The sequence below is a fragment of the Pelophylax lessonae genome (genome assembly GCF_965119305.1).
Source record: "Pelophylax lessonae genome assembly, contig: HAP1_SCAFFOLD_426, whole genome shotgun sequence".
Taxonomy (NCBI): domain Eukaryota; kingdom Metazoa; phylum Chordata; class Amphibia; order Anura; family Ranidae; genus Pelophylax; species Pelophylax lessonae.
The window spans coordinates 29,063-101,151 of NW_028119918.1; the positions used below are offsets into that span (position 1 = coordinate 29,063).

General features: G+C 48.2%; 2 protein-coding genes across 2 annotated transcripts in view; one reads left to right on the top strand and one right to left on the bottom strand.

The window, feature by feature from the left end:
• LOC309543848 (uncharacterized protein) overlaps positions 1–9,737 on the bottom strand; it is a gene marked incomplete at its 3' end in the record, with an annotated part of 10,605 nt that extends 868 nt beyond the window's left edge. The window contains exons 1-6 of the mRNA XM_082276270.1: positions 9,634–9,737; positions 9,420–9,517; positions 9,109–9,330; positions 8,823–9,029; positions 1,285–1,426; positions 215–399 (exon numbers count right to left, since the gene is read on the bottom strand). Of these exons, the coding sequence (XP_082132396.1) occupies positions 215–399; positions 1,285–1,426; positions 8,823–9,029; positions 9,109–9,330; positions 9,420–9,517; positions 9,634–9,667 (888 nt within the window). The remainder of the gene's footprint in view (positions 1–214; positions 400–1,284; positions 1,427–8,822; positions 9,030–9,108; positions 9,331–9,419; positions 9,518–9,633) is intronic.
• A 17,108-nt stretch (positions 9,738–26,845) lies between these two features.
• LOC309543846 (uncharacterized protein) lies at positions 26,846–44,490 on the top strand (the record flags this gene model as incomplete). The annotated part of the gene is made up of 9 exons (XM_082276268.1): positions 26,846–26,868; positions 28,154–28,281; positions 28,368–28,491; positions 28,608–28,705; positions 28,785–28,991; positions 29,112–29,253; positions 32,023–32,176; positions 34,744–35,118; positions 44,436–44,490. Exons 3-9 carry the CDS (start codon positions 28,407–28,409, stop codon positions 44,488–44,490), a joined length of 1,116 nt encoding a protein of 371 aa, XP_082132394.1. The 5' UTR covers positions 26,846–26,868; positions 28,154–28,281; positions 28,368–28,406.
• Positions 44,491–72,089: the final 27,599 nt, after the last annotated feature.

Here is a 72,089-nt window from a genome sequence, read left to right on the forward strand (position 1 = left end):
TGTGACACCTTTTATGTACACGAAGATTTGATTTATCACTGAAACATTTCCCATAATCAGTACACGGAAATCTTGTATCTGTTGGAAGGACAGCACGGTCCCTCACAGTCTGAGGTTCTTCAGGATAAGAGGAATACGATGGTCCGGCACCGTCCCTCACAGTCTGAGGTTCCTCAGGATAAGAGGAATACGATGATCCGGCACTGTCCCTTACAGTCTGAAGTTCCTCAGGATAAGAGGAATACGATGGTCCATCTACATTGTGTGATGCTGGATCGACAATTGAGGTAGCCGGGTTTTCTCCTGGACTATACTGTGTGATGTCCTCATCTTCTACTTTACAGTCTGGAGACAAAGTGAGACAATCCTCTGAGGTTTTCCTCATCTCCCGTCCATGTACTAAAATAGAAATAAAAAGATTACTACTAGACATGAGCAGATTGGTTCCCCTATACCAGGACTCCACCCACATCAGGCAGCTTTGTCTCTGAGGATCTTACAATTCCCGCCTCAAGGTAACTAGTAAATGGGTCCTCTGATCTCCTACCAGTTCATTTCTTTATTCATGGACTTTAGTCAGAGTGAGGAAACAACGAGAACTGTCTTTTATAGGACTGACAGTAAGGAGGGGATTTTAGGACGAGTGTACCCTCCCCCTCTATCACTCATTGCCATCTTCCCAACACAAGAAGTCCCGCACTTCCTTATTTAGTCTATGATTTAGTCATGAATAACAGCGGGGCTGAGCCCCACCAGAGGTCAGAGAGTGAGGATGGGGGGAGAACAACCAAGATGAAGACTGGACTGATCCTGAAGACCACCATCATTGGGTTACTGACTCCTCCCTCATTATCACTTTCTGTTTAAGGTTCCAAAGTTGGAGGATGTTATCACATTATTATCAACATGTAAAAGTCTGTCCTCCAATCAAATCATCAGATATAAAATGTCCAGCTGGTAGGAAATGGGTGTAACAAAAGAGAATTCATATTATGTGTATATATAGCAGTGGGTAGAGGGGAGAGGGGAGAGAGCAAAAGTCAGGAGTATGTAATGTACAACATACAGTATATAGTGCAGGGGTCAGGAGTATGTAATGTACAACATACAGTATATAGTGCAGGGGTCAGGAGTATGTAATGTACAACATACAGTATATAGTGCAGGGGTCAGGAGTATGTAATGTACAACATAGAGTATATAGTGCAGGGGTCAGGACTCATAATATTGGTGTTCAGTAATCAGGGGTGGCTTACATGTATTTCTTTAGTGTTAATGACCCACCTGTGCTGATCTCTGTAGGAGTGTCCTCCTCTATAAATGTCCCCGTTATTCCATCCTTCTCCATAGACTGCTGATCATCCCTCACATACGTCTCTTCTTCTTCTGCTTTAACCTCAAATTCTATATCGATTGGATCTCCACTCTAAATCAAGAAAAATATTATAATCAATAAATATCATCTTCTGTAAAATAGAATTTTTGTCTTACTATAAAATCCTTTTCTCTGATGTTCATTGACGGGCACAGCTCCAGAATCTTCTAAACCATTGGGACGTCAGCATTGTTAAACATGAGGGGTGGGGAAAAACACAACAGAAATCAATTCCCAAAAGGCTAAACCTAGCCAACCAGATTTGGAGCTCAAACAGGAGTACCTGGAGCTCACCTGAAAACAATACACCCTCAAAGAGGCCAAGGTCCTCTCAAACAGCGGCCTGCAAGACCCTGCTGCCAAAAGAAGCATCCGCAGATGCCAGTACATCCACTTTGTAAAATTTTGTAAAAGTGTGCACAGATGACCAGTGGCCGCCTTGCAAACCTGGATCACTGACGCCTCATGGCAGAAGGCCCAGAAGGCACTAAGCGCCCACGTAGAAAGCGCCTTAACAGGGAACAGAGGAACCTGACTGTTGATGGACTGGGCCTGCACCACCGTCTGTCTTGTCCATCTGGAAATGGTCGTGCCAGCAGTGGCGTCACTAGGGTTGGTGTCACCCGGTGCGGTAACTCATGGTGTCACCCCAACCCCTTTTAATAATGTTTTTTTTTATGGCACTGATGGCCACTCCAGACCTTTGCCTGCTCCCAGGACCCCAGCAATGTACAGTACACAGGAGGAGCCAAGCCGAGGAGGTGGGGTCAGGTAACACACCCACCATCTGTTCGAGGCAAACACTGCTGGAGGAGGCTGCTGGTCTGAAAAGATTATAACACACTGCAATTTCAGCGGCCGCGAGACATAGAGGCAGCGAGTGGTGGGGCCACAGACCGGCAGCTTCGGCTCCCGCCTCAGGCACAGCGGTGTCACCAGTGTTGCCAACCTACCAGACTGAAATTCACTGACACGACACTCAAAATTTACTGGCACAGCCAAGTTTTTACTGGCATTTTCCAAAAGTTACAAAATGACAGGTTTAATTGCACATTTCAGTGCATAAGCTACAAACAAGTACAATATGCAATTAGCAATGTGGTTTAAGATAGACATTAAGGTAAAATAACATATTTCTTATGTTATTTTTGATATAGTAAGCCAGATTAGATTATAACCCATCAGATTTTGTCACCTATGTCAAACTGGAGAGATTTCCCCTTAATTTCTGTTCCATAGCCATCACAGAAAGTGGGGGGAAATCCGTGGAAGCCACCAGGATCACCCAAATATTATGTCCCCAATTCTAAGGACCGCCTGTCTGTCTCCATCACTCCATCACCTCCTGTCTCCATCATCTTCTGACTCCATCACCTCCTGTCTCCATCACTCAATCCCCCATCACCTCCTGTTTCCATCCCTCCATCATCTTCTGACTCCATCCCCCCATCACCCCCTGTCTCCATCCCTCCATCACCCCCTGTCTCCATCCCTCCATCTTCCCCTGTCTCCATCCCTCCATCACCCCCTGTCTCCATCTCTCCATCTTCCCCTGTCTCCATCCTTCCATCACCCCCTGTCTCCATCCTTCCATCACCCCCTGTCTCCATCCCTCCATCACCCCCTGTCTCCATCCCTCCATCACCCCCTGTCTCCATCCCTCCATCACCCCCTGTCTCCATCCCCCCATCACCTCCTGTTTCCATCCCTCCATCACCCCCTGTCTACATCTCTCCATCACCCCCTGTCTGCATCTCTCCATCACCCCCTGTCTCCATCCCTCCATCACCCCCTGTCTCCATCCCTCCATCACCCCGTCTGCATCTCTCCATCACCCGTCTCCATCCCTCCATCACCCCCTGTCTCTATCCCTCCATCACCCCCTGTCTCCATCACCCCCTGTCTCCATCTTCCCCTGTCTCCATCACCCCCTGTCCATCCAACCTTCCCTCCCACCACTTCACCCTCCATTATTTTCATTTTTCCATAACTCCATCGTTTTATCTCTTGCTCCATCCGTCCCTTGCTTCATTTGTCTGCCCCTTGCTCCATCTCTCCATCATACTGTCCATCCAAAAATCCTTGTGCCCTATATATCCCTCCCCCTTTTCTACCCACCATCACTTTTATCCTATTATTCTGTCTGTCTCTCACACTCTTTCCATAACTCCATCCCTCCATCCCTATATCCTTTGCTCCATTGTTCCATTTCTCTGTGTCTCTTACCATCCCTCCATCCCTTCCTCTATCTGTCACCCAATCTATACCTCCATCCCTTACTCACTCCTCACTCTTTCCATCTCTCTGTCCATCTCCCTCCCCCATCACTCCACCACTCTGGATTTTCATTATACACTAATAAAAATACTCCAGAGCACTTCCACTGCAAATGTGCTCTCTACTTACTCTGATAGGTATATGAATAGTAAACACCTTAAGACCAACAAGCACAATAAATAAATAATGATCATACAGTATACAGTACATACACACTACACACTATGCACATTTAATCTGAAAATCAGCCTGATCTGTCTGCTGCTGCCTCCCCTCTCCTGGCATGCTTGGATTTGTAGTGCCACAGACATGAGGTAGTAATGCAGGAGAGGAGTCTGTGCCTGAACTGGACTGATGAGCAGGTAAGGGATAGGGATTCTAGGGAGGTGTATTAGACACTGGGGTAGAATGTAGAAAATATCCACCCTTCAGAAGCAGAGTAGATCTCACACACAAAAAAAAAAAAACAGACAGCAGCCTGCTAGAGAGAGCACATTCTCTCCCCCCTCCCTCCTCCTTCTTCCCTCTAGACAACAAGCTACGGACATGACATGTTTATTGCCGAGTTTAGCCAGCTTCCCTTAGTGCTAGGCTAAACAAGTCCGTCCTCCCCTGCGGACTGCACTTCTCCCCCCTCCCGGCATCTCTTCCTGTTTAGATCAAATAAGGCGCGCTGGAGAAGGGGGAGGGTGCAAGAAGCACTACGAAAGATCATTGGAGACTCGTCAGGCAGGCTTCGGAACTGCAAGTGTCACAGACACAGGCTGAGACAGGCTGTTTTTTTTTACTGTCTGGCAGCCTTTTTACCTTACACTGGGTGTCACCCTCCCTCGATGGACACCCTGGTGCGCCCCCCCCCGCACCCCGCTCGTGACGCCTGTGGGCATGACTCGACCAGCCCCTTGCAAGGTCTATCCGTAAGGACAAATAGTAAGGCTGATTTCCTAAATGACTCAGTTACCGCAAGGTACACCATGAGCGCCCGACCCACATCCAGAGAGTGCAAGGCAATCCCCCTAGGATGTTTAGACTTAGGACACAGGGAAGGCAACACAATGTCTTCATTCAGATGGAAACCAGAAACAACCTTAGGAAGTGAAGACTGACAAGGGCGAAGCACCACTATCTCTGTGAGCCACCAGGTAAGGTGAACAACAAGACAACACCACCAGCTCCGACACCCTGCATGCAGAAGTAATAGCCACCAGGTAGGCTACCTTGTGGGACAATATAATCAGGGGAAGCTTGCAAATTTTTTTGAAAGGCGGTTACTGAAGAACCGACAGCACCAAATTGAGATCCCACGGAGGCAACAGAGACTGAACTGGGGGAGCCAAGTGGCGAACCCCCTGAACAAAGGTGCAAACCAAAGAATGCATAGCCAAAGAATGGTAAAAGAAGACCGCCAAGGCCAAAAACCTGGCCCTGGATGGTACCCAGGGCCAGGTGGTACTTAACACCTCATTTTAGGAATGCCAAAATCCGTGCCACCGAAAGGGAAAGGGGATGACCCCCAAGAGACTCATACCACACAATGTACATCTTCCAGGTGCTATGGTAAATCTTCCTAAAGGTATATTTTTCAGCCTTTAACAGCGTGGGAATCACCAATTCAGACAACCCCCTATCCTTCAGCACCTGGCTTTCAACAGCCAAGCCGTTAAAGCCAGAGACTGTAAAGCAGGATGGAAGGTTGGCCCATGGGCCAATAGATCTTCTCTGAAAGGAAGTCTCCAAGAGGCTTTGGCGACCGGCCTTACCAGATCAGCGAACCAAGACAGACAAGCCAGTCTGGAGCCACTAGGATGACTCCTGGTATCGATTCTTCGCAAAAGACTGGGCAGAAGTATTAGCGGGGGAAAGGCATATATCATATGATACTGGCCCCAAGGAACCACCAGTAATCTGTGGCGTCAGCCAGAGGATCCCGAAACCTTGACTCAATTCTATGTTCCTTCCTGTTGAGACTAAAGCCCAACAGGTCCACCGCGGAAGTTCCCCACCATTAGAATGCCAGCTACCTACCGGGCACCCCTAAAGGCGATTTGTCCAATGAGCCAGACAAATCTTATCGCCCGAAGTTTCAATATATTGATCTGTAGTTTTGACTCCTCCAGAGTCCAGACCCCTTGAGCACATTAGTGCCCAAAACGCCTCCCTACCAAGACAGGCTGCCAACCGTGGAGACCACCGTCCAGTACAGGGGAAGGAAGAATTTGCCCTGTTGAAGCGCCGGAGAGCAAAGCCACCATATCAGAGACCCTCTTGTATGCCGGCTCAACAGGATCTGGTTCTCTAGAGACTGTGGATTCTTGCCCCACTTGGCAAGAAACTCTCTATGCAGAGTTCTCAAGTGGAACTGTGCAAAGAGAACCGTCTCGAAGGTAGACACCATCAGGCACAGCACCCGCATGCAAGTCCTGAAAGATGACCGTCTGCTGGACAACAGGAGCCAAATCGCATCCAGCAGATTTTGGAGTTTTTTCCCCTGGAAGAAACAGCCTGGCTGAAGCAGAGTCCAGAGTCAGACCCAGATAGTCCAACTCGGTGGACGGAACCATAGCAGATTTTTGGAAGCTCAATTTCCAACTGAGCTCCTGCAGAGTCCATACAGTAATTTCCGGGTTGTCCTTTTATGCAGTCGGAGAAAGAAAAGAGTGTCCAGGTACCCAGTACCGCAATCCCCCACTGCTGCTACAATGCCAACACCGGGGCCAACACTTTTGTGAATACCCGAGGAGCTGAGGCGAGACCAAGATCCTTTGTCTTGAGATCCTGGGAGACGAAAAGGCTGCATATGAGCCGAGAAAAAAAAAGGGCCCATGTCTGCGATGAGACTCCTTGCTTCTGGCAGCCTGTGAAAGAAGAGTTCTCATCCCCCCTGTAAGACCCTTAATGATATCATCCAACCATAGCCGAAGGACCACTAGCCGAAGGACCACTGCTGTCACGGACAGCCTAGAAACTAAGGGAGCCGCATCCAGAGAGGCATCACAGGCAAACTGCAACCCCTGGACTAACTGGTCCGCCAGCTCCTCAAGGGCAGGGGGAAGCTGTTCCCCCTCCAGATCCTGGCGCAAAACTTGCCCACCCTGTTAAAGTCTGGGACACCAATGCTATTTAGCCCCGAACTGGCCACAGTAAACATGTAGTGGACTAAAGTCTCGGCTCTCCTGTCAAAGGGGTCTATGACTGCAGTAGAAGAGGAATCATCCTCACTAACAGAGCACTCAAGGTACATGGACGCAGACCCAGTAGGGTCGCTACATACTAAGCTCACCCTGAAACATAACAATCAGGGGAGACTGCCAAATGCGATCCCACAAGGGGACGCAGGCCAAAGGTCCATAAATGGACCACCTATGAGACCCCGCAAATGATAAGGGGGTTGCCTTAAGAGCCCACCATAGAGCACATAATAGAACATAGCCCCCCTTAAAGGTGGGCCTACCGCCGTGACACGGACACGCAGCCAGGGTACCCTGGCTCACACAATAATGGCGGCATGACTGTCACTAAAAATGATGCGCCACCTGGTTTAGGACAGGTGCCAAGCTGACCATATGGCCCAGCAGGCCGCAAGCTGTGGCCTAAATTTTTGTGTGGGATCACGAATCCTTAGTCCGGCAGATGCCCAAGGGGGGAGTTGGGGGCTTCAGCTAGAATCACTGAGGTCGCCCCCCAATGGCGGCGCCCAACTCAGCCGCATGGCCTAGTAGGCCAGGACACGAGCCCCAGCAGATCCGACCACCCAGGGCAGAAGAGGGGAAGGCGGATGTCCACACGGGAGGCAGTGGCTTCAGCCGTCCTCACAGGGGTTGCCTCACATAGTTTCCACTAAAACCTGGTCAGCAGCCTGGTCAGCATCCGCAGCTCGGTCAGCAGCAACTACAGCCAACCCCCTATAGGAGCATGTGGCAAAGCTGCACAACTGCACCTGGGGAGGGGGGGGGAGGGGAGTGGTGTGGGGAGCCGAAAGACCCACAGTGACTGTTTAGAGGGGCTGGGGGGAAGGGACGGGAACCAGGGGGTCAGACCGTCCTAGAGAGGGGCCCACGTCCACCGCAAAAGACCACCAGGGGAGAGGGGGGAACACTACACTACTCACCACACCATGGAACGGGGTGGGCACCGCTCCGGGCAGACCAGCGCACCATCAGAATGGGGGTGCTGCGGGGCAAGAGGCATGCTGGGACTAAGGCTGTGACCAGGTCTATGCACCCTCGTGAGACGATTAACTCGCAGGCCAGCCCCCGTCCAGTGAGGCTATGTCACGGCCGATCTAGCGTGGAGCTGAAGCCTGCGCACGCTCAATGGGCAGACTGGGGAGACCTTAAGGATCTAGAATATCCAGTCCCTCACTCAGTCCAGCAGTTGATTGTAATTCTCACAGGAACAGGAAAAATGTTAGGGCCAGAAATCCCAGCAAGGAACTAGGTCCTTAGTCCTGACTAGGCAGAAGAAACTGAATGCCTATAGCAGAGTGTGGGAGTATGCCCCCTGGGACTGCCCCATAGGCTTGGTAAAGCTTTTTCCTGCCTCATGTCCTTCTCCTGTATGGGGCAGCATAACCCAATGGCTAAGAAGATTCTGGAGCTGTGTCCTTCAATGAGCGAAAGAGAAATCTGCTTTATTATTGTGACATCACCTTCAAGCACTGAAGAAGGAGTGTGGCTGCCGTAATACTTGCAGCGCAAATGCTCGGAAAAGAGTTGCATTCCAGTGATGTCTTTTGTCCTTCGTTGCTGAGCCACCAGCGCCTCAAGCCTCAATCTAAGTGTATATCCACCAAATGGCCGGCTTCCTCATAACGGTGACCAGCAAGGTGAACCCTGCATTGCGCTGCCAGTGAACGGACTTAACATCCACGGATGACCCTTGGGACAGCCTTACTATTATGAAGTGCTTGTTCTTATCTCCAAACATGTGAGTTGCCAATTATATACTATACAATAAATCGGTATTAAATTCTGCACTTAGAGCCGCCCTCCCTCTTGTTTATACCGGCAGCCTTGCAGGAATATGGCTTCTGTTCCTGTATTGATGGCAGCCCTAAGTTATTGGCCTATTTAGTGCACTCCACCAAGTATATGGACTTCTTTATGGGCATTTACCATGAGATTTGTAGCAACTGCGCCTTACTTTTGTTTTAATCTTTGTTTCCACCAACCTTGTAACATTGAGGGATGGTGTGATCTTCCTGTGTGGAATCCCAGGAATACAGAGGACGGGGACATCTCTCTGGTGGGTTCCTGGTATTAGGTGGCTCCATCATATCCTTGTGTCCTTCTGAAACCTCCTCCATCACTCCATACTCCTCATCCTCCTCTTTATACTCTTCTTTAACATCAATATTATCACCCTCCAAGTTTCCACTCTGAATATATAATAAAATATTCATTGTAACAAACATGCTGTGTATAAATCAGAACTACCAATAATTGTTACTCATCTACCTGATGATGGTGAGGGATGGTGTGACCTTCCTGTGTGGAATCCCGGGAATACAGAGGACGGGGACATCTCTCTGGTGGGTTTCTGTAGCTGGATGACTCCACCATGGTGTCCTGGTACAAATCTCTGTGTTCCTTTAGAAACTCTGACTCCTCCATCACCCCATCCTCATCCTCTTTTATCTCTTCTTTAACCTCAACTTTAGAATCTCTCAGGTTTCCACTCTGAATATATAATAAAAATGACATCAATGGTAACAATGCAGATAATGTACAGATCCTAATGATACTATCAGTGATTGTTCCTCATCTACCTGATGATGGTGAGGGATGGTGTGACCTTCCTGTGTGGAATCCCGGGAATACAGAGGACGGGGACATCTCTCTGGTGGGTTCCCATTACTGGATCCATCTGTAGGAAACACACACACTGACTGAATACATTGTTTCTATGTGTTTATCAGATGATGAGGGATCTAGGTGGATCCTCCGTACTGCTCTCTCCTTTACAATAAAGTCTCCTCTTACCCGGTGATGTGAGGGGTGGCTGATTCTCCATCATGACGTCCTTCCCAGCACCGCTCACCTCTCCTGTCAGCAACTCAATGATCTCTCTGGTGACTTCTAGAATCTTCTTTGTATTTCTCTATTCTATCAGGGAGGGAGGTGGAGGCAATGTGATGGTCATATGATCTCCAGACTTCACAGGAGCAAAACTCTAGATTTGAACACAAAGAGAAAAATTAAATGACATTCCCAGAATCCTCCTCACCTCTCCGGTCAGGTCTGTGTTTTATTAACAGAGATAAGAGTGATGTCATGTGACCTCCCAGAATCCTCCTCACCTCTCCGATCAAGTATCTGTTTTGTCAATCCCCATTTCAGACTGAGGTAGAATTTACCCACAAAGGGTCCCCCCGCTCTAAGGGTTCAAAGCTTGTCGTAAGAAATTCTGGCATCCGTTCATATAACACAAGACATAAAGTCCCACCTTGCTAGTAAGGATGCCAAGGGTCCATCCACATCCTCAGAGCATCAGAATGGAAAAAGAGCCAGTTGGAGGGACATTGGGAGGAGGAACTGTGAGGTCAGTGTGATGTCATAGGATTCTATTACTCTGATTTGAGGGACATTTGGAGGAGGAGGAGGAGCTGTGTGAGGGGGGGGGGGTTGCGCTCTTTGAAGTTTCTGGGCACAGAATAGTTTCTCCCGGATGCGTCCCACATCTCCTAAATTGAAAGATGAACCTTGTCTGTGGGCTTTGCCAGGACACATCATATTCCTGTGATCTCCGTGTACTCCGGAGACTTTACTGATCACATTTTGTGATAAACATCTGAGAATGGGAGCATTATGGAAAAACTAGATTTTAACATCCCCCCCCCACAGCACTGCCCCCTTGACACCCCCCCACAACACTGCCCCCTTGACACCCCCCCCACAGCACTGCCCCTTTCACATACTCCCCACAACATTATCCCCCTTCACACCCTCAACCAGCTCTGCCTCCCTCACATCCCCCCCAGCTCTGTCTCCCTCACATTCCCCCCCCCACAGCACTGCCCCTTGACATCCCCCCCCCACTGCCCCTTTCACATACTCCCCACAACATTGTCCTTCACACACCCCCCCAGCTCTGCCTCCCTCACATCCCCCCCAGCTCTGCCTCCCTCACTTCCACCCCCAGCTCTGCCTCCTTCACATCCCCCCCCCCCACAGCATTGACCCCCTTCACATCCCCCCAGCTCTGCTCCCTTCACCCCCCCCCAGATCTGCCCCCTTCACATCCCCCCAGCTCTGCCCCCTTCACATCCCCCCCCAGATCTGCCTTCTTCACATCCCCCCCAGCTCTGCCTCCCTCACATCCCCCCCAGCACTGCCCCCTTGACATTCCCCCCCACAGCACTGCCCCTTCACATCCCCCCCCCACAGCACTGGGAGGACAATCCTGGACTGAAGGCACAGCAGCACTGGATGGGGGTGCGGGAGCTGCCAGGTTAGCCTTTCATATTAGCAAGCTGGTGATTGGTTGCTAGGACCGCCTCCTAGCAGCCAATCACCTCCTGGTTAATGTGAAAAGTTCATTCAGGCAGCTGCCGCAGCGATGGTCCTGCCCCAAGTCCAGAATTGTCCCGCCCGTCTTATGAGATCAAGGTTGGGTGATCTCTGCGGTTTCCGACCTTCCGGAAATAGCAGGTAGCGGTGGCCATCTTGGATGGGGCCAAACGCTGCAGAACCTCAATTTTGTTCTCACGGAACCTATTTTTTAGGTTTAGACTGATGAGGTGGGAAGGTGATTGGTGGGAAAGGTGACACATCTCCAAAAGGAAGAGGATGTTCCGGCCTCGTAAGTGGGGAAATATTCTGCCTCTGGCGGGGTTAATCTAGGTTTGCACAATATCTGTGTGTATCATCATCTGCTGGAGATAAAAGATGTCACAGTGACTATGGAGGAAGAGGACGGACATGACGGGGGGGGGGGGGTTACTGGGTGTAAATAGAAAATAAGATCTTATTACCTCCTCTGCTGCCTCATCCAGCAATGTCTCCTCTGTACTTTGTACCTCAGGATTTTCCTGTGTGTAGCCGACATCACTTCCTGTATTCCATAGAGACTTCCTGTCTGGGTAGAAGTGAGATCACCACCTTGTGGAGCTCAGAGGAACTGCAGCCCTGAGAACGGTCTTTGATCCCAACCCTGCTAAATGCAGCAAAGGGAACAATACCGAAGAAGTGGCATGAAGTAGATCCCCCAGAATTAAAAGAATGGTGTGCTATGGTAATGTATGTTTTTAATATGGAATATATTAGTAATAGCCAGGAGGAAAACCCAATTAATATAAAAAAAATGGGAAAATGGATGGATTTAAAAAAAATCAAACAAATATGTAGAAATAAATACTTAATTATTAATCAAATAAAAACAACAGAGAGACCAACAGAGTAGGCTAAGGAAGAATATGGAGGAGAGAAGGGAAGGGGGGGGGGAGAGGGAGAGGGAAGATAGAAAAAAAAAGAAAAAGGTGAAGAAATGTACCGTAAGGCAATATTTTGTAAATCTGTTGAAAATGATATATGGTGTTTCTGTCTTTGCTTCTGAAATGTTTTGTAAGTTTTTAATGAAGTTCAATAATAAAAATTTAAATAATTAAAAAAAGGACACTAGGCAGAAGAAAAAAAAACAAAAAACAAACTTGGCTCCTCCCATGGGCAGTCTGCTCTGGGCATAAATCCCTCTCATCCGAAGTAGGGTGGCTGTTGGCCAAGGGATTCACTGTGACACAGACTATAGGAGCCCGGTCATATATGTCCCCACGAGATGTTTAACTCTCTGGCTGCCCTGGTCCGTGGGGCATAATCGCTGCCGACTGAGCAGAGCTAGCTGCAGGGCCGGTGCTACCAGTAAGGCGACCCAGGCAACCGTCTAGGGCGAAATCCAGCAGGGGCGCCAGCATCCTGCTGCTGCATCCGGAATCAATCAAGTAATGTACCGCTGGCGGGTGCGGGTGGCGAGGGGCGGACTGTCCTGGGGAGCAGGCATGTATTCACCCCAGGCAGCTCTGATGGACTGTAAAAAGGCAGCTCCCGCCGCACCAGTCATGGGACTAATTTTTTATTTTTTCAGGTGCTTAACCCTACCTTGGACAGCGGAAGCGATCATTTCCGCTTTTCCTGTCACAGCTAGCTTATTTCAGAGAAAGCTAGCTTTCCTGGGATTCTGCCGCCCGTCCCGTCGCCGCCCACTGATACTCCTCCCATTTGTTTCCAGCCAAACCCCGCCTACACTCCAGCCCCCTACAGGCACTGTGCACCTGGGCTCAGCCTACCTGAGGAGACCAGCCTGAGGGGCGAAACTTAATTCGTGAGTGAACTCTCTACACCCGTCCCTGCACAACCCCCCCTCTCCCCCGACCTCTTTTTGCTTCTCTTCTTTTTTTTCTTACAGTGCAGACTGGGGGAGGTGGTGGGATTATGTAAATCGAGGGGGGATTGTGCAGAGGGGGGGCATTGTGCAGACTGGGGGGATTGTGTAAACTGAGGGGGTTGTGCATTCTGGGAGGTGGGGATTCTGTAAACTGAGGGGGGCTGTGCATTCTGGGGGGGATTGTGGAGACTAGGGAGGAGGGGGATTCTTTAAACTGAGGGGGCCTGTGCATTCGGGGGGGGGGGGTTGTGGAGACTAGAGAGGAGGGGGATTCTTTAAATTGAGGGGGGCTGTGCATTCTGGGGGGGTGGTGGAGACTAGGGAGGAGGGGGATTCTTTAAACTGAGGGGGGCTGTGCATTCTGGGGGGGGGGATTGTGAAGACTAGGGAGGAGGGGTATTCTGTAAACTGAGGGGGGCTGTGCATTCTGGGGGGGGATGTGGAGACTAGGGAGGAGGGGGATTATTTAAACTGTGGGGGGCTGTGCATTCTGGGGGGGGGGGTTGTGGAGACTAGGGAGGAGGGGGGTTCTTTAAACTGAGGGGGGCTGTGCATTCTGGGGGGGGGGGATTGTGAAGACTAGGGAGGAGAGGGATTCTGTAAACTGAGGGGGGCTGTGCATTCTGGGGGGGGGGGGATTGTGGAGACTAGGGAGGAGGGGGATTCTGTAAACTGAGGGACCTGTGCATTCTGGGGGGGGGGGGGTTGTGGAGACTAGGGAGGAGGGGGATTCTGTATACTGAGGAATCTGTGCATTCTGGGGGGGGGGGGTTGTGGAGACTAGGGAGGAGGGGGATTTTTTAAACTGAGGGGGGCTGTGCATTCTGGTGATGGGGATTGTGAACACTAGGGAGGAGGGGGATTCTGTAAACTGAGGGGGGCTGTGAATTCTGGGGGGGGGATTGTGGAGACTAGGGCGGAGGGGGATTCTGTAAACTGAGGGATCTGTGCATTCGGGGGGGGGGGATTGTGGAGACTAGGGCGGAGGGGGATTCTGTAAACTGAGGGATCTGTGCATTCGGGGGGGGGGGGATTGTGAAGACTAGGGAGGAGAGGGATTCTGTAAACTGAGGGGGGCTGTGCATTCTGGGGGGGGATTGTGAAGACTAGGGAGGAGGGGGATTCTGTAAACTGAGGGGGGCTGTGCATTCTGGGGAGGGGGGAATTATGAAGACCAGGGAGGAGGGGGATTCTGTAAACTGAGGGGGGCTGTGCATTCTGGGGGGGGATTGTGAAGACTAGAGAGGAGGGGGATTCTGTAAACTGAGGGGGGCTGTGCATTCTGGGGGGGATTGTGAAGACTAGGGAGGAGGGGGATTCTGTAAACTAAGGGGGGCTGTGCATTCATGGGGGGGAATTATGAAGACCAGGGAGGAGCGGGATTCTGTAAACCAAGGGGGGGCTGTGTGGGGAACTGTAAAGACTAGGGAGGAGGGGGATTCTGTAAACTGAGGGGGGCTGTGCAGACTGGGGGGGTTGTGCAAACTGGGGGGAGGGAGGGATTGTGCAGACTGGGGGGATTGTGGAGACTAGGTGGAGGGGGGCTTGTGCAGACTGAGGGGGGGTTGTGCAGACTGGGGGGGACTGAAAGCAGCACAGAGGAAACTACAACTCCCAGAGTTTTGGAGGCAGGCAGAGGCAGGGCACTCCAGGGAATCAGGGCACACCTGACTGGCTAAGGCTGCACACCGGCTGCCACAACTTGACCCCAGGACCAGGAGCACCACCCCCCCGGAGGCTGTGCAAGGACCTGCTGAGCTGCCATCGTTGAGGTAAGAGACTTTAAACACAGCTGACCCTCACATCAGGCTGTATTGAGGGGCACTGATCAGGCTGCATTGATCAGGGTGAATTGCTGTTGAGAAAGGGGTGGGAAATATGTGATGTCATGATATGGGCAGATCATATGGGTTTGTGATGTCACATCGTGGGCCGAGCATATGGGGGCGCGACAATTTCTATTTTGCCTAGGGCGGCAAAAATCCTTGCACCGACCCTGGCTAGCTGTCTGCGTGCGCTTACTGGTCAGACTGGGGTAATCACTGAATCTAGATTATCCAGCCCGTCAGTGGGAGTCCAATGCAATCATAACTATAAAAGTCATATAATTCATTACTATAGACTGATGAGGGGAGAAGGTGATTGGCGGGAAAGGTGACATCTCCAAAATGAAGAGAATGTTGGGGCCCTGTTAGTAGGGAAATGTTCTGATCCTGAAGGGAGTAATCTAGGTTCCCACACTATATATGTGTGTATCATCATCTGCTGGAGATAAAAGAGGTCACAGTGACTATGGAGGAAGAGGATGGACATGACGGTGGTGGGGGGGGGTGGTTACTGGGTGTAAGTATTAAACAAGAACTTATTACCTCCTCTGCTGGCACTTCCAGCGACGTCTGTTCTCTACTTCCTCCTTACTCGCCGCTCACTTCGAATTTATACCTGACATCACTTCCTGTCTTTATGGTAGAAGTGAGCTCACCACCTTGTGGTTTATCAGAGGAACTGTAGCCCCGAAAAACATCTCGTAGTGTGAACTCGGCCTTGTGCTGTGTGTGTATGTACTGTATATCCTTATAAAATGTCCGTAAAATACTGTATTCTGTATGCACAGTGTAGCAACCAATAGCGCTGCTAATCTGAGTAGGAGGGAGGGACTACTGATGAGTCAAATACCCTGCACCGATGTAGCGGAAGTTGCTCCACCTCATTAGCCAATCAGCACGGCACTGTAACCCACCCCTTCCCCAGCCCACCACATTTGACTGAAAATAATTCCTGGTTGGCTCACACAGGACTGTACACAAAGAGCTCCACAGCTGAATAACATCAGAAACAATGTCCACCACTCACATGGAATGCCGGCTACTGTGTACATCTCCTGTACTATGTCTGCAGTCTCTTAACGTCTCCTGTACTATGTCTGCAGTCTCCTAACGTCTCCTGTACTATGTCTGCAGTCTCTGACCGTCTCCTGTAACATGTTTGAAGTCTCTGACCATCTCCTGTAGTATGTCTGCAGTCTCGGACCATCTCCTGTAGTATGTCTGCAGTCTCGGACCGTCTCCTGTAGTATGTCTTCAGTCTCTGACCGTCTCCTGTACTATGTCTGCAGTCTCTGACCGTCTCCTGTACTATGTCTGCAGTCTCTGACCGTCTCCTGTACCATGTCTGCAGTCTCTGACCGTCTCCTGTACTACGTCTTCAGTCTCTGACCGTCTCCTGTACTATGTCTGCAGTCCCTGGCCGTCTCCTGTACTACATCTGCATTCTCTGACCATCTCCTATACTATGTCTGTAGTCTCTGACCATCTCCTGTACTATGTCTGCAGTCTCTGACCATCTCCTGTAGTATGTCTACAGTCTCGGACCGTCTCATGTACTATGTTTGCAGTCTCTGGCCATCTCCTGCAATATTTCTGCAGTCTCTGACCATCTCCTGTACTATATCTGCAGTCTCTGATCATCTCCTGTAATAGGTCTGCAGTCTCTGACCATCACTCACATGGAATGCCGGCTGCAGAACCTTCAAGAAGTCTTATCAGTGTGATCACCCTCAGTGCAGTGTCCATCTACTGTACCATGTCTGCAGTCTCTGACCATATCCTGTACTATGTCTGCAGTCTTTGACTCTCTAACGTACTATGTCTGGATCTCTGCCTTATTTACATAGACTGAGCTCCATTCTGTGTCTCTGCCCAATGATCGGCGGGTGCCGGGGGACATCCATTTCCCGGAGGACATCCATTTCCCGGCAGATATCTACTATGTCCCCTGCAGGTGGAAGTGCAGAATCAAGTGTATATACACATGACTCTGCACAGGAGGGCCGCCCTGGAGCAGAATATCAGCTATAGTCCTTAACTGGATAAATGTTTATTCCAGGAGTTAGATATTTATATACAGAAATGACTTAGGCAATAGCCAATCACAGGAGAACATTCTGCATACGTAGTGAGAAGGAAAACTAGCTGATAATACTTTTTCATGTCTTTCATCGTAAACACGATTTACAGTTATTATTATTATTATTATACATGATTTATATAGCGCCAACAGTTTGCGCAGCGCTTAACAAAATTAAGGCAGACATTACAGTTACACTACAATTTGGAACAAAAGGAATCAGAGGGCCCTGCTCGTTAGAGCTTACAATCTAAAAGGGAGGGTCAATTGATACAAAAGGCAATAGCTGTGGGGGATGAGCTGATGGAGCAAGTGAAACAGCGTTATTAGTTAGTAGCCGGGTAGGCTTCTTTAAAGAGAAGGGTTTTCAGGGATTGTCTAAAGATGGATAGATTAGGGGACAGTCGGACAGATTGGGGTAGAGAGTTTCAAAGAATGGGAGAAGCTCTGGAGAAATCCTGGAGGCGAGCATGGGAAGAGGTGACAAGGGAGCTAGAGAGCAGGAGGTCTTGGGAGGACCGAAGAGAGCGGCTAGGTTGATATTTTGAGATCAGGTTAGTGATGTAGCTGGGGGCAGAGTGGTGGATGGCTTTGTAAACTATTGTTAGCACTTTGAATTTTATTCGTTGGGTGAGTGAAAGCCAATGAAGGGATTGGCAGAGAGGGTTGGAGGACACTGAACGGTTGGTAAGGTGGATAAGTCTTGTACAGCATTCATTATGGATTGAAGGGGGGATAATCTATGCAAGGGTAATCCAATGAGGAGGGAGTTGCAATAGTCGAGGCGAGAGATAACCAGGGCGTGAATTAAAAGCTTGGTGGTGTCATTGGTTAAAAAGGGCCGTATTCTAGCGATGTTGCGAAGGTTAAGGCGGCATGATTTGGACAGGGATTGGATGTGAGCCTGAAAGGACAGTGCAGAGTCCAGGGTTACCCCTAGCACCCTGGCATGTGTGGAAGGACTAATAGTTGTTCCATTGATCTTGACAGAGAATTCCGGGGAAGGGGCACGTAGAGGAGGAAATATTATGAGCTCGGTTTTAGATAGATTCAGTTTGAGGAAGTGGTGAGACATCCAGGCTGATATGTCTGTTAGTAGATCAGTAATGCGGGAGGAGACTGATGGGGTGAGCTGAGGGGTAGAGAGGTAGATTTGGGTGTCATCAGCATAGAAATGGTAGTGGAAGCCATGGGAGGCTATTAGCTGACCCAGGGAGGAGGTATAGATTGAGAATAGTAGCGGTCCAAGGACAGAACCTTGGGGGACCCCAACAGTAAGAGGAGTTGCAGAGGAGTAAGTGGAATTGTAAGTGACACTGAAGGTGCGGTGAGATAGGTAAGATTGGAACCAGTGGAGAGCACTCACGGAGACCGAGCAAACTGAGTTTTTTGAGGAGGAGGGGGTGGTCAACAGTATCAAAGGCAGCAGAGAGGTCCAACAGTAAGAGTATCGAGTAGTGACCATTGGTTTTTGCTGTTAGTAAGTCATTTGTAAGTTTTAGGAGAGACGTTTCAGTGGAGTGTTGCCGGCGAAATCCAGACTGAAGGGGATCAAGGAGGTTATTCTCAATGAGGTGCTCGCTCAGGCGGTTGTAGACTAAACGTTCAAGGAGTTTGGAAGCAAAAGGGAGTAAGGAGATGGGTCTTAAGTTATTAAGATTGGAGGGGTCTAGTGAGGCTCTCTTTGGTATGGGAGTTACTAGCGCATGTTTTAGAGAGCTGGGGAAGATGCCAGTGGAGAGGGAGAGGTTGAAGATATGAGTTAAAGAGTGTAGGATAGAGTCAGAGGGTGACCGTAGTATTTGAGAAGGAACAGGGTCCAGGGGGCAGGAAGTTAGGTGGGTATTAGAAAAAATTTTAGTAACTTCCTCTACAGTAGTTGGGTTAAACAAGGGAAGTATTGATTGTGCAGGAGGACAAGGTGTGTAAGGTGAGGGAGATATCTTTAGTGTAAAGATCTCTTCACAAATTTTATCAATCTTATTTTTGAAGTGATTGGCAATCTCTTGGGCAGTGAGTAAGTTAGTGGGTGGAAGCAATGGAGGACGAAGTAGAGCGTTGAAGGTCGAAAAAAGTTGACGGGGACTGTGTGAGAGGGTGTTAATGAGAGTGATAAAGTAGGTCTGTTTGGCAGTGTGGAGGCAGGAACTTTATTTTTGGAGGGCAGATTTTGTCATGGTCTTACCTTCTTGCTGTTCTCCTTCGTTTGACATGTGCTGGCGGCCATCTTGGTTTCTGGGTTTCTTGTAGCCTCCCACCCTGCGGCTCCTCCTTCCCACTGGGAGGAGCTGGATGCCTAGCTCATATATATAGGAGGTCTGTGGCTTCAGTTCCTTGCTTGGTCCTCCTGTGTTCACATGCTTCTAAGACTGCTGCTGCTTCTGGTTCCTGATCCTGGCTTCATCTGACTACCCTGCTGGTTCCTGATCCTGGCTTCGTCTGACTACCCTGCTGGTTCCTGATCCTGGCTTCGTCTGACTACCCTGCTGGTTCCTGATCCTGGCTTCGTCTGACTACCCTGCTGGTTCCTGATCCCGGCTTCGTCTGACTACCCTCCTGGTTCCTGACCTCTGGCTTCGCAAGGACTCTGCTTCGGTTTCGCCATCCGTTTGGACTTTTGCTTTTCAGCTTGATTTTCAATAAAGCCTTCTTATTTTCACTTATCTGTTGTTGTACGTCTGGTTCATGGTTCCGTGACATTAGGACCAAGCCATGAATTCTGACGGTACAGGGCCATCCTCGCTACCCACGCTGGTTGCCAGACTTGATCAGCAGGATCACCTGTTGGGTCGGTTCGCCGTGGCGTTGCAAACCCTGCTTGAACGCACGGCTCATTTCGCTCCCGTTGCCGATGGGTCGGTTGTCGCTCCTGGGCCCGCTCCTACTGCCGCTCCGGTTGTTGCGCCAGAGTCTACCCCGACACCTGTTGTTGCGCCTGCGGTGTTTCGGGGTATGACCGGTTCTGCCCCCCTTCCACAGCGCTTTGGGGGAGAGCCAACTCAGTGCCGAGGTTTCCTTAACCAGGTGGGCATTTATTTCGAGTTGCTGCCACATGCCTTTCCTACTGAGAGATCAAAGGTGGGCTTCTTAATTTCGTTGCTCTCGGACAAGGCCTTGGCCTGGGCCAGCCCTTTATGGGAGAACAACAATCCGGTGGTTGCCGAGTTTTCCGGTTTTGTTGCTTCTCTTCGGAGGGTATTCGATGTGCCGGCTCGTGCTGCCTCTGCTGCGAAGCTCCTTATGTCCATCAGACAGGGTTCACGATCCGTAGCTGAATACGCCATTGAGTTTCGTACCCTGGCAGCAGAGGTGGGCTGGGATAATGAGGCTCTGGTCGCTGCTTTCTCTCATGGTCTCTCGGATGCCTTGAAGGATGAGGTTGCAGCTAAGGACCTACCAGTGGAGCTCGAGTCTCTTATTTCTTTCCTGATTTTGATTGACACCAGACTCAGGGAGAGACCTTCCTTTAAGGAGAGTCTGCGGAGGCCTCCTAACAGATTGGCGCCTACCTTTGCTGTCCCACCCGTGCCTCCCTCTCCTCCCACGCCTCCTGGGGATGACTTGGCTGGGGGTGAACCCATGCAGCTGGGGTTTGCTCGCCTGTCCGAGGGGGAGAGGGTACTCTGGAGACGCGAGGGCCGATGCATGTACTGTGGTCTCGGTGGGCATTTTCGGTTGGCATGTCCGAACCGTCCGGGAAATGCTCGCACCTGAGATCCTGTCGGGGGCAGATCTTGGGTGGAGTCTCCTCGTCCCCGGTTTCCCGTGTTGACAAACCACTGATCACTGTTGTCCTCTCCTGGGTCGGGGGCTCGGCGACGACCCAGGCGTTGGTGGACTCTGGTGCTGGTGGTTTCTTCATTGATAGTGTGTTCGCTGCCGCCAATTCCATTCCTCTGCAGGCTCGAGGTTCTCCACTGGCTCTTGAGGCGATAGACGGCAGACCCCTTCTGCCGCCACACGTGACTCATGAGACCCTTCCAGTGGGGATAGCCATTGGTGCCATTCACAGAGAGTCGGTCTGCTTCCAGGTTATTTCGTCTCCACACTACTCGGTGGTCTTGGGGTACCCCTGGCTCCAGAAGCATAATCCGACTTTCGATTGGAGATCGGCCGAGATCCTCTCGTGGTCACCGCAGTGTGGGGCTAGTTGCATCCATGGGCCTGTCAAGTTGCTGTGTACTTCCTCGGACTCTCTGTTGCCTCCTGAATACGAGGAGTACCGGGATGTATTCGATAAGGTGCGCGCGGTTGCCCTACCTCCGCACCGCCCATACGATTGTGCCATCGAGTTACAACCTGGTGCCGTTCCTCCTCGTGGCAAAGTCTATCCACTGTCGGTAGCGGAGAATGAGGCCATGGAGGAGTACGTGAAGGAGGCGCTTTCACGCGGACACATTCGCAAATCCTCGTCCCCGGCAGGGGCTGGATTTTTCTTTGTGAAAAAGAAGGGCGGTGAGTTGAGGCCTTGCATCGATTACAGGGGTCTCAATCGCATCACGATCAAGAACGCTTACCGGATACCCTTGATTTCCGAGCTGTTCGATCGCCTTAAAGGGGCCACGGTCTTTACCAAACTCGACCTGAGGGCGGCATATAACCTCGTAAGGATCAAGGCGGGCGATGAGTGGAAGACCGCGTTTAACACCAGGACCGGTCATTATGAATCCTTGGTTATGCCCTTTGGGTTGTGCAATGCGCCCGCAGTCTTTCAGGAATTCATCAACGATGTTTTCCGTGACCTGTTGCAGCAGTGTGTGGTGGTCTATTTGGATGACATCTTGGTATATTCTGAATCCATGGAGACCCACATTCTGGATGTCAGACGAGTGTTGCAACGGTTACGAGAGAACAAGCTGTTCGGTAAGCTTGAGAAATGCGAATTTCACCAATCCCAGGTAACCTTCTTAGGTTACATCATTTGCGCTGGGGGGTTCTCCATGGATCCTGAGAAGGTTTCGGCTGTCTTACAGTGGCCCCAGCCCAGTGGTCTTCGCTCCCTGCAGCGCTTTTTGGGCTTCGCCAATTATTATCGGAAGTTCATCAGGGACTTTTCCATGCTAGCCAAGCCTCTCACGGATCTGACCAGGAAGGGCAGTAATTCCCAGGTCTGGCCGCTCGAGGCCATCCGAGCTTTTGAGGCTCTAAAGTCCGCCTTTGTGTCGGCTCAGATTCTTTTGCATCCCAACCCTGGGTTGCCCTTTGTCCTCGAGGTGGACGCGTCTGAGACGGGAGTAGGCGCCCTTCTGTCTCAGCGTAGAACACCAGAGGGTCCTCTGCTTCCTTGTGGGTTTTACTCCCGGAAACTGTCTTCCGCGGAGTGCAACTATCAGATTGGTGACAGGGAGTTATTGGCCATCGTGCAGGCCCTTAAAGAATGGAGGCACTTGCTCGAGGGTTCGGTGGTTCCGGTCCTCATCCTGACGGACCACAAGAATCTGACCTACCTTTCTGAGGCCAAGAGATTGACACCACGTCAGGCCAGATGGGCTCTGTTCTTGTCACGTTTTAATTACGTGGTCTCCTACCTACCCGGTTCCAAGAACATCAGGGCGGATGCCTTATCACGGCAGTACTCCGACCTGTCCAGGGAGGAGTCGATTCCGACTTCGGTCATACCTCCGAATCAGATCCTGGCCGCCATTCGCACCAGCCTGACCTCTCCCCTGGGTGAGCAGATTTTGGCGGCTCAATCTGGTGCTCCCTCTGGGAGACCCAACGGCAGATGTTTTGTGCCTGAGGAGTTGCGCACTCGGTTGTTGCGAACCTACCATAACTCCAAGACCGCGGGGCATCCTGTAAAGAATCAGCTGTCCTGGGCTGTTTCACGTCTGTTCTGGTGGCCTTCCCTACGTTCCGACATCGCCGCATATGTAGCGGCATGCTCCGTTTGTGCCCAGAGTAAGTCCCCTCGGCACCTTCCGTTGGGCCTTCTGCAACCCATAGCCACCGGGGAGCGCCCATGGTCACACCTGGGGATGGATTTCATTGTGGACCTCCCTGCATCCCGAGGCCATACGGTCATTCTCATGATTGTGGATCGGTTTTCCAAAATGTGCCACTGTGTTCCTCTCAAGAAGTTACCCTCTGCACAGGAGTTGGCCACGATTTTTGCCAGGGAGGTCTTCCGGTTGCACGGTTTGCCCAAGGAGATTGTGTCGGATCGGGGGAGTCAGTTTGTGTCCAGGTTCTGGCGCGCCTTTTGCTCCCAGTTGGGGATTCATCTCTCCTTCTCCTCGGCCTACCACCCTCAGTCCAATGGGGCCGCAGAACGATCCAATCAGGCCTTGGAGCAATTCATTCGTTGCTATGTCTCCGATCACCAAGACAATTGGGTTGACCTCCTGCCTTGGGCTGAGTTTGCCAGGAACACGGCGGTGAACTCTTCCTCTGGGACGTCTCCCTTCATGGCCAATTATGGGTTCCAACCTGCCGTGTTACCGGAGGTATTCTCTCCCCAGGATATTCCGGCTGTGGAGGATCACCTTTCCGTCCTACGTGCTTCTTGGGTACAGATCCAGAAGTCCCTTGAGGTCTCTGCGCAGCGCCAGAGACTCCAGGCTGATCGCAGACGAGCGCCTGCTCCTTCCTACCAGGCCGGAGACCGTGTATGGTTGTCCACCCGCAACCTCAACCTTCGAGTGCCCACTCCCAAGCTGGCGCCTCGCTTTGTTGGTCCCTTCCGAGTGCTTCGCAGGGTAAACCCGGTAGCCTATGCCCTTGCGCTTCCTCCTGGCATGCGGATCTCCAACGTGTTTCATGTCTCCCTGTTGAAGCCACTGGTGTGTAATCGTTTCACTTCCTCGGTTCCTCGGCCTCGTCCGGTCCAAGTGGGAAATCGTGAGGAGTATGAGGTGAGCAATATCCTGGACTCACGCCTGGTCCGCGGTCGGGTGCAGTTTTTGGTTCATTGGCGTGGTTATGGTCCAGAGGAGCGTTCCTGGGTTCCCTCCGCAGATGTCCATGCTCCTGCCTTGCTCCGAGCCTTCCACGCACGCTTCCCTCAGAAACCGTTCTTTACTCCGCGGAGGAGGGGCCCTTGAGGGGGAGGTACTGTCATGGTCTTACCTTCTTGCTGTTCTCCTTCGTTTGACATGTGCTGGCGGCCATCTTGGTTTCTGGGTTTCTTGTAGCCTCCCACCCTGCGGCTCCTCCTTCCCACTGGGAGGAGCTGGATGCCTAGCCCATATATATAGGAGGTCTGTGGCTTCAGTTCCTTGCTTGGTCCTCCTGTGTTCACATGCTTCTAAGACTGCTGCTGCTTCTGGTTCCTGATCCTGGCTTCATCTGACTACCCTGCTGGTTCCTGATCCTGGCTTCGTCTGACTACCCTGCTGGTTCCTGATCCTGGCTTCGTCTGACTACCCTGCTGGTTCCTGATCCTGGCTTCGTCTGACTACCCTGCTGGTTCCTGATCCCGGCTTCGTCTGACTACCCTCCTGGTTCCTGACCTCTGGCTTCGCAAGGACTCTGCTTCGGTTTCGCCATCCGTTTGGACTTTTGCTTTTCAGCTTGATTTTCAATAAAGCCTTCTTATTTTCACTTATCTGTTGTTGTACGTCTGGTTCATGGTTCCGTGACAGATTTATATTGGCTGAAATCTTGCTGTGACTTAGTCTTACGCCACAGACGCTCAAGAGCGCGACTACGTTTTTTGAGGCTTCTGGTATTGTCTGTCTGCCAGGGTTGAAGCGGTCGGGGCCTGATTCTGTGTGTAGTGAGGGGGGCCAAAACATCCAGGGTAGATGACAGTGAACTGTTGTAGACAGAAGTGGCCATGTTGGGGCAGGAGAGGGATGAGATTGTGTTGAAGAGACCATCTGTAACAGAAAAAAGAAGTGAAGAGTTAAGATGGCGAAGGTTTCTACGGGTAATTGTTCGGTAGTTGGAAGGTAAGGAGGAGGACAAGGAGAGACTGAAACTAATGAGGTGGTGATCAGAGAGAGGGAATGGAATGTTGGAGAGGTTGCGAGGGGTGCATAGGTAGGAGAACATGAGGTCAAGGCTGTTGCCATTAGAGTGAGTAGAAGCATGTGTCCATTGTTTTAGGTCAAAAGAGGAGGTTAAGCTCAAAAGTTTAGAAGTAGCAGGAGTGTTAAGATTAACAGGGATGTTGAAGTCTCCAAGAATGATTGTGGGAATTTCAGAAGAGAGAAAGTAGGGTAGCCAGGCAGAGAAGTCATCAAGGAAGCCTGATACCGGTCCAGGAGGCCGATAGATCACAGCAATTCTCAACGAAACTGGAGAAAATAAACTAATACAGTAAGCTTCAAATGAGGAGAGAGACAGAGAAGGGGGTGGATGAAGAACCTGAAAAGTGCTTTGAAAGGAAAGCAGAATTCCAACCCCACCTCCTTTCCGTCCACTAGGCCTGGGAGAGTGAGTCCACAGGAGGCCACCATGGGAGAGGGCAGCAGGAGAAGGAGAGTCAGAGTCTTGAAGCCAGGTCTCAGTAATTGCAAGCAGGTTGAAGGAGTTTGTGATAAATAGGTCATGGACAGAGGTGAGTTTGTTGCAAACAGAGCGGGCATTCCAGAGGGCGCAGGAGAAGGGGAGGTTGGCTCTAGGCAGAAGAGGAATAGAAACCAGATTGTGTGGATTTCGGCTGGTGTCAGAGGATAGGGGGTGACGGGTATGTCTGCCAGTTGTATGCTTTGTGCATTCGCTGAAGTGCTGAGCAGAAGTGTAATACTTAATCCAATATTAATACTTTATCCAAGATGATAGTTGCCAATGCAAACCCAGCCTGTGCATCCCCTAGAAAGGGCTTACATTTATACAGAGTTGGGTGGAGGCATTGCCAATTAATCAATTAGGATTGCATAGGAGGGACACATGACTGACAGAATAAACTTCTCACACCAAAAACAGACTACAAGGAATAGCAAGAGAGCAGAATGGCAGAGAAATAAAGATAAGCTCATAATTTGGGTATAGACAAGAGAAAGCAAAACAAACATCAGTGTTCAATGGACAGAGATAAAAGATTTTGAAAGCAGCATAGATTGCCATTCCCACTCAACCTCCCTTGTGTTCCCTAGGTCTAGATTTACACCGACTTCATTCATATTATGGTGTTTATCAATAAATTACGTAAACTGATCCATGTGCAAATTCATATACAACATAAAGTGCTTTGTGCTCAAGATGCTGTTCCCTGCAGATCCACTGCTTCCACTTTACACCTACTTCATTAATCTCATACTATTTTCTACAAAGTGAAAACCTGTGAAAATTCATGTAATCATACAATATTTTTTGCTCAATATAGTGTTCTCTGCGAGTCCACTGCTTCCACTTTGCATCTACTTCAACGAAGTTCTGTTGCTCCAAAAAAGTTCACAACTGAAAAGTTGATAAGGTGTGAAAGTTCTCCGTGCTCCAAACTGTGCCAGCTGTAGTGTAGCCACGCCTTCTTCCACCTCTTACACACGTGATGGTGAGGGCGCCCCCTTAGTAGTGCTTCCTCACTCACCAGAGCAATATGACTCCCAGCTTTTCTGCTACCAGAGTCACAAACATCCTTCACACTCTCCTCACCTCCGATGGCAAAGGAACTGGATCCTCCTCGCTCACTCCTGCAAGTCTGCTGCGTTTTCTGTCAGTCTCCCTCCTAGACTCGGCTTCCTCCTCCGACCGCTGTTCCAGCAGGAGCTCCGCCTCTTCATACACACTCAGGGAGGAGAGAAAGGGGAAGGATATACAGTACATACACACACAGCACAAGGCCGTGTTCACACTACCAGACGGTTCTCAGGGCTGCAGTTCCTCTGAGCTCCACAAGGTGGTGATCTCACTTCTACCCAGACAGGAAGTCTCTATGGAATACAGACAGGAAGTCTCTATGGAATACAGACAGGAAGTAATGTTAGGTAAAGAGGACGTTCCATAGAACGTAGAGGGAGACACTGCAGGATCTGGTGGCAGAGGAGGTAATAAGTAGATTAACCCCTTCAAGGGGATCAGTTGATTAATATATCTTGCTTCCAAAGCTGGCCATATATGGATTGAAATGTGACCGATCCCTGCTGAACCAGCTGAATTTTCATGTATCTATGGTCACCTTAAGTGACTTCCTCCCCTCCCCCTCATCTCCTTCATTATGTAAGTCATGCTGAGATAATCTCCCATTGGCTGAGCAATATTCTCATTTGTCTCTGAGCTCCTTCTTGCTATTCCTCGTCCTGCCTGTTGTTTCCTTGGATTGATTTTCTGTGTAGTGACCCCGGCTTCATCTCTTGGATGCGCTCGTCTGTTGCTTGTCCTGACCTTTATCCTGATTCCTGGATCTCCTCCACATCTCTCCTCCATATCCTCTTACACAGCTTTTCTCCACACCTGCAGTGACCCTGGGGGGTGGAAAGTTGGCACCAGCATGCAGCAAAATCCATCCCCACCATTAGTAGCTCTGGATGAAATGGTCTGCTATTTACACTCCGTTCCTCCACACGTCACCTGCTCACATGAGAGATTACTTTCACACATTCCTGACAGATCTCTGTATGGTAAAGGTCAAAGTTCACTCTTCATTTTAGAAGAAGTGGGAGGCACCCGGGAACAATGATTTGGTTTGCACAGGATCCTCATATAGAGAACCCCTCAAATATCCCCATCTAAATGTCCCTCCATCCAGAGTCTATATGTCCTATGACATCACACTGACCTCACAGCTCCTCCCCCCAATGTCCCTCCATCTGGCTTTTTTTTTCTCATGCTCTGAGGATGTGGGCGGACCCTTGGCATCAGGGGCGGACTGACCATTCGGGGATTAGGGCACTGCCCGAGGGCCCAGGGTCAGTAGGGGGCCCCATGAGAGGCTACACACTACAGAAAGAAGCCAGGAACTTCCATGCAGGCTATGCTGTGGTAGATATTTAAATGCCCACTCTATGTGGCTGAGCTGCAATTTGTAGGTGGGGCTTTGTGTGGCTTAAGTGTAGACACAGGGGGCCCCATGATCTCTGATTGCCCGGGGGCCCAATGAGTTGTCAGTCCACCCCTGCTTGGCATCCTCACTAGCAAAGTGGGACTGTTGGTCCTGCGTTGTATGTAATGATGTCAGAATGCCTGCAACAAGCTTTTGCTCTGCGCAGTGTGGGGGTCCTGTGTGGGTAAATTATACCTCAGTCTGAGGTGGGGCTTTAATGAAATGGAAACCTGAATAGTGAGGTGAGGAGGATTCTGGGAATTTCATTTGATTTTACTATTTGTGTTCAGATCTAGAGTTTTCCTCCTGTGAAGTCTGGAGATCATATGACCATCACATTGCCTCCACCTCCCTCCCTGATAGAATAGAGAAATACAAAGAAGATTCTAGAAGGCACCAGAGAGATCATGGAGGAGAGGTGAGCGGTGCTGGGAATTCTGGGACATTATCCAGTAACAGACAAGGGATGTGTCTGGATGGTGACTGTATCATTGTGTGTGTCAGGTTCCTATAAGGTGTCAGGATGTCACTGTCTATTTCTCCATGGAGGAGTGGGAGTATTTAGAAGGACACAAGGATCTCTACAAGGACGTCATGATAGAGAATCAGCCGCCCCTCACATCACCGGGTAAGAGGAGACTTTATTGTAAAGGAGAGAGCAGTACGGAGGCTCCACCTAGATCCCCCATCATCTGATAAACACATAGAAACAATGTATTCAGTCAGTGTGTGTGTTTCCTACAGATGGATCCAGTAATGGAAACCCACCAGAGAGATGTCCCCGTCCTCTGTATTCCCGGGATTCCACACAGGAAGATCCCACCATCCCTCACCATCATCAGGTAGATGATTGATAATTATTGGTAGTTCTGATTTATATACAGCATGTTTGTTACAATGAATGTTTTATTATTTATTCAGAGTGGAAACCTTGGGGATGATTATATTGATGTTAAAGAAGAGTATAAAGAGGAGGATGAGGAGTATGGAGTGATGGAGGAGTTTTCAGAAGGACACAAGGATATGATGGAGCCACCTAATACCAGGAACCCACCAGAGAGATGTCCCCGTCCTCTGTATTCCCGGGATTCCACACAGGAAGGTCACACCATCCCTCACTGTTACAAGGTTGGTGAGACATAGATTATAAAACACAGACTCATGGAGACAATGTGTGGATTTTTATGTGATGTCACAATAATAAATCTTATATTTTACAGATGATATTCTTTCATTTTCTTGATTTAGAGTGGAGATCCAATCGATATAGAATTTGAGGTGAAAGCAGAAGAAGAAGAGACGTATGTGAGGGATGATCAGCAGTCTATGGAGGAGGATGGAATAACGGGGACATTTATAGAGGAGGACACTCCTACAGAGATCAGCACAGGTGGGTCATTAACACTAAATACATTCCTCTACCCATACTGCTCACTGATTGGTCCAGTGTAGGGCAGGGACTGGGTGATATCATCCTGTAATACCCTGGTCACTTTCCTGAGCTGTGTTCCCCGTCCTGTATTCCTGTATTTCTCTCGGATAATCTTCCTTCTCTGTGCTGCAGACACAATTTATGTCTCTAGACTGGATTTATGGAGATTCTGGGGTTCAGCTGGCAGCAAAATGTTCATTTTCACCATAGACATTACTAGACTTAGACACCTGGGGTATGTGCTTTGGGTCTTCTGCCACTTCCTTGGGTCTAGTAAGATCTCTGACAGAACAATTCTCCCAGGGTTACTTGCTCTGTTATTTGCTGGCTGTGCCGGGTGAAGGGATATGTCTGTATAGTCTCACAGCCAAGTCACTGAGTGCAGTCTCAGGAGATGGGAGGCAGCGGTGTGGGACCTCTGCAATTTGTTTCATGTGAACATTTAGAGTGGGTGTAAACCCTCCATATACCCAGTGAAGTGACTGTCCTCAGGGGATACATAGAAATGAAACAAATCCTCCTACATAAGTTGTACCCCTTTATCTGCATTCCTCTCTTTACAAAGTCCAGAATTTAGACAGTTTGTCTGAGCAGTCAGAAAAAAGGGGACGGGAATGTAAAGTTACAGCTTTTCCTTAATAGAGACTGCTATGTCATGTTAGTTTTTGGCTGGGCTGTACTTAGCTCAGACTGATTGTTCAGTTTTTCGCCTGGTTTTTCCCTAAGCTTAAGCGGAGTTGTGATTTCTCACTGTGGCCAGTAGATGTCACCGCTATCACTGGACATAGTATGACATTTCACCAACCAAACTAAAATGATAATAAACCCAAAACCAAAAATGTCACACATTGCAGCTTACCGATCATTGGATGTGGTGGCTGCATTACTTTTCTTTTTAAGGCTTTTTCCCCTCTGTTTTCACCTGGTCACACCTTCTGTATTAGAGCGCCACCACTCTGGAGACAGCAGCGTTATTAGTCTCGGGGGGGGGGCGGAGAGTGTTAGATGTATTATAAGATTTAAAAACAGTAACAAATTGAAGCCAAACTCCATCTCACACTTTATAATCAGTTACAGCAAACTATTTTTTCCTTTGGGATAAAAGTTTTACAAGAATAAATAAAAGCTGATCGTTGTAAGCACCCCTGTCAGTGGTAAATGGTCTGCCCCATCCCACTAACTGATACATTCTGCTTTAGAGTTGGGGCTTTTATAGAACAGATTTACTGGCCAGATCACCAGATGAACATATAAGAAATCTTAAAAAGGAAAACTAACATCACATCTAAGAATCGATAAGCTGCAATATAATAAATATTTTCTTTGGGTTTAATGTCTTACATTAAGAATATTTATATTTCTGTCAGCCAATCCAGTAGGAGGTTTATGTCACTGGTGCATGCTGGGGGAGGAAATAAATATTTGGGACAGGCCATGTGCTCGCTCTCTTCCCCTGGGATGAGGTGTAGGGAGGGGCTGCTGGATGGAGCTCTGCTGTTTGGTCCATTAGCCTGTTTTAGGGCCTAACATGTGCTGAAGTGGTTGTGAAGCTGTCCTGCCTGGTCTGGAGGAAGCTGTGCCAAGGAGGAGACCCAGGGGAGGCCCCTTGCTAGAAAGAGTCATGAAGAAGACCGGTCTCTAAGGAGGGCCCAATAACCTTTTATGGTCCCGGTATTTATGCCATGGATTCAGCCCTGGGGTGAACGGTTAGCCTGCCCCTGGCTTTCGGAGGAGTTATGCTGCCTTTTGAATGTCAGAGGGATTCTACATTCATATTACACATTACATACTCCTGACCCCTGCACTATATACTCTGTGTTGTACATTACATACTCCGGACCCCGTTACTATATACTCTATGTTGTACATTACATACTCCTGACCCCTGTACTATATACTCTGTGTTGTACATTACATACTCCGGACCCCGTTACTATATACTCTATGTTGTACATTACATAGCAGATTTCTGCTCTCTCCTGTCTACCCACTGCTATGGTATATATACACATAATATGGATTCTCTTTTGATACACCCATTTCCTACCAGCTGGACATTTTATATCTGATGATTTGATTGGAGGACAGACTTTTACATGTTGATAATGATGTGATAACTTCCTCAAACTTTGGACACTTAAACAGAAAGTGATAATGAGGGAGGAGTCGGTAACCCAATGATGGTGGTCTTCAGGATCAGTCCAGTCTTCATCTTGGTTGTTCTCCCCCCATCCTCACTCTCTGACCTCTGGTGGGGCTCAGCCCCGCTGTTATTCATGACTAAATCATGGACTAAATAAGGAAGTGCAGGACTTCTTGTGTTGGGAACATGGCAATAATCCCCTCATCACTGTCACTCCTATAAAGGACAGTTCTCGTTGTTTCCTCACTCTCTGACTAAGGTCCATGAATAAAGAAATGAACTGGTAGGAGATCAGAGGACCCATTTACTAGTCACAGGCAATGGTAGATGGTGAGTAGGTGTCCCACACATCAAGCCATGGCCTGGCGTAAGTCCAGACTGAGACTGCCATTTACTATCATACAACAGGTCTTGACTTGATGTGTGGCTCCTGGGACACCTAGTGACCCTCTACCATTTACTGGTTACCTTGAGGGGGGAATTGTAAGATCCTCAGAGACAAAGCTGCCTGATGTGGGCAGAGTCCTGGTTTAGGGGAACCAATCTACTGATGTCTAGTAATAATCTTTGTATTTCTATTTTAGTACATGGATGGGAGATGAGGAAAACCTCAGAGGATTGTCTGGCTTTGTCTCCAGACTGTAAAGTAGAAGATGAGGACATCACACAGTATAGTCCAGGAGAAAAGCCAGCTACCTCAAATGTCCATCCGGCACCACACAGTGTAGATGGACCATCGTATTCCTCTTATCCTGAGGAACCTCAGACTGTGAGGGACAGTGCCGGACCATCGTATTCCTCTTATCCTGAGGAACCTCAGACTGTGAGAGACGGGGCCGGACCATCGTATTCCTCTTATCCTGAGGAACCTCAGACTGTGAGAGACGGTGCCGGACCATCGTATTCCTCTTATCCTGAGGAACCTCAGACTGCGAGGGACTGTGCCGTCCTTACAACAGATAAGAGGTTCTCCTGTACTGAGTGCGGGAAGTGTTTCCGTTTAAAATACCAACTTAATGTGCATAAAAGATCTCACACTGGTGAGAAGCCATATTCCTGTCCTGAGTGCGGGAAATGTTTTGCATACAAGTCCAATTTTTCCAGACATCAGAGAACGCACACTGGTGAGAAGCCGTATTCCTGTCCTGAGTGCGGGAAATGCTTTCCATCACAGTCCCATCTTTCCATACATCAGAGATGGCACACTGGTGAAAAGCCGTATTCCTGTCCTGAGTGCGGGAAATGTTTTACACAGAAGTCCGATCTTTCCAAACATCAGAGATTGCACACTGGTGAGAAACTGTATTCCTGTCCTGAGTGCGGGAAATGTTTTACACAGAAGTCCGCTCTTTACACACATCAGAGATTGCACACTGGTGAGAAGCCGTATTCCTGTCCTGAGTGCGGGAAATGTTTTGCACAGACGTCCGCTCTTTCCAAACATCAGAGATCGCACACTGGTGAGAAACTGTATTCCTGTCCTGAGTGCGGGAAATGTTTTACACAGAAGTCTGCTCTTTCCACACATCAGAGATTGCACACTGGTGAGAAGCCGTATTCCTGTCCTGAGTGCGGGAAATGTTTTGCACAAGCGTCCGCTCTTTCCAAACATCAGAGATCGCACACTGGTGAGAAGCCGTATTCCTGTCCTGAGTGCGGGAAATGTTTTGCAGAGAAGTCTTATCTTTCCACACATCAGAGATCGCACACTGGTGAGAAGCCGTATTCCTGTCCCGAGTGTGGGAAAGATTTTTCAGAGAAGTCCACTCTTTCCACACATCAGAGATTGCACACTGGTGAGAAGCCGTATTCCTGTCCTAAGTGCGGGAAATGTTTTTCACGGAAGTCCGCTCTTTCCACACATCGGAGATCTCACACTGGTGAGAAGCCGTATTCCTGTCCTGAGTGCGGGAAATGTTTTTTAGAGAAGTCCGCTCTTTCCACACATCAGAGATTACACACTGGTGAGAAGCCATATTCCTGCCCTGAGTGCGGGAAATGTTTTCCACAGAAGTCCAATCTTTCCAGACATCAGAGATCTCACACAGGGGAGAAGCCACATTCCTGTCCTGAGTGAGGGAATTGTTCCTCACTGAAGTCCTTTTTTCCTGTACATCAGGGGTCCCACACAATCCTCGAGGTGTATTAGTGCCTTGGGTGCGGGAAATGTCTTCTATATGAATGTTGGTGGACATGTGGGGTAGAAGCACACCGTGATATACTGTATAAAAAGTGGTTGAAAAACACAGGGGGATTGTCAAACACTCGCCCAGCGCTTAAAAACTGAGAGTAAAAACCACATAACCATAAAAGACTCGATATAAATTAACATAAAAGTTGCTGATCGCAGCTACTGTAAAAAAGAAGCAATCTAAAACATAATGTAATAAATACTAGCAATGTCCAGCATGAATCACATTCAGCAGCGCTTAATATGTATTCAACATATCCTGATCATATAGTCTTCATGTGAGTGTTATACCAACAAAACAGTCTCTATTCAAACAAAGGCATGTATTCCTCAAATATTCGGTGTTCCCGGTGCTCTGAAATACTTAATCCGGTATAAGCCTTCACCACACCATCAGTGACCCCTTAGGAGTGGGCACTCACCAGAGATAACATGGAAATACGCCTGTAAGCATTGGTTGCTTGAACCCTTGATACTCCGGACCACCTCTGCTCACACCAGAAGGACTCCGCTTACCAGTCTCAGTCGGGGATCAGCTCATAACCATATAAAATTGGAAAAATAGGAGGCACAATAGTGTGATACCGTTTCACAAAGCTTTATTTAGTACCCACTCTTTCACATACTCGTTCCTCTTACCCCCAAAATACCCCTAGGAATGTGCCTATAATGAACAGATTTGCTCCTTTGTCCAATGAGATTAGGGAGCCTGATCGCTACATGACAACTCATCCTCAGAATGGGGTAGTGCCCCCGAATCGGCAGGGAGGATGGTCAGGAGACCCAGATGCACATTCATCACAGCAACAAGACCAATATTCTAGGGGAGGGGATAGACAACATCAGAATGTACCTTATACTTCTAACCAGCGTTTTTTTCCCGGGGTTACCCCCAAGGTAAAAAGACGAAAAAACACAAAAAAAGGGGGGCAAGAGGGGGGAGGAGACTCCGCCAGAAAAAGGAGGCCTCTTTAAAGGATGGAGGTCTCTTTAATCTCAGCTCTGCCCCGATTTCCAATGACGAAAAATGTGTTTTAAATAGGGGGCTGAAATATGCACCCCCAAAACAGCTGGATAAATTTGGTACATTTATTGACCTCCAAAAATATGTCAGGAAGGTCAATATAAAGAGGTATCTAGCCACCAATCCTATAAAGTCTAAATCAGAGTACGTTATGGGTATCAAAAACACCAATTTTTCCAATGCCTCTACGTTCAATCCCCCTGGTGCAGTAGCACCTGCTGTGGCGGTGTTCAGGGACTTGGTCGCCAAGGATATAGACCAACTCCAACTGAACAAATGTGGGATGAGTCTTGCCTTTAACAGAGACTTAAAGTCTCTTAAAGAACGTAAGGACATAGTCGTGAGGCCTGCTGACAAGGGCGGCGGGATAGTCATAATGGACACCGCCGCCTATGATACGGAAATGCTCAGACTTTTGTCGGATAGGGAGACGTATCTGCCTTTAAGAGGGGATCCTACACTCAGGTACAAAAAGGAGCTGGTTAGCTTGGTGAATGAGGGTTTTGTTAGGAAACTCCTCACTAAGAAAGAAAAGGCATTTTTGGTGCCTTCCGCTCCAAGAGTGCCCGTTATGTATTTTTTGCCCAAAATACATAAGGATCCAGTTTGCCCACCCGGGAGGCCTATAGTTAGCGGTATCGATTCCGTTACCTCCCGGGTGGGCAAATATATTGACCATTTTCTCCAACCCATAGTGGTTAAGTTGCCCTCTTACCTACGAGACTCCACGCAGGTGATTAACGAGCTTAGTCGTATCACCTGGCAAGAGAATTATATATTGGTTACAGCTGACGTTGCGTCACTGTATACCATAATATCGCACCAACATGGTAGAGAGGCAGTGTCTCACTATTTGGGACTTGAGAACCTTTTGGGTTTTCAGAGGGATTATATCATCTCCCTCTTGGACTATGTCATGACCAGGAACTATTTTTGGTTCAATGGAACTTACTATTTGCAGAACAGGGGGGTGGCCATGGGCGCGAAATTCGCGCCCAGTATGGCCAACCTGTTCATGGCCACGTGGGAGGAGGATGTCGTCTGGGGTGTGCCTAGGCCGGAGCTTGTGCTCTGGCGTAGGTACATAGACGACATCCTCTTCCTGTGGGATGGCACAGGGGAGTCCCTGAGTCAGTTCATGGATACCCTTAATGGTAACCAAAGAGGCATAAGTCTGACCTACGAGTCGAGTAACAAGGAGATTCATTTTCTTGACTTGAGGATCCGTATAGAGGAGGGTCAAATTGTTACTTCCACTTTTTTTAAGCCGACTGACAGGAACGGATTCATAGATACCACCAAAACAGTCTCTATTCAAACAAAGGCATGTATTCCTCAAATATTCGGTGTTCCTGGTGCTCTGAAATACTTAATCCGGTATAAGCCTTCACCACACCATCAGTGACCCCTTAGAAGTGGGCACTCACCAGAGATAACATGGAAATACGCCTGTAAGCATTGGTTGCTTGAACCCTTGATACTCCGGACCACCTCTGCTCACACCAGAAGGACTCCGCTTACCAGTCTCAGTCGGGGATCAGCTCATAACCATATAAAATTGGAAAAATAGGAGGCACAAGCTCCGGAATTAGACCAAGACCTCAATGACTACCCGCTAATCGGTTAGGGTACATATAGGGAACAGTGTGCAGTGTGTCTGTGTCCTCTGTTGAAGTCGCATACGACGAAACGCGTCAGAACACAGGCACGCTGTTTCCCGGGTAGTCATTGAGGTCTTGGTCTAATTCCGGAGCTTACCCATAAGTCATACGGAGAGATCCTGTGCAGGAACGGTGAGCAGGCCATCACATCGTGATTACCTAATTACAGGCTTGAATATTTTTATCTTGATGTAAGCAGATTGGATGTGGGGGTTGTTTTATGTGAAAGAGTGGGTACTAAATAAAGCTTTGTGAAACGGTATCACACTATTGTGCCTCCTATTTTTCCAATTTTATATGGTTATGAGCTGATCCCCGACTGAGACTGGTAAGCGGAGTCCTTCTGGTGTGAGCAGAGGTGGTCCGGAGTATCAAGGGTTCAAGCAACCAATGCTTACAGGCGTATTTCCATGTTATCTCTGGTGAGTGCCCACTCCTAAGGGGTCACTGATGGTGTGGTGAAGGCTTATACCGGATTAAGTATTTCAGAGCACCGGGAACACCGAATATTTTAAGAATACATGCCTTTGTTTGAATAGAGACTGTTTTGGTGGTATAACACTCACATGAGGACTATATGATCAGGATATGTTGAATACATATTAAGCGCTGCTGAATGTGATTCATGCTGGACATTGCTAGTATTTATTACATTATGTTTTACACCGTGATATACACTTCAGATATACTCCATGGCTGATCTTCATCATGTAAGAAACACTTCATAAGGAGATCAGAGATCACCAAAGACATGGATGAAGTGTTGTCCCGTGTCGGCCATTGATAGCAGGAGAAAAAAAAATGGAGTCCTTACCTTTCATTGGCTGAGTACATTTTGTGCGGAAAGATTTCACAAACATTTAGAGGTCTTTTCTTTAAATAAATGTGTGATTTTCTATAATCGTCAGCTCCATCTAGTGACCATAATGTGTTATTTCGCTTTTTTTAATTGAGGTATTTTGGGACAAATACTGGATTATGGCCTCTAGATGGAGCTGAGGATTCTCTTCATAGGCCGCTATGAACTGAATGTACAATCTGATCAATGTACTGTACTCACGTTGTCACTGGGGGTGTTGAAAATGATCGGCGCATCGCCATGCAGCCTTTTCCGATTCGGTTACGATGCGGAACCCAGAATAATTGCGGTTGTGCGTGACGTCGTCCTGGCTCCTCCCCCACCCCCTCCCCCCACAGAAGTGTCATTGCTGGATTAACAGCCGTTGGCCTGGCTGCGTCCGGCGCTGTTCCCCTCTCATTGGAGGGTGTTGCTTCAGGAGGCGGGCGATGCAGAACATCAATGTGCCGCCCCCACGCTCTCCGCCTTTCCTCGGGATTTGTATCTCTGTCACCTCCCCCATGGGCGGGTGTAGTGCCGCTCGGCGCAAACATCATCATCACATCCCTGGGATGAGACACAGAGTCTGCTTCAGGAAATGAGCTGCGAGGGGAGGGGGAGGGGTAATAGACCAGCCTGCCATGTTTAATGTAAGTGAGGGGTGAGTGCATAGAAGTGGCCCATCCCCTTCCTCTGCTGTACCTCTAGTCTGTGTACTGTGTGTGCCTATCACATTGGGGCCTTAGTTGCTGCCAAAAGACTCCCCAATGATTTGTTAAAGTGATACTAAAGGGTATTATTATTCTTTTCTGTAAAATAAAGAAAGATATCATACTTACCTGCTGGTCGTCTCCTGTACCATGTCTGTAATCTCTGACCGTCTCCTGTACCATGTCTGCAGTCTCTGACCGTCTCCTGTACCATGTCTGCAGTCCCTGACCATCTCCTGTACAGTATATGCAATCTCTGACCATCTCCTGTACCATGTCTGCAGTCTCTGACCATCTCCTGTACCATGTCTACGGTCTCTTACCGTCTCCTGTACCATGTCTGCAGTCTCTGACCGTCTCCTGTACCATGTCTGCAATCTCTGACCGTCTCCTGTACTATGTCTGCAGTCCCTGACCATCTCCTCTACAGCATCTGCAATCTCTGACCGTCTCCTGTACCATGTCTGCAGTCTCTGACCATCTCCTGTACCATGTCTACAGTCTCTGACTGTCTCCTGTACCATGTTTGCAATCTCTGACCGTCTCCTGTACTATGTCTGCAATCTATGACCGTCTCCTGTACTATGTCTGCAATCTCTGACCATCTCCTTCACCATGTCTGCAATCTCTGACCGTCTCCTGTATCATGTCTGCAGTCTCTGACCGTCTCCTGTACTATGTCTGCAGTCTCTTACCATCTCCTGTACCATGTCTGCAGTCTCTGACCTTCTCCTGTACCATGTCTGCAGTCTCTGGCTGTCTCCTGTACAACGTCTGCAATCTCTGACCGTCTCTTGTACTATGTCTTCAGTCTCTGACCATCTCCTGTACCATGTCTGCAGTCTATATATTTTTTCCTTTATATATATATAATATACATACATATACACCCTATTTATTTTTATAAAACACAGTATTGCCGCGCTATAGGAAATAAATATATAAACAGTTCAATTGATCACAAATCTCAAAGGTAAAGCAGCCACACAAAACCTGGAAAATTACAGATTTAAAACACATAAAAAACGAAATGTGGCGCTGAACCCTAAAACATAATATGATGTAAATGAGGAAACAGTCCATGCAGATGTATCTTCACTTTAAAAGAGGCAAGTCCAGAGTGAAACCACCACCAGAAGAGCACTCAACACACCACCACTCCTTACCAGATGGAGTTGACCCCCACAACAGAGATCAATTGCACGTGTGTACAGGATCAGAGATATCCCACTCAAATGTCCGGTTCACAGGCTCAGAGTGTTGATAGAAAAAAGGAGAAAACATCACATAGCGCAGACTGTTTCCAAGAAGTTTATTCCCACTAATTAAGGCCACTTACAGAATCCAGAAGTTTTCCTCGCTTTCATATCAAGAAGCTCCCCTCTGGTTCTGAGGCATTCCTGTTGGCAAACACTCGGTCTGTGGCCGTCCTATCTCCTCCTAGCTACGGCACGCGTCGCCTAGTACGCCTCCCGACGCACGTTTCGACATAGACTGTCGTTGTCAAGGGATGAGGCTGCGGCGCACGCTAGTGCCTTAAAAAGCGACGGAGGAGAAAAAAACCGCCCACCGGAAGTGCGCAATACCCGGAAACCGGATATGCGCTCCACAGTCCAGAACCACCCAGACCGGAAGGAAATAGAGGAGGAGAAAGACATGCTGAAAGGATGATGAGAAAAAAATCAAAAATCATCACTAACATTAACTTAATTAGCAGTCCGCTCCTCCATATCAAATGCCCTAAACTAAAAAAATATTTAAAGCAAGGCATATGCATCAAGGATAAAAACTATCCACCATAGATTAAAAACACAGCCCGAGGAGATAGCGCCACCTGCCGGTGTGGACCAAAGGAACGCTCATAAACATTGGGGAGTCACAATAGCATTACAATAAAATCTGAACAAAATAAAAATATAAAGAAACATAAAAATATTGCACCAAATACATAACAATATTTAAAAACATGTCACAGGATATAAAATCATAAAAATATAACAAATCCAAAACATTGTCACAAATTGCACCGAAGGATAGACACTAAGAGTTATTGATGTGGGCATTCAAATCCCATTCTACGTTAAGGCCTAAGGGGGTATAGCATCTGAGTCTATAAATCCAATTAGTTTCGAGCTTAGAAACCCCCCTTATCATATTGCTTCCCCTCCAGTGGCCTGAAAAGCTATCTATGCCCAAAAATAAGGTCCCACTAGGATCCTTATTATGACACTCGGCATAGTGCCTCGAAAGACTATGCTTGGGGAAGCCCTTGACTATGTTGGCCACATGCTCCTTGAGCCTTACATGAAGCTCCCGAATAGTGCAGCCAACATAGTCAAGGCCGCATGGACACCTCACCAGATAAACCACATATCTTGTGGTACACGTGATGAAGGGCCTAATGGTGAAATCCTGGCCCGCGGTCTCAGATCTAAAGGTATCTATGCGTCTCCTCTTTTCCACATTTAATTTGCAGATAGCACACCTCCTACATCTGTGAAAACCTCCCATCTGCTGAAAAAATGAGACCTTTTTGGGAGGGTCCCGGATGTTGGGAGCTATCTGTAACCTCAAAGGGGGAACACCCCAATAAATAACTTGAGGCTGTGGAGGTAAAAGAGGACCCAACACCCCGTCATTTTTTAGGATGTGCCAGTGACGACGTAAGATGTTCTTTACAGAGAAATGTTGGGTTGAGTATGTGGAAAAAAAGGCGAAATCGAAGGTTTTTTGTGACTCCCTCATTTTCGGCTGTAGGAGGTCATCCCTAGGCCTAGAATCCGCTCTAGACATGGCCTGGATCAAGAGGGATTCATCGTAGCCTTTTTCCAAAAATCTATCCTTCAAAATGGAAGCCTCTCGTAAAAAGTCCTCCCTCCGTGAACAGTTACGCTTCAAACGTAAAAACTGACTGACAGGAACGGACTCCAACCCCGCCTTATGATGGCATCTCTTGGTATCTATGAATCTATGAATATTTATTTTTATACTTAACCTCTTTCTTAGAATAATTGCTTTTACACTTGTTTGAATTATAGGTGTCCGAGTCTGCATCTGCTGGGTCCCCCCCCTTTTTTTAGGACCGATTGGCTTATACCCACCTCAACCCTTGGTTAGACTCCTCCCCTCACTGCGCTCTCATTCCCTTATGGTCACAGGGCCTGCTTTGGTTTGTTACATGTAAGTAGTAGGATCTTATGTATACGATATTTCTAAGGGAGCAATTTGGTGTATTCTTTTTATTTTTTAAGATTTTTGTATTCTAAAATTAGCTTATATTTCTCTTGCGTCCTCCGACAGTCGCCGCCCACTCATACAGTCTTCACCAATGGGGTATTGACTTCCTCTCCTTAGGAGTAGCTAGGCAAAAGACTTGCTAAAACAAAAGCATTTACATAGACACACCCATGGGGGCTGTCCCACTGGTCCAATACCCCCCCTGCAATAGCCATCCCAACTCAGTTTGGTAGCAAGCAGTTAAGTGTATAAGAACCCCAAAAGAGGGGCGGGGGCGGCGACTGTCGGAGGACTCAGAGCAAGGAATTTTACGGTAAGATTTTACAAAAATTCAATTTTTTCTTACGTCCTCCGACAGTCGCCGCCCACTCATACAGTCTTCACCAATGGGGATGTCCCAAAGCAGTGTAGACATGAGGGGCGGGAAACGCAACCATCAGAAAAAGGCAACTCAGTACCCATATCAGAGAAAGTAACCTTACCTGAACAGCAAGGGCAACAAAAAAGCTCAACAGGAGCAACAACCCAGGAAAGCAAAAAACCAAGGGGATAAACAACCCCAATAGCCAGGGACCCACACAAAACCTGGGTCCCCTACGGTACTGCCGCACAGAGATCTTTGTGGCCAAAGGAGGCATCAGCTGATGCCAGAACATTAATTTTGTAGAATTTGGAAAAAGTGTGCACTGACGACCAAGTCGCAGCCTTGCACACCTGGGCCACCGAAGCCTGATGCCGAAGGGCCCAGGATGTACTCACCGATCTGGTAGAGTGCGCCTTGACAGGGAAGGGTGGTACCCATTCCCTCAACGAATAGGCCTGAACAATTGTCTGTCTGATTCATTTTGAAATGGTCGCCGCAGACGCAGCCATACCCTTCTGAGGTCCCTATGGAAGGACAAAGAGAGAATCCGATTTTCGAAAGGATTCAGTCGACGACAGGTAAACCCTGATCGCCCTGACAACATCCAAAGAATGCAAACCAATCTCTTTAGGATGCTTAGGATTCGCACAGAGCGAAGGTAAGATAATGTCCTCATTGAGGTGAAAATCCGAAACCACCTTTGGAAGAAAGGACGGGTTAGGTCGCAAAACCACCTTATCCCTATGAACCACCAGGTAAGGGGTGCGGCAAGACAACGCCGCCAACTCCCACACTCTGCGAGCAGAAGGGATCGCTACCAGAAAGGCAACCTTTTTAGATAGCAGAGACAACGAAATTTCCCTGATGTTTTCAAAAGGGGAACGTTGTAACAGAACCAAGTTCAAGTCCCATGGAGGCAGAGGCTCCCTTCTAGGAGGGACCAAGTGATGCAAACCTTCCAAGGCACTACCAACGCATCCGAGGCGTCTGCCAGAGGATCGCGCGTTCTTGCCACGAACCTTTCCACCTTGTGGTTTAGCCTAGATGCGAACAGATCCACATCCAGGGATCCCCACTTCGCACACAGCATTAGAAATACCTCCGGGTGCAGGGACCATTCCCCCTGGTCCAGGGTCTGGCGGCTCAGATAATCTGCCTGCCAATTCTCAACACCTGGAATGTGAACTGTCGATATTGCCGGGACAGTCTCGGCCCAAGACAGAATACTGGTCACTTCCTGGGCCGCCCGGGCACTTCTGGTCCCCCTTGGTGGTTGATGTATGCCACCGCAGTGGCATTGTCCGTCTGCACCTGTACAGGACAGCCCTGAAGACGATCCGACCAATGGAGCAGGCACAGCCTGATCGCTCTCAATTCCAATATGTTTATCGGAAGGGAGAATTCCTCCTCCGACCAAATGCCCTGGGCAGTTAGGTTGGCATCCGTGGGATAACTAGTCTACTAGTATTAACTAGTAATAACTAGTATTAATGTGGTTGTAATTTCGCATTTGTGGGAGGAGTTATCCATTGAGACCTGTTTCCAACCGGGGGATGGCGCTGTATCCTCTTGTGTGTCCTAAGTGGTAGTGTCATCTGAGTGTATTTATGCACTTTAGGACCATGAGTGTCCTTCCGGTGAGACAGTATTAAAATTATTGGTCCTGTAATATGGATCTAGATCTCACTTATATGGGACTATCGAGATGCGCTGGTCATCAGCGATCTTGGAGTCCCTATATGTGCAATTGATTAATTTTCAATTGAAATGTTGTTAATAACGGTACGACTTCCGGGGTGCTGGCACGCAAATTGATGGCTTCCGGCTTCTGACCGTGCTGGTTCCGATATCAGGGATGCTGGCATGTAATGTACTAGCTTCCTGTTCTGGATTATGTCAAGTCCGATCTGTTATTTCCGGTTGTTGGAGCGCAACTGCACAACTTCCGTGATCCAGGTCGTAGACTAGTTATCCCGCCCTTTCCGCCTCGCTCAGCATATAAATACCGATGGCTTACCGCAGGCCACACTCCCTGACGACGTCAATTGGCTGACGAAACGCGTAGGAGGAGCCTGCGGCACGCCACGCTGAGATACACGAGGGGACGCGGCGGCCATTTTCTTGGTTGGGAACTAGGTCCTGGAATTGCTCCCTCGAGATACATGCTGTAACATCTCCTTTCAAATGTGAGTTGCCACTTTTGTTTTGTGGTTTAAATAAATGTGTGACTGTACTTCACCATGGGAGTTGTCCCTTCTTTTTATTTATGTACTTATATCGAGTGGAGTGGTTGAGATCTTCCTAGTGAGCTGTTCAGATCTTCCTAGTGAGCTGGGCTGTCATCTACTTGGTCTGTCTGATCTCCAATACAAGCGGTCAATGATCTCTGTGGTGGGGATCATTGCGTTGTGGTAAGGGGCCATTTTTTCTACTTGGTGGTGGTCTCCATACACTGGATTTCAGGATGGTGAAAGTTTGATACGAGATTCGGGGAGCACTTTCTTCCTCTCTTTTTTGACGGACCTATCCTTCCAACTATTTGCATTTGTTTTATATGGACTGTTGAGTTCATTTGAACTGTTATTACTAGCGCTACACCATATTTTGTTAAATGCCAGTTTATGTGGCATCGCAAACAGGACACTGTAGGCTCTGATGGCAAAACACATAAAATTAAACAATTTATTAATTGTGGGACCCCTTTGTTATCTATGGTATCCTGTGTCCTTGTGGGTTGTTATATGTCAGCCGCACAACTCGCCCCTTGAGAGTTCGTATTGGCGAACACAAGTGCAACATCATCCATGGGAAAGACAAATATTCAGCCCCCGGCATTTTAAGACTAAACATAATGGGGACCCCACATGCATGAAAATTTTTGGCGTTGAGGCCATTTCCGACAAACTCGATAAGGGTAGAAGATATCAGAAGCTTTGTAAGCGTGAAAACCTCTGGATCTTTACCCTTGGCAGCTTGGCACCTAAAGGGCTGAATGAGGACATTGAGGTTCACAACTTAGTTCAGTAGTTTAGGCAGGGCTGGCCCAAGACATTGTGCTGCCTGGGTCCAAAAATATAATGCTGCCCCCCCCCCAAAAAAAAAATACGCCCACCTTAAGGCCCCCACATTCATTATTTTATATAATGATAATTAAAACTAAACATTTTGCTAGGTTCACATCTGTGTGGTGTGGGAGTGCGTGTAAATTGCACTTGTTCCCATATCCACATGCAACTGCACAAGAATTGTGCTGCTTTAAGAAAACACATGGGGGTGCCACTAACTCTCAATGGCACTCCCAATGTGATGCGGTTTCCCAGGCATGGAATGCATGGTGACAAATCACATGTGGTTTCTGTGCATTTGCGTCTTAAAAAAAGGTTCAGGGGACCTTTTTTCTGCATGAAATCCAGGTGAAGTAGCCCATTCACATCATGGGCTGCTATGCCCCTGCAAACGCAGCATGCAGAACTATGTAGCTGTGAACCTAGGCTTGGACCTTGTGCTGTTGCCGTGGGCAACAGCTTAACTTGTATCTCAATTTTTGCAAAACTACCACATTAGTTTGGATGGGATTCTTTTTAGCCAATGCTCATCACTTGATAAGGGACTTGGTGAAGGTGCATTTTGGTGCGCCACCATCCTCCAGCCACCCCCCTCCCCTCCACAATTTGTAGCCAGTATGTATGAACAGATTCTTCCTAGTCGCTTTGTATACTGAACACATATAACACAGTCATTTTACCACAAAATAATCCTAATTACCACGGCCGTTTGAAGGAATTTGGGGGCCCCAAGCAAAATGGATATGGAGGCCCCCCCCCCACCCCCGCACACACGCAAAGCCTACAGGAACCACAGCATAGCCATACAGTTTAAGTTCACCCACACTTTATATAAATAAAAAATGAGTACAGTGCAAATACTGCTTGAAAAAATATTTGAAATTTGAACATTTTCAACAATTGAACATTTGCAAAAAACACCACTGTACCATAAAATCAAATATACATTAAAAAGTGCACAATAACTAAATCTAACATACTTACACACACACTCACATTAACATTTTTCAGCTCTCACAAACATGTGCAAATTATCTAAAACTGTTGTTTGCGAGCCTTGTGTAACGAGGTTTTTGGGACGCCCCCTAGTGTCTTTGGGGTCCCTAAACCTAGTTAACTCACTATGCCTGACAGGCGGGTCCTGAGCCTCCGCTATCTGGGAGCTGGGGTACATGTCTGCGGCAGTGCCTCCACCCAGTGGGGCATCCGGGGTAAGGATGTGGGGTCCCACTGGGAACATACTTGGTGCAATGAGACTGACACAGCCTAACTGGAACTAACTTTATATAGTAAGTAGCAAATGAACCAACATGCATGGGAAAATACAATAGAGTAACGCAGATAACAATGCAATGTGGATTTTCCTCACCCACCCACTAGCACACCTGCGTACCACCCCCTTATCTTCGCCCTAGTGGTCGTTGGTGCACATAGGAGAGTTGGGGCCCTTATAAGTCCTGCTCTGCAGAGTCATTGAAGCAGCCTGAAATGTGCAATGTCCACTCTGAACCTCAGAGTCTTTACTGTGAGTGAGGAGACAGGTGCCCTGTGGAGATACAGGGAGGGGCTTGGCTTACCCTCACAACACGATTAACCAGATCAGTCCGCGGCAGTCTCCCCTCACAGGATTCACCAGACATCTGTACTCAGTGCTTGTCTTTGCCAGCGGGTCCCTCTCTCAGCTGGTGTGGTCTTGGGTGAAGCAAGTTCTCTCAGCAAGGTTCTATCTCTGTGCTGCAGTCTTTCACGGCTAGTAGCCTGTCCTCTCCCTGGCTGGGCATGTGGTAACCTCCAGGAGTCTTCCAGGACCTTCTTGATCGGGGCTGTGTCTGGAAGTCCTAACAGGACCTGCGATAATGTCACAATCATGAGACTGACCAGGCAGCCAGTCATGTGATCAATGCTCAATGTTTTAATAACAGCATACTGAGTCCATCTGCCATCTACTGGGCCTTTCAGATAATACAGCCTGTGTAACTCCACAGGGTTACACTTGTTTTCTGCAAAGGCAATCACAATGTCCTCCATATCCAAAGACTGGCAAACATCACGCTCAATTGACATAAGTGGCAGTCCTGTGAGCCTTTCTTGGCCCATGGTGGACCTCATGTAATTTTTTATCAGCTTCAAAGCTGAGAAGCTCCTCTCACCAGAGGCCAATGACACAGGGAGAGTCAGGAGGAGACGCAAAGCAATGCTTAAATTACTGTACAAATCCAGTAGCTTCTCACTGTATATGTAATTAAGCATGTCAAATGGTGAAGTGGCTACATGGTCTGGAAAAGTGTAGAGAGATGAATTGATCTCAAGTGCCAAGTCATCAGCATCAATGTCATGGAGGGTTTGTTCCAATTTTTTGCAACGTTCAGAAAGCTTTCCATTCTTTATTGTGTGCTTCATGTTGTCCTTTGAGAACAGAAAGTCATAAAGGTCATAAACACCCTTCAATCTTGCAAACCTGTCACTTAGGCTTCTGAGGGCAGTGTCAACCATGGTCAGAAATAAGTCTCTTCTGAAAGTCTCGTCTGGAGTAGACTGAGTTTCCTCTGTACCTTCATATAGAGACTGTCTTTTATTTTTACGCTGCCTTTTCTCAGGAAGGGTCATTTCCATATCCAGATTTTCTGCAATGTCTTTTGCATCAGTTTGACAGGAAGCAATCCCATTTTCCCTGAAGTCTTCAAGGTAGTCTTTTACTCCTTATTTTTCTGATCTAAGTGTTTCCATGGAAACATTTGGACTTTGTAGCAGCTTGCTGACATGATTGATCTGGTACAAAACATTGTACCAGGTCATTGCGCAAAGCAGAAAAGACCAGGTCTTCAACTCACCATGTAAGCTTTTAGCAGTGGATGTGGTCTCTGAGTCCCCCTTCTGTATAGCAATTGTCTGGAGTGCAGACAATGCATCCAGGATCTCTGGTAACTGGTATCGCACCACCTTCACGCAGTCAATCCGAGCTTCCCATCTTGTAGTTGACAAAGGTTTTAAAGTGAACTGCTTTACATGTTCCTTTAGAACTGCCCAGCATTGCACAGAGGAACTGAATACGTTATAGAGTCTTTGCAACACACCAAAGAAGGAGATGGACAGCACTGAGGACTTGGCAGCATCTGACACAACCAGGTTAAGTGTATGACTGCTGCATGGAATGTAAAATGCTTTGCTGTTTAATTGCAAAATTCTTGTCTGAACACCCTGTTTATGGCCCATCATATTGCTGCCATTGTCATAAGACTGACCACGGCAGTCAGAAAGACTCAGGCTGTGTTTCTGCAGGTGGTCAAGCAGGACTTCAGTCAGGCCCTTACCAGTTGTGTCTTCAACATCTAAAAATCCAAAGAAATGTTCTGCAATGGACACAGATGGTTCGCAATTGACTATTCTCAGAACAATGGAAAGCTGTTCCTTATGACTGACATCAGGAGTGCAATCCATAATAACAGAGTAATCCTTTGCTCTGTGTACTCTTCTCACAATCTCTTCCAGTACCTTGTTTCCAATTAGTGCAATTATTTCATTTTGAATAGTTCCACTCAAGTAATGCACTCTTCTTCTTGTCTCTTGGTTTTGTATCCTTCTTATGTGTTCAGCCATAACTGAATCGAACTGTGCCATCAGTTCAACTTGTGCCAGAAAATTCCCATTGTGTGGGTCATACAACTCACTTGTGGTCCCTCTTAAAGCCTGGTTGCGTTCTGCTAAGTGACAAATTATGGCAATCACTCTCCTGGGTAGGTGTGGAATGGAAAGAGCACATGTTGAGTCAGAACAGAGGATTCCTGCTGGGAGAGCACAGACTTATCGGGGCATTTACATCTGTGGAGATACATTCGCCTTGGAGGAGTTGTAATAGCCGGTTCCTTACTAGGACATAAGCCTTGTCGATCTCTATTGCTATACAGCATAGGGGTCACCATTGTCCGGTAAGTGAACACCCAAAGGGGGAGGTCCGGCACTGGCTCACTGCACCACAAAAGATTGCATGTTTTGTGCACTTTCTTCCTGGCACTCCAGCACCTTTGTGAGACATCTTTTGGGACTGTGTACATCTTATCATCTACTGAGATCTTAAACAACTATTACATCTGGACTGGCACTTTATATTTATATATTTTAACTATATTTATATAGTATATGTCTATATGGTTTCTACACCCCAATTTTTGCACACAATTGCACGGTGCACTTTATGAGTCTTTTAAGTAGAACGTAATCACTTTACTATCATACATTATTGTTTGCGCTGTGTTATATTTTTCTCAATCACTCTCCTTATGACACCTTTCCAATGCTCAATCTCGATCCGCATCAAGTCTTGTTGTCTTTGATCTATGGTTGTATTGGTTTGCAGTCTCCTCTGCAGCTCATGCCAGTTTGTCATATTGTCACAATGCCCCTTTGAATATTCGTGTTCTTTTAAATGATGAGCTAGGTTCCTCCATGTACGGAAGCCATGGTTGCTTAAGGCATTGTCACGCTTCCCAAAAACAGTGCAGGCAAAACAGAACACCTAGTCTGTGCTCATGGAATATAACATCCATGATCAAAGAATTTTCTCACCATTTTTCATGCTTCTCATGTAATTGTCATTTGTGAATCTTCGAGGTGGATTCTCAGAATTTTGGGGGAAAACAATGTTTGTGACTTGCACTGGTCCTTTTTTAACAATTTGACAGCGCACACTATCTGTCAGGACTGCTGGCCACTGCGCAGGGTCATCTGCTATAATGACAGTGTTTGTGGTACCTTGAGCTGTAGAGGAAACCTCAGTGATGGGAAGCTGTGCAGACTCAATTTCTGTCCTGGATGCAGTGTCTTCCACTGTGAGAGATGGTATTGACGGTGTAGTTGGGGAAAAATAAGGTTTTTATTAATATAATCTATCTGTTCAGGTACAGAATGCATCAGTGACTCTGAATCAGAGTCTCTGATCAAAATCTGGGCTGTGCAGGATATAAGCTATAATTATAGAGCTCGTGGTACCTTGTGCTATAGAGGAAACATCAGCACTAAGAAGTGATGCATCTGTTGATGTTGAGGATGAAGTTGATAGTGTAGCTGGGAAAATAATTGAAAAAAAAAAATCTGAAATTACCTGTGGAGTACATTTTACCATTTCACTGTTAGCATATTGAAAGAGGTCACTATTAACAGCTCAGTGAGAGAAATTCAATACCTTCATGAGTGGAGATATCCTTGGGAAGAGCATGAGGGCTGAGAAATTTAAGCAAAGCACCTTAGATATCCTACAGAATGACCTGGACAAAATTACGGAGTGGGCAACGACATGGCAAATGAGGTTTAACGTAGAGAAGTGTAAGGTTCTGCACTTGGGGACTAAAAACATAAAAACACAATACACGTTAGGAGGGGAACCCTTGGGGGAATCAAAAATGGAGAAAGATCTGGGAGTCTTGGTTGATGATAGATTAGGCAACAGCATGCAATGTCAAGCGGCAGCTTCCAAAGCCAACAGAATATTAGCATGCATAAAGAAAGGGATGTATTCCAGAGATAAGACTAGAATCCTTCCACTTTATAAAACTCTGGTCCGACCGCATCTGGAGTATTCTGTCCAGTTCTGGTCGCCGGTCCTCAGGAGGGATGTGTTGGAGCTGGAGAAAGTCCAGAGAAGGGCAACTAGACTGATTAGGGGGTTGGAGGACCTTAGCTATGAGGAGCGGCTGCAATCGCTCGATTTATTTTCTCTGGAGAAAAGACGTCTGAGAGGGGACATGATAGCAATTTATAAATATCTTAATGGGGATCTCAGCTTAGAAAAAAAGCTGTTCACTTGAAGAAATTGCACGAGGACTCGAGGACATACAATGCGATTAGAGGAGAAGCGTTTTAACCTCAGACAACGAGGAGGGTTCTTTACTGTTAGGGCTACAAGATTGTGGAATTGTCTACCACAAGAGGTGGTTTCTGCGGGTAGTATGGTGACTTTCAAAAGACTCTTAGACTTACATCTCAAGGATCAGGAGATTAAGGGCTATGTCAGATGATTACAGTCACACACACCTACACGGGTTGAACTGGATATTGTCTTTTTTCAACCTCGCCTACTATGTAACTATGTAACTATGTAACCTTGAGGGAGAAAGATGGTAACACTTTATAAATTACACCATTTGTACAAGACTGACAAGTAGAGCTATTTTATCCAGTGTAATTTATCACTTACCACTATCTTGTTTTTTCTTATCCTCCTCTTCCTTTCTCTTCTTCCTCTTCTGGCTTCCTGAAGCATATGTCCGCTTCATGACTGCTAATACCACAAGATTACAGTTGTGTTCCTTCTTCTCCTTTGTGCAATGCCAACCCATCCTGTTGGAATGGGAGAGCCCAGGAAAACAGGTGCAAGTGGTGGCTGAACACAACCATGGGGATCATTTTTGCTACACAAAAAGCATCATGGCCACATCATATAGTATCCATCCTCTGCTGTTCGCACAGGTGATCAAATACCACCAAAAGAAAGCTTTGTTTGTGGGAAAAAAAGGACGTCAATTTCATTTGGGTATGGCGTTGCATGACCGCGCAATTGTCAGTTGAAGTCGCACAGTGCCGAATCGCAAAAAGTGGCCTGGACGTAAGACAGCAAAATCCTCCGGTGGTAAAGTGGTTAAATTTGAAGAGTGCACTATACATAGATAAGATAGATATGAAAGCATATAGGGCAATATATATAAAAGAGCAAATTCTAGTTAAAAGTGGTAAAAGTGCAGACATGGTAAAGGAGATGTCATAGGCTGTGCAGACATGGTAAAGGAGATGTCATGGGCTGTGCAGACATGATACAGGACATCAGAGGCTGTGTGGACATGGTACAGGACGTCAGAGGCTGTGCGGACATGGTACAGGAGATGTCAGAGGCTGTGCGGACATGGTACAGGAAATGTCAGAGGCTGTGCGGACATGGTACAGGAGATGTTAGAGGCTGTGTGGACATGGTACAGGAGTTGTCAGAGGCTGTGCGGACATGGTACAGGAGATGTCAGAGGCTGTGCGGACATGGTACAGGAGATGTTAGAGGCTGTGTGGACATGGTACAGGAGATGTCAGAGGCTGTGCGGACATGGTACATGAGATGTCAGAGGCTGTGCGGACATGGTACAGGAGATGTTAGAGGCTGTGTGGACATGGTACAGGAGATGTCAGAGGCTGTGTGGACATGGTACAGGAGATGTCAGAGGCTGTGCGGACATGGTACATGAGATGTCAGAGGCTGTGCGGACATGGTACATGAGATGTCAGAGGCTGTGCGGACATGGTACAGGAGATGTCAGGGGCTGTGCGGACATGGTACAGGAGATGTCAGGGGCTGTGTGGACATGGTACAGGAGATGTCAGAGGCTGTGGGGATATGTACAGGAAATGTCAGAGGCTGTGGGGATATGTACAGGAAATGAAAGAGGCTGTGCGGACATGGTACAGGAGTTGTCAGAGGCTGTGCGGACATGGTACAGGAGTTGTCAGAGGCTGTGCGGACATGGTACAGGAGATGTCAGAGGCTGTGCGGACATGGTACAGGAGTTGTCAGAGGCTGTGCGGACATGGTACAGGAGTTGTCAGAGGCTGTACGGACATGGTACAGGAGATGTCAGAGGCTTTGCGGACATGGTACAGCAGAGGTCAGAGGCTGTGGGGACATGGTACATGAGATGTCAGAGGCTGTGCGGACATGGTACAGGAGATGTCAGAGGCTGTGCGGACATGGTACAGGAGATGTCAGAGGCTGTGTGGACATGGTACAGGAGATGTCAGAGGCTGTGCGGACATGGTACAGGAGAGGTCAGAGGCTGTGCAGACATGGTACAGGAGATGTCAGAGGCTATGCGGACATGGCACAGGAGATGTCAGAGGCTGTGGGGACATTGTACAGGAGATGTCAGAGGCTGTGCGGACATGGTACAGGAGATGTAAGAGGCTGTGGGGACATGGTACATGAGATGTCAGAGGCTGTGTGGACATGGTACAGGAGAGGTCAGAGGCTGTGCGGACATGGTACAGGAGATGCCAGAGGCTGTGCGGACATGGTACAGGAGATGTCAGAGGCTGTGCGGACATGGTACAGGAGAGGTCAGAGGCTGTGAGGACATGGTACAGGAGATGTTAGAGGCTGTGCGGACATGGTACAGGAGATGTCAGAGGCTGTGCGGACATGGTACAGGAGAGGTCAGAGGCTGTGGGGACATCGGTGTAGGTGGCAGGGGTCAGAAGTGTATAATGCACTGAATGCAGGGGAGTGAAGGGTTGTGGTGGGGTGCGCTACATAAAGAGTGCAGGGTTGAGGGATGCACTATGTACTGCGTACAGGGTTGCAGGGTGCTCTTCGTACTGATTGCAGGGTTGAGAGGTGCGCTAGGTACTGCGTGCAGGGTTGAGAGGTGCGCTAGGTACTGCGTGCCGGGTTGAGAGGTGCGCTAGGTACTGCGTGCAGGGTTGAGAGGTGCGCTAGGTACTGCGTGCAGGGTTGAGAGGTGCGCTAGGTACTGTGTGCAGGGTTGAGAGGTGCGCTAGGTACTGTGTGCAGGGTTGAGAGGTGCGCTAGGTACTGAGTGCAGGGTTGAGAGGTGCGCTAGGTACTGAGTGCAGGGTTGAGAGGTGCGCTAGGTACTGAGTGCAGGGTTGAGGGGTTTGCGCTAAGTCTTGAGTGCAGGGTTTTTGGTTGCGCTAGCTACTGTGTGCAGGTTTGAGAGGTGTGCTAGGTACTGAGTGCAGGGTTGAGGGGTTTGCGCTAAGTCTTGAGTGCAGGGTTTTTGGTTGCGCTAGCTACTGCGTGCAGGTTTGAGAGGTGTGCTAGGTACTGAGTGCACGGTTGCGGGGTGCGCTTTTTGGATAGTGCAAGGTTGTGGGGTGCACTAGGTACTGAGTGCAGGGTTGAGGGGTGTGCTATGTACTGCATGCAGGGCTAAGGGATGTGCGTTAGGTACTGAGGAGGGGGGAGGAGGAGAGGGGGATGGAGAGTAGGAGGAATGGAGGGGGGGGGGTGGAGAGGAGGGGGTGTAGGTGTATGGAGAGGACGGAGTGGAGGAGAGGAGGGGGTTTATGGAAAGGAAGGGGGGGGAGGAGAGGAGGGGTGGATGGAGAGTAGGGGGGGAGGAAAGGGGGGGAGAAGAGGTGGAGAGGATTCTCAATCAGTGTAGGCTGAAGAGTGCATGTTGGGAGTTGTAGCCCGTCATCCCAACAGCATGATGGATGTGGAGCCCCTCAGAACCACTGCAGATGGCATGCTAGGCATTGCAGTCCCTCTGCCTCACTGCAAAGGGCATGCTGGGCATTGCAGTCCATTTGCCTCACTGTAGAGGGCATGCTGGGCATTGCAGTCCATCTGCCTCACTGCAGAGGGCATGCTGGGCATTGCAGTTCCTCAGGATCACTGAAGAGGGCATGCTGAGCATTGCAGTTCCTCAGAATCACTGCAGAGGGCATGCTGGGCATTGCAGTTCCTCAGGATCACTGCAGTGGGCATGCTGGGCATTGCAGTTCCTCAGGATCACTGAAGAGGGCATGCTGAGCATTGCAGTTCCTCAGAATCACTGCAGAGGGCATGCTGGGCATTGCAGTTCCTCAGGATCACTGCAGTGGGCATGCTGGGCATTGCAGTCCATCTGCCTCACTGCAGAGGGCATGCTGGGCATTGCAGTTCCTCAGGATCACTGTCGTGGGCATGCTGGGCATTGCAGTTTCTCAGGATCCCTACAGTGGGCATGCTGAGCATTGCAGTTCTTCAGGATCACTACAGTGGGCACGCCGGTCATTGCAGTCTGCCAGCTAAGTATCTTTAACCCCAAGGCAAGGCCATGCTGAGAGCTCCCCCATGGTACTTACCACAGACGGTGAAGTTGTGGACAGTAGTCGGCTCCAGGCGATGAGGGTCGAGCAGGTGACACACTCGGCTACAACTCACGTGGCTGCTCTGACTATACACTGACTTCTTTCTTCAGCATGCCGCTAACTCACAAACCACGCCCCTTCACCGGCAAATTATACACAGCTATAGATGTGTAGCGCTATTTAGATCACTCTTGACGGCTACTGGGGTATGATGACGCCACCTGTGTAGTATTTAGGAGCAGAGTCTATATAATCTGTGTGATCAGGACAGGATTTATAGTAAGTGCCAGTGCCTCCACTCAATCAGGACTTGTGATTAGCAAGTGAAATCCCAATTGAGAAAACATATCCATATAGACAGTAATCCACACAGCAGAGTGTTTAAATGTCCATGTATTGAAGAAATAACATTCAGTGATCCATACAACATAAGATATTTTCCTCAGGAACATGAAACCATTAGCAATGTCTCTGTGAGTCTCAGTGAGGGGATGTTACAGCACTTACATCCAGCAAGAAATGTCTGTGTCCCTCATGTCTCTCTTTTCCCCAGTCTTACCCAGAAATCCTTGCTCTGCCCTTTTTGATGACCTCATCCTTCTTGCAGAGAGACAAAGAAAGCCAGCAACCATTTTGACAAAGGGCAAAACAAACACTGCATAACAGGAATACACACTTGAAAGATGGGCAACAAAATTATCACATCACTACATTCTCCTCCTGCTGAAAATCCTTCCGACCCGGCAAGGATATACACATAAAATAACAACAAAAATGAGCATCGTTGTCGCCTTCTGCAGACCACTTCTCCAGAAGCAATCTATTACAGAGCTAGCTGCAAAGAAAGTATGGTTAGTAACAAATAGGCATCATGCTAACCAGTCTAGAATGAGCTGCAATCATGTCCGTCAGAACATGAGGTTGTACATAGTTCTGTACAGCATAGCAGGATCTTCCCAAAGTGTCATAAGTAAACACCGGTGGAGGACGTCGAACACGATCTCCTCTCCTCAACCCCTCAGGCATAAATCCAGAGAACTCTGGGACAGCATTAGTGGGGAAACTTGGTGCTCCAACCATGCCTGGAACTGTAGGCACAACATTTTGGGCTGTTGGTTCAAAAGCAGGAGTAGCTGGGTTCAAACCTCCCCTCTGAGGGAGGCCCCCATCAGTACTCGGTGAAGGAACCTGTACAGGAGACTCTGGTGGAGGCCCCCATCAATACTAGGTGAAGGAACCTGTACAGGAGACTCTGGTGGAGGTGTAAACCAGTCACTGTCATCACTCTGCTCTCCACTGTTGGCACAAGGCACATCATTAGAATCTGTAGCAATGTCAGATTGTAGCTCCTCATCAACAGTAGCAACTTGCGGTACTGGAAGTAAATGATTCCTATGCCAGGCTTTGATCCGACCCTCAGGTCCTCGAATCCTGTATACTGGAATCCTAGGCAGTTTTTCTACAACTTCAAACAACTCATTTCTCCAGCGATCAGCTAACTTATATTTGGCTGAGGGTCCCAAATTGCGGAGAAACACTTTATCACCAGGTTGTAAGTCTTTGTAACGAACTTTGGAATCAAAACGCCTTTTATTGGCAGCATTTAATTTCACAGCACTTTCCTCAGCCATCTGATAGGCCTCTTTCAAACTCTGTTTAAGTCGTGCCACATACTGATAGTGATTCCTCTGTTCCACTCCATCAGTAGACACGCCCAACTGAATGTCAATAGGGAGACGGGCTTCTCTCCTAAACATGAGAAAATAAGGAGAAAAGCCAGTGGATTCATGTCTGGTACAATTGTAGGCATGTACCATAGCTCCAACATGTTGGCTCCAGGTCTGCTTAGCACCATTAGGGAGGGTACCCAACATGTTCAACAAGGTATGATTGAAACGTTCAGGGAGAGCATCACCCTCTGGATGATAAGGGGTGGTGCGGCTCTTGTTGATGTTAAGCAATGTTAACAGCTCTTTAATTAGGCGACTTTCAAAGTCCCGCCCCTGGTCAGAGTGAAGTCGATTTGGCAATCCATAGTGAACAAAAAACTCTTCCCATAGCACTTTGGCTACAGTTACTGCTTTCTGATCTTTGGTGGGATAGGCTTGAGCATAGCGAGTATAGTGATCAGTCACAATGAAAATATTTCCCACACCACTGCTGTCATTGTCAATACACAAAAAGTCCATGCACACTAAATCCATGGAACCAGAACTTTTCAAGTGTTCCATAGGAGCAGCTCGAGTAGGCAGAGTTTTCCGTTGCAGACATCTCACACAACGGCGGCAATAGTCCACAATAGCTTCCCTCATTCGTGGCCAAAAGAATCGGTCTTGGATTAATCCATAGGTTTTTTCAACTCCTAGATGCCCATGTTGATCATGAAAACTTCTCAAAACAGAGTTTCCTGACAGACTCCATGGCAGCATTCGTATCGGGTTTGGCCCCGCCTCCAAACCTACCCATAGGACCTCACTCCCATAAATCTTTGCTCCTGTTCAGCACACGTGTTCAGCACACGTGTTCTTTTTTTGTCCTCCAAAGGATTACCTGATATCCTACCTGAAGATGGATTCCGGGTGATGGATGGCTCTACCAGTCGGGTATGGAGCTCTCCAATAAGCCCCAGCTGCTGCGGGGTATGGAGGAGGGGCGAAGATGTAGCAGCCTTGGCCAAAAAGCCCAGCTGCTGCGGGTGGCCGGTACCCTTGAAGAGATAAGTCCGGTGTGCATCCATCCCTGGTGGTCTGCGGTTCGTGAGTACACTCCATGGCAGCTATTTTATATGCTTATATTGCCTTGTTTATATATGTATCTCTTACCTGGTCTTTCCTGCCTTCCCTGGTGGCTAGTGGTCCGGGGCCGGTCAGCGGTTCACTTCCTGACCGGCCGCCGGTGCGGTACGCTACTGCGCATGTGCGGCGCCTCGAGAACGAGGCTTGGCTCTCGCGCGTGCGCAGTAAGAGCGCGGCGCATGCGCAGTGAGTTGGCGTCGGTGGCGATCGCTGATGACGTCACCAGGCGCCATATTTAAACCCCAGAACTGTCAGCAGTGTTGTGTTTATGCACACTGCTGATACTGGGTGTTCTATACTCCGCATCTGATCGGTTTTTTTTTGGACGCCTGCTGTTCGCTGCCGCTCTGCCTGCTAACCTCTGGTTCTTGGTGAGTACTGGCCCCAGTTTGGGAGCCCCCCCCCCCCCCCTCCTCTTTTGCTGGTTTTCTGACATTGCTGTCCGGCTCATTCTTGTAGGTCAGCATCAGAATGGAAGCTACTTTGCCCTCCGGTGGTCAGCCCGCCCCTAACAGGTATTTGGGGCTTCTTGGTGGGGCTGTGGGTTATAGGGGGTGGGGGTAGGAACTCAAGTGTTCCTAGCTTCCTGTCTGTTTTTTCTGTTTTTTTCTCTTGTTCACAGCCCTCCTCGTTCAGAGACTAGGCACTCTTCTCAAAGAAGTGAAAGGCGCTCAAGCTCTCGCCACCGGCACTCTACAGGAAAGTCCCGTTCGGGCTCACATCATCAAAAATCATCTACTTCAGCCAGCCACGCACGGAGACCTGACAAAGCAGGTTGCAGAGGCTGTGGCGCTAGTGTCCCGGAGAGGAAGCTTTTCTGTGATAGATGTTTCTCCCAGGCTGCGGGAGAAAGGGATACTTCCGATCAGCGCATTGAGGCTTTGGTCAAGAGAGTGGTTAAGGACTCTTTGGCAGAGTTGGGTGTCAGTCGTTCTCAAGACACTGCAACGGCTTCCCCAAGCCCCTCCCCTGTAGCACTACAGGTACAGGAAGATTTCGAGTCAGCCCACACAAGCCATCAGTCGATGCTCTTGTCAGGTAGCGACTCTGAAGATGAGGATCCCTGCTTGGGTTTTGAATATACCTTGGTGCCTTCCCTGGTTAAAGCGGTCAGAGAGACCTTAAATTGGGAAGAGTCAGCTGTTCCCCCTCCCAAGCAGAAGAAGTACTTTAAACAGCTCAATAAGGAGCGTGTTAATTTTCCCTTCCTGGGAGAGTTGGGTGAAATCATCTTGGAGGAGTGGAAAAAGGTGGAACGAAAGAATTCCTTAGTATCCAAGATGGCTAAACTTTACCCCTTCAAAGAGGATGATGTGAAACATCTTGAGTCTCCTCCCCTAGTTGACGCAGCAGTCATGAGACTGGTCAAGCACGTGACCCTTCCCTTAGAGGATACGGTCTCATTTAAAGACCCGTTGGACCGAAGGATGGACTCTGATTTGAAGAGAATCTACCTTACAGCAGGTATGGCCTGTAAGCCAGTCCTGGCTTTAGCTGCTCTATCCAAAGCCATGGAGTCTTGGGCTGATGTGGTAGACGAATCGGTCAGATCGGTTTCGGAGGAGGTGGCCAGAAGCGCTCCAATCCAGGAGCTTAGGCTGGGCGCGTCGTTCCTTGGGGAGGCTTCCATAGACTTGATCCGTCTATTGGCAAGAGTTATGCTGTCCTCGGTCACAGCTAAGAGAGCTCTTTGGCTCCGCCCTTGGGTGGCGGATCCGGCATCAAAGCAAGTTTGGTGCCGTATTCCCTTTGAGGGGTCCTCCCTTTTCGGGAATAAACTGGACGAGGCCATAACCCGGGCTACAGGCGGTAAGTCTGGGTTTCTTCCCCAGGATCGGCGCCAGTTCAACGTCAAGAAAGGACAGCCTACCAGAAAATTTGTGCCTGACCGGGCCAGGGAAGCTCGTTCTTATAGACCTGGTCGGGAGTTCAACCGGAACTGGAGATCCAGACAGTCTTCCAGGAAGACGACAAAGAACGTCTCCTCTGGGGACCGTGAGCCCACTAAGTCCTTTTGAAGGTGGGCCCGCTCAGACATGTCGGGTGGGTGCGCGTCTACGCTCCTTCCGACATGTCTGGGCGGCTTCGATTCAGGACCCCTGGGCCGTCAGGACGGTGTCTTCAGGCCACAAGTGGGTCTTCAAGGAGAGGCCAGGCTCAAGGTTCCTGCCTACTGCCATACCATGTCTAGAAGAAAGGCGTCAGATTTTGTTTTCTTACGTCGAAGCTCTCACTGCTCAAGGGGCTGTCATCTCCGTTCCAGAGTCCGAGCGAGGCCAAGGAATATATTCTCCGCTCTTTCTGGTCCAAAAGAAGAACGGATCATGGAGACCAGTAATAGATTTGACCTTCTTGAACAAATTCATAAAAAAAGAAAGGTTCAAAATGGAGACCCTGTTGTCCATACAGCAGTCAGTCCAGCCGGCAGATTGGATGGTGTCCATCGACTTGAAAGACGCCTACTTTCATGTCCCTGTGGACGAAGATTTTCAAAGGTTTCTCCGGTTCAAAGTGGGAGGATTACATCTTCAGTTTATCTGTCTCCCATTCGGGCTCTCAACATCTCCACGGACCTTTTCAAAAATCTTATTGGCCGTGGTAGCCCTACTGAGATTGAAAGGTATCCGTCTTCACCACTATTTGGACGATCTACTCCTGTTGTCCCAAGACAGAGACCAACTATTAGTTCATCTGGAGCAGGTCGTGTCCACTCTCCAGAAGTTTGGTTGGTTACTCAACAAGGAGAAGAGTCACCTGATTCCAACTCAGTCCCTGATCTACTTGGGCGCTCTGTTCGACACAGAGAAGGCGACTATCTCTCTTCCAGAGGAAAAGATAGGGACTCTCCGAGACAGGATTCGCTTTGCCCTCTCATCCTCTCATCTTCAGGCACGTCAATGTCTGAAGGTGATCGGGACTATGGTCGCAGTAGTCCCCATGGTGAAGTGGGCCCTGTGGAGGATGAGACCCTTTCAGAAGGGATTCCTTCAGCAATGGGATACGTGGCATCTGGATCAACGCATCTTCCTAACCCCTTCAATGAGAGCGAGTCTTCCTTGGTGGCTATGCAGAGACCACCTGCTGAACTGCCACTCTCTGAAGCCAGCTCCGTGGGTAGTGGTTACCTCGGACGCCAGCAACATAGGCTGGGGTGCCCACTGTCTGTCGGAGGTGGCACAGGGCAGGTGGGAGTTTTCCACTCGAGGAATAGTATCCAACATACTAGAACTCCGAGCAGCATTCCAAGCTCTTCGAGCATTTGCTCACCTGACAAAAGACCAACCTGTCATGCTGCGCCTGGACAACACCTCAGCAGTGGCATACATCAGGAAACAAGGGGGTACACGCAGCTGGTCCCTATTGAGGGAAGTGGAGCCGATTATGTCCTGGGCACAGAAAAATCTCTCGAATCTTTCAGCGGTTTATGTTCCAGGAGTCCAGAATGTCAAAGCAGACTTCTTGTCCAGAGTGGATCTGGACAACAACGAGTGGTCCCTTCACAAGGAAACGTTCGACTGGATCCTAACATTGGGGTTTTCTCCAGAGGTAGACCTCTTCGCCTCCCCCTGCAATCACAAACTGCCGAAGTACTACTCAAGATTCAGAGATCCACAAGCATCAGGGATAGATGCACTCTCGGATCAGTGGAGATTCCACAGGGCATACGCCTTCCCACCAATTCCGATTGTGTTGCAGTTCCTTCGGAGACTCAGGTCGGAGCCAGTGGAGGTAGTGGCGGTGATTCCCTTCTGGCCGAACAGGCCATGGTTTCCCCTTCTGACGCTACTCAGTGTCCAAGACCCAATCCCGCTACCCTTCAGACCGGACCTGTTGTCCCAGGGGTCTGTACTCCATCCGTGCCCAGACCGTTTACATCTCAAGGTCTGGATGTTGAGAGGAGGAGGTTACAGGCTTTAGGCTGTCCAGAAACGGCAATCTCGACATTACTTAGTGCTAGAAGAAGCTCAACGAACAGGGTGTATCAGAGAATCTGGGAAAAATTTTCTGCACAACTGAATACAAGGCCTGATCCTCAATCTTCAATTAAGATCCAGGATGTATTGAGCTTTCTCCAATCAGGACTGGATTTGCCTCTATCAGTGAGTTCGCTCAGAGTCCAGGTCTCGGCTATTTCCGCTTTTACAGGGATCTCCTGGGCCACTCATGCCCTAATTCGTCAGTTCTTCCAAGGGGCAGTGAGAATCAGACCTCAGAGAAAACCCAGGTTTCCCAAGTGGGATCTGCCACTAGTTCTGGATTTCCTGGCGAGTCAAATTCAAGACATGTCTGATTCTTTGACCATAAGAGAGCTTACACTGATAACAGTGTTTCTGGTAGCTATAACCTCAGCAAAAAGAGTGTCGGAAATTGGGTCCTTTGGGACACAAGAGCCTTTCTTAACCTTTTTTTCCTGACAGAGTGGTGCTCATCCCCATGCTGGATGCGAGACCAAAAAGGACCTCTGTCTTCCATGAAAACATAGAAACAGTATTACCAACCTTTAGACAGGAAGAGGAAGAATCTTCGGTTCATCCGCTGGATGTTGGAGAGTGTATTAAGAAATATTTAAATGCCACTTCCTCTTTCAGAAAATCAGAACATCTTTTCGTTACCTTTTATGGAAAAAACAAAGGTTCAAGAGCCTCGACGAGATCCATTTCCTCTTGGATCATCCAGACCATCCAGTGGGCTTATAGGGCTAAGGGCTTGACCCCTCCAGCAGTAGTTACAGCTCATTCGACGCGGAGCATCTCTACCTCCTGGGCAGTATCCAGACATGTGGCTCCTGAAGTCATTTGCAGAGCAGCATCGTGGTCCTCTATTAACACTTTCTTATCCCATTACTGTGTTGAGCCAGCGGCTCTTTCTTCTGTGAATTTTGGTTTGCAAGTCCTGTCTGTTTGACAAAATGCATTAAAACTTTTCTGTTCAGCACCTGCCCACCCTGTGTGTACGGCGAGTTATTTCCCGATACGTATGCTGCCATGGAGTCTGTCAGGAAAACGGAAAATTTATATCAAATACTTACCGTAATTTTCCTTTCCTGATGGACTCCATGGCAGCAGGAGTTCCCTCCCGGTTTTCTGTGGAGGATAGTTACAGAACACGTGTGCTGAACAGGAGCAAAGATTTATGGGAGTGAGGTCCTATGGGTAGGTTTGGAGGCGGGGCCAAACCCGATACGAATGCTGCCATGGAGTCCATCAGGAAAGGAAAATTACGGTAAGTATTTGATATAAATTTTCCGTTTTCTATAGACTTGAGGGAGCACTAGCTGTCTCCTTCCAGGATGATCATGAAACAAATGTACCCTGTATAAAAGTCCATCAATTATTTTGAGCTTCTCCCATTCCGTAAGATAGTAGGTACTCTGCTCAGGTAGGTATTTTCTCATGTAGTTAGGATCTTTGTGGAAAACAGACTCTCTGACATGTCTGATTATTGGATCTCTTTTTTTGTAGAAGGATCATATCTTTCTTTTGCAGCTGGATGTTTTCTGGCACCCCTAAAGCAGTGGGGCAGCAATACATGTTTGGAATACACTCTTCACCAGCTCCCAGGGAATCAATAGCTTGTAGGTCAGAGAAAACAATATTGTCTTCTTGTACAGCAGCTGTAGCACAATAGGCAGCCACAATAGGCCCAGCTACTTCCTTCCAGTCACTTTCTTCCAAGTTCATGGGTAATCCAGGGTGCCTAGAAAGAGCATCAGCCCCAATATTCTTGGGACCCGGCTTGTACTTGAGAGTGAACTGATAATTAGACAAGGCAGCAAGCCACCTATGACCAGTGGCATCTAGCTTAGCTGTAGTCAAAACATAAGTCAGGGGGTTGTTGTCGGTTCTCACCTCAAACTGAGTTCCATACAAGTAGTCATGCAGTTTTTCAACAATAGCCCACTTCAGGGCAAGAAATTCCAGTTTATGAACAGGATAATTCTTTTCTGCTGGGCTTAGACTGATATAAGCAACAGGCCTTAGTCCTCCTGGGTACTCTTGATGTAAGACTCCTCCCAATCCATCATAGCTGGCATCCACATGTAGAATGTATGGCTTTTGTGGGTCTGCATAAGCCAACACTGGTGCTTCTGTAAGACTATTCTTAAGCTGTAGAAAAGCTTCCTCACAAGCAGAAGTCCATCTCTCACTGAAAGGAGTTTTGCGGTTTGTGTCCATGCCAGGGGTTTCTTTACGCAAGTCATTAAGAGGCCGAGCAGTCTTGGAATAGCCTCTAATGAATCGACTATAATAGCCACAAAATCCCAAGAAGGACCTCAGTTCTGTCAGATTTGTGGGATGGGGCCAGGTAACCACAGCCTCCACCTTAGCAGGATCAGTTGCTACCCCTTCTGCAGATATGATGTGACCCACAAAGTTTACTGAAGAACGAGCAAACTTACATTTGTCCAGTGAAAGTTTCAGACCTTCCTTCCTCAAACGATCTAGCACTTTAAACAGTTTTTGATCATGCTCCTCCAGAGTGGAGCCAAAGACAATTATGTCATCAAGGTAGACGGTACATTGAGTGGGACAAAGGTCTCCCAGGGTCCGATCCATCAGACGTTGAAAGGTTGCAGGTGCACCACTAATGCCCTGAGGCATGCAAACAAACTGGAAAAACCCTAGGGGGCAAATAAAAGCCGTCTTTTCTTGATCTTCCTCACTCATTGGGACCTGGTAATAACCAGATCTTAAGTCCATTACTGTGAACCATTAACTGCCTTGCAGGGCATCAAGAGCTTCCTCAATGCGAGGTAGCGTGTATTGATCTGGGACTGTTCGCCGATTTAGAGTCCTGTAGTCAACACATATTCGCACTCCACCATTTTTCTTCTTGACTACCACTATTGGGGATGCATACGGGCTTTTAGACTCAGCAATGACGTTTTCATCTTTCATTTTGTGCAAGCACTCTCCAACATCATCCAGATCTTTAAGAGGTATGCGCCTGGATCTTTCTCTAAATGGGGTGCTATCTGTTAGGCGAATACTGTGCTGAGTACTTTTTGCACACCCAACATCCATGTCATCGGTAGAGAAAACATCATTGTATTACATTAGCTGCTCTCCTAGTGCTTGTTGGTGCTCTGCAGGACTATCAGCATCATTCATGTGAAAGTCTAATTTGATTTCTTTCTCCTTGACTTTGGCAGTGTAGGAGCTAATGGTTTCCACTGGGTAACAATAGGCTACCTCTTTCCAGGCTGGTATTATAACTGGGTGTGTGGTAATGTTCTGGACAGTCACAACATCCATTCTTGGACATTTTACACGATAGTCTTTCCTTTCTGGTACTATCTCCCAGCCATTCTTTGCAGCCTCTTTTGTATCAGTCTCTAGCAGGAAAAAAGCTACCATTTGCACCTGGTGAAATTTCCACATAAACCCGCAGCACTCTCACTCCCCCTGCTGGAAGCTCTATGGGACACCATGGATTTCCCACACACCCTCCAGGAAGATCAGGAGCAAAGGTTTGGCAGATATTTTGAAGTTCTGGAGCAACAGGCAGTGAAGGTAGGGGAGTTCCCCGTTGAGGCTGAAGAAACAGTATGAAAGCAGCCTCAACAGCTTCAACATTGGAACCCACAATCATAGGAGCATACTCATTACCCCCAGGTGGAGGGCTCACATAAGCAATAACTTTAAGTGGGGGATCCTCCTCAGCTATCACGCCAGGAATGCGAAGCTCAACTTCTAGGCAACCATCCATAAAAACAGGATTTTCTCCCACACCATAAACAGGCAAAGTGTCCACAGGTTGCAAAGGGAGGTGGTTTAAGTGTTGCTGATAGAAGGGCCTGTATATGATCGTCAGCTGAGAACCAGTATCAAACAGAGCAGTAGTGGGTATATCATTAACAAACAAATGGAAAGTATATCTGCGGCCTACCCCAGGTAGCTTGGTAAACGTTTGTTTTCTTGATCTTCCCTGTGTTCTTTGGTACATATGTCCAGCTTTACTGTGAATTTCAGAACTGTCAGCAAGCAGTGGACACTGACGAACTGTGTGGCCTGCTTGTCCACAGCGGAAACATTTAATGTGGAAGAGAGGCTTATCACTGGAAGTTTTATCAGCAGATAGAGCTCTAGGCTGTGGGAGTCTACTCACTTCTTTGTTCTTAGCAACAGTCTCATTTGTGGGCTCCACCCCAGAATTCTGTTTAACTTTGCTCTTGGAAGGGGTACTAAAAAGAATATCAGACTCCTGTCTCTTTACTTCAGTCATAGTTTCAGTGAAAGTAAAGTTCCTCTCCCTCAAAACAACTCTTAGAACTGGTGATATTGGGTGGTGTGGCAGTAGCCCCTTTATTATTTGAGCAGCCCTTAATCTGTCAACATCTGTAGGAGAGATGACCTTGTCAGTGAGCAATCTCCCCAGTAGTACTTCTAGCCTCCTCACAAACACAGAAACATCCTCTCCCTCTTTATGCTTTGTCTGTTTAAAGTCAGCAAGCATCTGATCAGGGTCACGGTGCAGTCCATAAGCTTCTGTCAAAATATCAATATATTCTTGAGCACTGGTACTCACATGAGTCTCCTTGTAAGCTCTGATGATAATGGATGCTGGTGGTCTTAAACTTTCCATGATGCGCTGTTTTTTCTTTTCCTCTGAGCAGGTCCATTCCTCTATCACTTACTGTGCAAAATCTCTCCACACCTCAAAGCTTTCTTCACCAGTAGGGACAGGTAGCACTCCTGAAAAAGCCTTTAAATTGCGATAAGAATCAGCATGTAAATTCTGGGCAATGACTTCAGTGACTTTTAGCAGCAGATGCTCAATATCTGTTTCCTGCTTAACAGCCGCAGCAGTCAACATTACAGTTTCTCCTGATGAAGCAGTTGTATTCAATGGTTCACACTTATCGGGCAGGGCTGGTAACTTCCGCCTTACTGGAGGTGAACTTACTGGAAATACTACGGCACAGCCAATTTCTTCAGCCTCTTTCGGATATATACAAAAGGGCCCTTTAACTGGATTTAAATCCCCCTCACTGAGACAGAGATAATGGGTATACAGTTCATAACTCTCATCTTCCTCTCTTTTATCCACAGGAGTGGCATACCGCAAGGTTTCATTTGCTTTTAGCGCCTCCTGCAGTTTGTGGACGCTCACACGGATAGGTACATATGAGATAGCAAATGTCCTTTTAGGTGACAGTCCCCCCTCCAGGACCCACTGCCTCACAGCTTCTGTAGATAACAATGACCTGGTCGTTCCTTAACCGGTTGCCGACCGCCGCACGACTATATACTGCGGCGGTCAGCCCCGGCCAGGCAGAGTGACGTATCGGTACGTCACTCGCCTGTCACTGACTTGCGAGCCTATCGCGGGCGGGCGCGCGCCCGCCGAGGCGCGCGCCCGCCGCGGCTCGTTCACAGACAAGTCAGTGCGTGTGACCGGCGGACTCGATGTCCGCCAGTCACACTGCGATCGCTCCTGTGAAGGGAGAAAGACAGAGCAGCTTGTGTAAACAAGCTGCCTGTCAGTTCTCCCTGTGTAAAAGTAAAGATCTGACCGTTCTACTATGTAGAACGGTTGATCTTTGCTTTTACACCAATAGGAATGTCCCTACACAGTAGAAAGCACGCCCCTAGGACACACTTAACCCCTCCCTGTCCAATAAAGTTAACCCCTTCCCTGCCAGTGTCATTTTTGCAGTAACAGTGCATATGTATAGCACTGATTACTGCAGTAATGTCACTGGTAACCCCAAAAGTGTCAAAAATGTCAGTCAAGGGTCCGATCTGTCCGCCGCAATGTCGCAGTACCGAAAAAAAAATCGCAGATCGCCGCCATTACGCGTTAAAAAAAAAAAACACCAAAAATGACAAAAATCTTTCTCTTTGTTAGTAAACGCGATAACTTTTGCGCAAACCAATCAAAATACGCTTTTTGCGATTTTTTTTACCAAACATAGGTAGCATAAAACAAATTGGCCGAAAAATGTTAAAAAATTTTGATTTTTACTTTTTTTTTTGGGGAATTTCATATAAAAAAATGTGAAAAATATTATTTTTGCAAAATTTACGCTCTTTTTTTGTTTATAGCGCGTGATCAAAAAATCGCACAGGTGATCAAATACCACCAAAAGAAAGCTCTGTTTGTGGGAAAAAAAGGACGTCAAATTCGTTTAGGTACAGCGTCGCACGACCGCGCAATTGTCCGTTAAAGTCACGCAGTAAAAAATCGCAAAAAGACCCCTGGTCCTTTAGCAGCCAAATCCTCCGGGGCTTAAGTGGTTAATGTCCTGATCCAAGATTTGTATCTCAGCAGTGCCTCCAAATGTAGCGCTATTTAGATCACTCTTGGCGGCTACTGGGGTATGATGACGCCACCTGTGTAGTATTTAGGAGCAGAGTCTATATAATCTGTGTGATCAGGACAGGGTTTATAGTAAGCACCAGTGCCTCCACTCAATCAGGGCTTGTGATTAGCAAGTGAAATCCCAATTGAGAAAACATTTCCATATAGACAATAATCCACACAGCAGAGTGTTTAAATGTCCATGTATTGAAGAAATAACATTCAGTGAACCATACAACATAAGATATTTTCCTCAGGAACATGAAATCATCAGCAGTGTCTCTGTGTGTCTCAGTGAGGGGATGTTACAGCACTTACAGTCTGTTCTCCAGCAGGAAAATGTCTGTGTATCCTCATGTCTCTCTTTTCCCCAGTCTTACCCAGAAATCCTTGCTCTGCCCTTTTTGATGACCTCATCCTTCTTGCAGAGAGAGAAAGAGAGCACAGTAGCCATATTGACAAAGGGCAAAAACAAACACTGCATAACAGGAATACACACTTGAAAGATGGGCAAGGAAATTATCACATCACTACATAAGAATAAAGAAGTAGGTGTAAAGTGGAAGCAGTAGATCTACAGAGAATATTATTTTGAGCCCCTAGCACTTTATATATGAATGTATCCACATATTTTAGTGTATTTGTGATCATTTATGTGCACACACAATAGGACAGCGCTGTGACACATAATGCTCTTCTAGTTGATAAAGGGAATTCTTACCTTTGTTACAGCAGCAGTCCGGTAGAAGTTATTTTTGTAGGTATTTGAGTTGTTACACATAGCGCAGGTTTTTTCCATTTATATTGGTGACATAATTGCCCAAATCTGGGGATCAGGAGCCATTTCCACCCTTTACTCTCGGCTGGGGTTCTTTGTATCCATATAACAGATGTTCTACATGACTAAATCTGCAATCAATTTCTCTGCAAAATCAAGGGTGCCAAAATGTCCCCCCCCCCCCGAGCAGTAATATATTTCTATCCCCCTTGGTGGGAGTGGAGATGACCCATCTATAAGGATATACAGTACATACACACATAGCACAAGGCCGTGTTCACACTACCAGACATTCCTCAGAGCTGCAGTTCCTCTGAGCTCCACAAGGTGGTGATCGCACTTCTACCCAGACAGGAAGTCTCTATGGAATACAGACAGGAAAAGATGTTAGGTACAGACAGGAAGTGATGTCAGTACAGACAGGAAGTTCCGGGTGAGAGGTGAGTTGGGAGGACAGAGAGAGAAGACGTTGCTGGAAGTGGCAACAGAGGAGGTAATAAGATCTTTTTTTCATTCAATAATTTTTTATTGATTTTTTACAGAGTTAACAATACTCCAACATGGAGGACAACAGTACATGAAAATTAGCAATAAAACAGTAGTATAAACAGATTAAACAATATCCAGTCTAGAATATAGAGATCATTTGTGCGACATAACCTAACGACAGTACATATGGATCCGAAGTCGTGACAGGACTCCTCCGTCCGGAACCCGCAGGGATCTATCTCTGAGGTAATAAGATCTTATTTTCTATTTACACCCAGTAACCCCCCCCCGTCATGTCCGTCCTCTTCCTCCATAGTCACTGTGACCTCTTTTATCTCCAACAGATGATGATACACACATATATAGTGTGAAAACCTAGATTAACCCCTTCAGGGGGATCGGTTGATGAATAATATATCTTGCTTCCATATCCGGCCATACATGGTTCAGTATTATCATTCAGCCAGCAGGATGAGTAAAAAAAGCTACACTTATTCTCCATCCACACATTGGAGGGGGATGGGGGAATCCTCCCCGCTGCACTGTTGTATTCTTTTTTTTCCAAAAACATTTTATTAAGGAATAAAGCATACATAGCACAAAAGAACACAGTAATAAAGGGCAGGTAATAGAGCCCACAAAAAATGAACAGGTACAAAAGTGATACACATATAAACAGTACAATGCATGTAAGGAGCAACATAAATCACGGGTAAACCCACAAAGTGTCATGTAGCAACACGGTGCGAAAACAGAGGGCCAGTGGGAGAACCAAGTGGGCGTAAGGCCAATGTAGGGGTTCGCTGGGTAGAGCGCCCACCCACCTTATGAGAACCGGAACAAGAGGGTTACCTATGATGGAGCATAGTGGAACCCCCAAGCCCGACACCCCGTAAAGGGAACTAACTGTGTCAAGGAGTGGGGGACCCACCGCACAAAAGTGGGGAATCCGGTATGCACATCTCTGAACGTGGGCGCCATAGCTGTTGCCTGTGGAGGCAGAGCCACCACAGAGTGCAAAATAGAGAACCCTAAGTGATTATTGAAAATGCATAAAAGGGAGGGAATGAGGAAGAGGGGCGGGGGAAGAAGATGGGGAAGGAGGCGGGTAGGGCAAATAAGGGAAACACAAAAGGAGGAAGGAAGAAGGGAAGGGAGAGGTGTGGAAAGGAGCAGTACACTCTGGAACACTACTAGCATCAGAAGAGGCAGAACGAACTGAACATCCAGGAAAGCACCCCAGAACATGGGGTTCCTCCTCAGAACAAGCTCCAAGGAGCCACTGAGTGGCCTACGAGTATCAAGTGCTCAATCGTTGGAAGTCTGGCAAGGATTGAAAGTGGGTCCAGGGTGCCCAAGTTGTACGATACTGGCGGTGAGTGTCCTTGGCCTGAGCCACTATGTCCTCCATCTCCGCCACCCGCCGGACCCTGCGAAGCCAGTCGGCAACCGACGGGGGTGAGGTGGACAGCCAATGGCATGGTACGCACATCCGGGCTGCGTTGATCAGATGCAAGGTCAGGGACTTTTTGTAGCTGGCGTAGGAGAGGGAGGTGTGGTGTAAAAGGTATTGCGCCGGCGAATAGTCAGGAGTGTACGTGGTGATACGGCAGATTAAGGCGTGGACCTCTTTCCAGAATGGTTGCAAAACTGGGCAATCCCACCATATATGCAGCAGAGTCCCCTTATGTTGCAGACACCTCCAACACAGTGGGGAATTCGAGGTGGAAAACTTGTGCAAAAGGTCTGGAGTCCTATACCACCTGGAGTAGAGCTTATAGCCGGTTTCTTGGGTCAGCACGTTCAAGGAACCCTTGTGCATGTGAAAAAGCACCCTAGACCAATCTTCCTCTGCGAGGTCCACACCCAACTCCCGCACCCACCGAGCTTGAAGAGCTTCCGTGGGGGCGTGAGAGGGGGGGAATAGCATGGAATATAAAATCGAGACCATGTGCTGGTGCGGGCCAGGGGCGTCACAAACACGTTCTAAAGAGGTCAGAGGACGGCCCCATTCCGGCAGTGGCTGCGTGTGAGTCAGGAAATGGCGGATTTGGAGATAGCTATAGAAGGGAACAGAAGCCTTCGGAAAGCGCTGACAGAGGTCCTGGTAGGAGAGTAGTCTAGAGCCGTCAAGAAAGTGACGAGCTTGAAAGGGTACTTCCGAGGAAGGGCCCTCGGCAGGCACAAATGGGAGGCCAGGGGGGAAATCGGGGAGGGAATGTAAGGGAGTTAAAGGGCTGCGCTGCGGCGAGAGATCCAACTGCTCACGAAGGGCATGGAACACCCTTAACGTAGCTCCAGTCAGGGGATTGGCTAAGGCGGGGCGTGGAATCTTGGAAAGAGCCGACCAAGGCAAGTGATGGGCTGGGAACGATGCCAAGGCTCCCTCAAGCGAAACCCAATCCTTAGACATCGAGTGGGCATGCCAATCCACCACTCTGGATAGATGGCATGCCTGATAGTACTTGAGCAAATGTAGGAATCCCAATCCGCCCTCCTGTTTAGGACGAGTAAGCAAATCCCAGCTAAGCCTGGGCTTCTTAGAGGACCACAAAAATCCTAGAGCACATGAGCCTGAAAGATTTAAAAAAGGCGGGCGGTACACGAATGGGCAGAGCCTGAAGGATATAGAGCAAGCGAGGTAGGACATTCATTTTGACAATGGCGACCCTGCCAAACCAGGAAAAACGACCCTGCATCCAGGAGTGCAAGTCCTTTTCCACTGTGTTTAAGATCGCCAAGTGATTCTTGGAATAAAGGTCGGACAGAGAGCTAGGTAATTGAACGCCGAGATATGTGATTGAATGGGGGTCCCATTCAAATGGAAAATTGGATTGGCAGAGTTGTAAAAGAGAGGTAGGGAGGGAAATGTTGAGGGCCCGAGATTTGGAGTAATTGATTTTCAGATTGGAGAGATCTTGGAAATGAGCAAGAACGGATAAAAGATTGGGGACTGAAAGCAGGGGATCGGTGAGGAAGAGCAAGATATCATCGGCGTATGCCGCCAATTTGTACGTCTTTCCCTTCAAAGACACCCCTTTGATGTCCGAACTAGCTTGGATCCGGCGCAGGAGGGGTTCCAAAGTGAGGATATAAATCAGGGGGGACAGAGGGCAACCCTGCCTGGTACCGTTCGACACGGAGAAGGCGTCCGACAGGGATCCATTAACTTTGACCCTCGCAGAAGGGTTGGAGTAAAGGATGGAGACAAAGCGCAGGAACCGGTCCTTCAGTCCAAGGGCCTCAAGTGTGGCGGACATGTAGTCCCAGGCCACCCTGTCGAACGCCTTCTCCGCATCAAGGGATAAAAAGAAGCCAGGCGTACGCGATGTGGATAACCAATGATGC